The 58,611-nt window shown below is 34.0% G+C and overlaps 6 protein-coding genes across 6 annotated transcripts; 2 read left to right on the top strand and 4 right to left on the bottom strand.

Moving 5' to 3' along the window:
- Positions 1–2,319: 2,319 nt before the first annotated feature.
- On the bottom strand, positions 2,320–8,419 carry LOC117344047 (ORM1-like protein 3). Its single transcript, XM_033906646.1, has 4 exons — positions 8,348–8,419; positions 4,912–5,096; positions 3,840–3,991; positions 2,320–3,439 (listed from the first exon to the last, which is right to left on the bottom strand). The coding sequence occupies exons 2-4, from the start codon at positions 5,083–5,085 to the stop codon at positions 3,304–3,306; spliced, it is 462 nt and encodes a 153-aa protein (XP_033762537.1). The 5' UTR covers positions 5,086–5,096; positions 8,348–8,419; the 3' UTR covers positions 2,320–3,303.
- Positions 8,420–8,494: 75 nt separating this feature from the next.
- Positions 8,495–30,929, top strand: LOC117343349 (PMS1 protein homolog 1-like). Its single transcript, XM_033905690.1, has 17 exons — positions 8,495–8,700; positions 10,412–10,571; positions 13,497–13,622; positions 14,238–14,518; positions 16,304–16,426; positions 19,189–19,329; positions 19,796–20,598; positions 20,671–20,674; positions 21,022–21,117; positions 21,829–21,931; positions 22,540–22,675; positions 22,891–22,963; positions 23,433–23,557; positions 23,978–24,172; positions 24,727–24,857; positions 29,334–29,494; positions 30,281–30,929. Exons 1-17 carry the CDS (start codon positions 8,548–8,550, stop codon positions 30,479–30,481), a joined length of 3,012 nt encoding a protein of 1,003 aa, XP_033761581.1. The 5' UTR covers positions 8,495–8,547; the 3' UTR covers positions 30,482–30,929.
- Positions 30,930–31,503: 574 nt separating this feature from the next.
- On the bottom strand, positions 31,504–39,819 carry LOC117344046 (ciliogenesis-associated TTC17-interacting protein-like). Its single transcript, XM_033906645.1, has 10 exons — positions 39,646–39,819; positions 38,271–38,380; positions 37,326–37,594; positions 36,818–36,904; positions 35,103–35,163; positions 34,774–34,880; positions 34,356–34,480; positions 33,913–33,989; positions 33,275–33,363; positions 31,504–33,049 (listed from the first exon to the last, which is right to left on the bottom strand). Exons 1-10 carry the CDS (start codon positions 39,666–39,668, stop codon positions 32,798–32,800), a joined length of 1,200 nt encoding a protein of 399 aa, XP_033762536.1. The 5' UTR covers positions 39,669–39,819; the 3' UTR covers positions 31,504–32,797.
- Positions 39,820–40,088: 269 nt separating this feature from the next.
- LOC117344045 (ASNSD1 upstream open reading frame protein-like) lies at positions 40,089–47,822 on the top strand. The gene is made up of 4 exons (XM_033906644.1): positions 40,089–40,182; positions 41,875–41,928; positions 45,201–45,276; positions 46,836–47,822. Exons 1-4 carry the CDS (start codon positions 40,144–40,146, stop codon positions 46,910–46,912), a joined length of 246 nt encoding a protein of 81 aa, XP_033762535.1. The 5' UTR covers positions 40,089–40,143; the 3' UTR covers positions 46,913–47,822.
- A 1,778-nt stretch (positions 47,823–49,600) lies between these two features.
- On the bottom strand, positions 49,601–51,449 carry LOC117343348 (cytochrome c, testis-specific-like). Its single transcript, XM_033905689.1, has 3 exons — positions 51,414–51,449; positions 51,020–51,233; positions 49,601–50,418 (listed from the first exon to the last, which is right to left on the bottom strand). Exons 1-3 carry the CDS (start codon positions 51,447–51,449, stop codon positions 50,273–50,275), a joined length of 396 nt encoding a protein of 131 aa, XP_033761580.1. The 3' UTR covers positions 49,601–50,272.
- Positions 51,450–52,598: 1,149 nt separating this feature from the next.
- Positions 52,599–55,499, bottom strand: LOC117344044 (cytochrome c, testis-specific-like). Its single transcript, XM_033906643.1, has 3 exons — positions 55,370–55,499; positions 53,533–53,699; positions 52,599–53,267 (listed from the first exon to the last, which is right to left on the bottom strand). Coding segments are annotated over exons 1-3 (321 nt in total). The 5' UTR covers positions 55,372–55,499; the 3' UTR covers positions 52,599–53,115.
- Between the last annotated feature and the right edge of the window lie 3,112 nt (positions 55,500–58,611).

Raw genomic sequence — 58,611 nt, 5'->3', positions numbered from 1 at the left:
CACAACTTTCTAAAATGATTATGTATTTGTAATTTACAAAGAATATAGTATACCAAGGAATGCTAAGTTTCAATATTCACATTTTATTGGATTTACCAGCTTGCAACATAACAATGTTTATAGAATTGCTTTCTTATTTGTACACTAAGGTTATGTTTCAGTATCAACCTGAACTTTTTGTAAGCTATCTGCATGTGCCTTTAATTGCAGGTATACCATATATTTACACTGAATGACATGAGCTCAAGCAAATAGCAAATGACTAGATTATTTCGCCATTGTATGAGTGTCATATCAAACCTGTCATCAGCTTACAAATGGTTTCAGGTGATATATGGATGTAGTGATACAAAATTACTGTTTTAATATGATGCCTGTAAACAAATGTATATGATAATGCCAAGAAATGGAACATTTTACGTGTTAGCTCCAGGTAGTTATGTATTTATCATTAATGTAAATGTTAAATTTTTTTTTTTCAAAACTTGCATGTTGGCCCTTTAGTCTACTGTATCCTGAAATTGTTTAAACATCAATACAAACAAGCCTCTGTAATCACTTTCATGTTTAAGGTCATGGGCAGCATGCTAGTTTGAAAGGATATTGCATTGATTTTTTTAATTACTTACAAGATTATGATTTAAATTAATACATAAAATGAATTTCTCTGATGATTAATGAAGAATTATCTCAGAATTACCAATTCCACATGATCCATATAGACAGATATACAATATTGAATAAAATCTTAGTGTCGAGACAAAACTGGATATAATCTTCCTGTTCAACAAATACTGTAACAGAAAACATTCACATCAGATATACACTTTTCCTTCACAAAAGTCATCAAGTTCAAACAAACATCACAGATTTCAAGTAAACATTTATCCTTGTAACATCCATATATCCCTAACCCCATAAATCTTTATAAATTCATTTAAACATACTTCCTGCTGAGTGTTCAGAGAAGAAAACACATTTATTGTTGGGAAAAAAAGCATGTCTTAAATGTCATGATGAAACTTTCCCCTTATATGTATATTCTTATAATTGAATTGTCTTGCAATTGCATCAAGCTCATAAATACATGAGTTAGAGCCACGGTAATCATTTTTGTGTTTTTAATAAACATGTCAATTTCTGTTATAATATATACTTGTATTTTGACAATTATTGTAAATACTTACATTCATACCACATACATATACACCATTCAGCCTTAACCCTCTCAGGAAATGATTGAATAAATAGAAATATATACCAGTCCTGATTAGAATTCATGGGATTTCTATCAACATTTTACTTTCAATCATTTCTTCATAACATGTCATCTAGAACAGCAAAATCAAATTGTCTACAGTGGACCCTCGATAATCCGAACACCTTCTTTCTCAGTCCAAACCGTCCGGATTACGAGTTTTCCGGACTGCCGAATTTCGTGTACCAGGTCAAAAAAATTGTCGTGTAAGAGTTATCTCCCTTGACTATATACAATCCGGGACGTTTCATTAACACGTCTAATTGTCAGACTTTTTAACAATAAATATACTTATGTTTCTGATATGATTCTTGTTTTGTTTTGTAGAAAGTAAAAAATAAACTATGTTTTTAAAAGAACATGTAAAGTGAAAGTTGTTTTATTTATAGCGGGCATATGTGACCTACAAACAACACACATGTGTCACGTCCCGGAGGTTCACAAACAAGTAGAAATTACAAACGTTAAATACCTTAAATAAAATACCCGGATTTTACAACTTACCATCAGTCCATGTTTTTTTTTATGATTTTTACGTACCAGAAACCCCAAGCTATCTCTTTAAAAGTACGCGACACCAGCGAGAACTACCTAAGATGTCCGATAATTATTAAACCCGTATTCACTTAACAATGTGACGCTTAGTTAAGTATCAGACGACTAATGACTAATTTGTGTGTAATCAACCCAGTTCTTGTGATCACTGCTTAATACGTAAATGTGCATGTAATTAATAACATGCATCTTTCAATGAGTCGTCATTTCACGTAACGGTGTTACAAATTAAGCCGATATCCGTGTTTTACCCAATACAAGTGTTAATGATGTAAATTACCGATCATAAATTTATTACATGTATTTGAGATTGATTAATTATCGTATCACGTACTGTATGTTTGTGCATAATTCTGTAACATTTAGGTCGTAGAGAAAAAGCAATGTACCGTTATAAAAACAAAAGCTACACATTGTAACACAGGTAAACACCCGGGGGTATGACCTGGCAGCGGTCGCTATGACTACGCACAGTGTCAAGCGATAGTATGTACAGCTGTCGACACGGGTGACTTGCTCCGACATTTTTTTTCTCCTCATGGTGAAAAAATTGTCCGTATTATTGAGGGAAATTTACTAATGAAAAGTATGTTCCGTTCCCAAAATGGGCTTCCGGAATCGGACTCCGAATTTCCTGACTGGTGAGTACAAATAACTTTACGGAAATCCGTTCCAGTGCATTTTCGTCCGGACTGTGAGTTTTCCGGACTATCGGCGTCCGGATTATCGCGGGTCCACTGTATTCAAAAACAACTTTTCCTTTTTTTATATGTTCAATGCTAAAAGAGACCAAGTGAAGTTTATCAACTAAAAATATATCTCCCAAAGTAGACTTGTACTACAAGAGAAATTCAAGGGAAAACTAAATAAATTGGCAGCTTTGATAGCAAGTTTCTGAAATGACTTATTACCTCAAACTGTAAATATACTTTATACTTCACTGATACAAAAATTCCATTGAGAACTTATTTCAATTTCAAGTAAATTAATTCATACATACAAAACCTTCTTGGTAATGCATACATGATGGACTTTTGGAATATTTGTTTTGTTATCTTATTAGAATTTTTGTTTTTATTATTTAATTCTGAACTTCTTGAATTCATGTTTTTTTTATACATTTGTACTTCTATTTTCAGTCAGGTATTGCACCTTTTGATTAAATTATTTATTCAATGGAAAAATAAATTTAGAAAATACAATATTTTGAGATTTCAACACTGACAGCCTCTGACTGGGTTAAGGAAAAGATTCAAAACATTTTCAAGTCAAATATTAAAATACTATAACATATAATTGCTCTACAAAGGCTTACTTCTCAACACTGTACAACATAGCTTACTATGGCTGCCTGATCAGTGACATAAAAAGTTCCCTCAGTGAATCTCTTTCCACAAAGTATTTCTGTTTTGCTCCCGTGGTACTACGAACACTACATGGTTCAACATGTCTTTTGTCTTTAAATCATCACTCTTTTGATCACAGGTTGATCAAAATTTGTTGAATCCAAAAAGTCGGACACCATGGAATTGTGGGAATTTTGGAACGACACTCCAGCCTAGTGCAATGGCATTGATTATAAAATGTACTTTGTCATACTTTGTGTAGAAACTTGCCAGGAAAAACCTGAAAAAATAAAGAAAATATTTAAAGGATAGTTGTTTGGTGTTCTCCCTTTTATTCTGCAGCAAAATTTCCTGAACTGGTGAAATTTGATCTGAATTTCAACACAGCATTTAACATTACTGTTTAATGTAGTGTACATTTATCATAACTGAATGGTCAATGTCAATCTCATTTTCTTGGAAGTGTCCTCTGTCAACTCTTAAAGTTTCTACAAATCACATTTTTTTCTGACTTCATTAATAAATGAGATTTAAGAAATTCATATTTACTGTGTTATGAATTGATTTAATATCATGGATTTTTACATAATTCATTAGATCTAATACAAATGATTTGTATATAATAATATCAATGATTATCAATCATTATAGACCTAACTTTACCTATCATCAATACTTACAACACAATTGGAACAATTGTTAGGAACTTTTTAGTAGGCGTGAATTGCCGACCATAATCAATTTGTTCCCACTGAGTTTGTGTTCGAGCTTGTCCCTGTTCTGGTGTACCCCATGGGGTGCCTTTTGTAACATGCAAACAATAAAACATTCCCTGCAAAATAATAAATAACTTTTCATTAGTTTCATTATAGATCATCAGATGATTTTCAAGGATTTTTCAAACTATTTTGCTACAAAGCCTATACATTCAAGGAAATCAAGAAATGACCTTTTCAGCAAATAAAAAAAAAATAATTAAAAAAAGAAAAGAACACTGAAATCAGTTTATAAATTATCATATGATATCCAACCAACTGGTATTAGTTTCAACGAAAGGCATGATATGTTTCAAACTATTTTGCTACAAAGCCTATGAAAAGGAATTCAGAAGAGATCTATGCAGCAAAAAAAACCCCAAAAAACCCACACTATTAACAAGAAATATCTTTAAAATAAACAGATAAATGGCACAGTTAATACTGATGGTTATAATGTAAAACTGCTTGTGAAATAAATTAACAAACTAATGCTTTTCAGCACAGATAACAAAATTATATCTGTTGAATCATTTCTGGTGATAACAGAACTGCATTTGAATCAGGAATATAATTTTATTAGTGCGTCATTTGAAAAGATACACCACTTATTAAGCTTGCATTCAATCTTAACTTTGAAAATGTACATCCACTTATTCAGCTTGCATTCAATCCTAACTTTGGTTCGTTTTTAACTGCATATCTGCATTTTGCATGACCGCTACATTGGCCAACCACATACTTCATCTAATTCTTGACCAGTAACGCCACCTGTCGCGTCATTTCCGGGGCCAAAAGAATATTATATGGCTATGCCGAATTTTTTTTTTAAATTTGTCACATTTTCTGTACTAATTTCATGTAAAATTCCAGAACTTGGTATCATAATCCATGCCATTGGTCAGCATTTGCATGAGATAAAATTATAAATGAGTTTGAATCTTCAAGAATTTAATCACTAAAGATACATTTGTATTTGGTTTGTTCTGATCCTTACCACATCGTGTACAATATTTGTCAGTGTCCATGCTACAGCTACAGAGAAAAACGGAACACTAAGGAGCATAAGATGGAAAAGGAGGATAACCAGCGTGTAAGTGAACCAGATTCCCTTGCTATTTAGGTAGGAGTGGGTAGGGTTCTCCTCACTGGTGGCTGTACCTATGTTCATCTTGGTTGATTCTGAAACAAGAAATATCACAGAACTGGAGAAATTAAGTTAACATGTATGTATATATATGTACATCATAGTGGACAATAGAATCACCTTATATAATTACTAGCTCAGGCTAGTGGGAATTTCCATTTAGCCAAGTAGTAGGATATCCGTTTAGAGAATTAGGGGTCATAGTTCAAGTCCAAGCATGAGCAGGAAATTTTTCATTACTAAGTACAACTACATGTACTTAAGTTAACTTCTTCCTATCATAGATTTGGTGATATTGACTACTCCAAGTGTAATTATAACCTAATTAAAGGAGATTGATGGGATTTTAGAGAACTAAAGAATCTGATTTGTGGTTGTTTTCAGGAGCAGAGACTTAGTGAAGAAGAGACAAATGTAAAAGTGGATAACCTTACTAGCTTAGGCTAACTGGAATATCCCTATACTGAATTTAGCCTATATATATATATATATATAGATACTGGTTATGTTACTAGTAACACCAGTAAATACTAGCAAGGTGCTTCCTAACAACATGGTTGGGGTAACCTCTTTAGCTACATGCTCCCATCTAGGAAAGATCTTGCCAAGTTTTCAGGGTTTAGAGTCTGAATGCTTCTTGTGAAAGAAACACCAAGTATTCTTGCTAAAGCCCCTACAAAGGCAACTATGTAACGGAAATCATTATTAATCATATGAAGTTTGTTTCAATGCCTTCGCAAGGATCGGTGATTTACTAGCCATACCCTCAAACAATTGAGGTTCATTCTCTCTAGCCAAACAGGATATTGTGTATAGTACCTAGCTACTAGGGTTACATATGATATGATGTACATTTGTATATAGAGAGCGGGAGATCACTAGTTCAAATCTCAATATGGACAGGATATTTTTCATTCCTCCTGCATGACCTATATATCCAACAGATATTTTATGCCACGTGTTTTCTTTGATGAAAATGCAATAAAATACAAGCATATAACCAAAATTTGGATATTCATCATTAAAGTTTAGTCATGAACAAACAGTTGGAAAAAAATATTCAAAGCGTAACATTTTAAGTTAAACAGTTCAAAAATGAAAACTTGTATTTTTATTTAATTTGAACTTTATTCATAACTTTCAATCTGACTAAATGGAACTAATTAAGTTAACAGTATACAGTTATTTCATGCTTTAATGGTCAGTAATGAAAACTATTTCATCAAGGTAGCCGGAACAACCCGATGAACCATTTCTCAAGGTTGCAGGCTAAGATCTTAGAGTTCATCTTGTAGGTTCCAACACCTCACTGAAAAAGTTTTGATTGTGGATTATATTTCAGACATAACACATCTTGGACAGGTCCTATTTCCTGAAAAAAACTCAGATATAGGCCATTTCAGAAAGACTGTCTTGGAAAACGCATTTATTTATTTGTTTATTTATTTGATTCAATTCAACAGACCCAAGGGTCCAATTACAGAATTGATAACAATGATAACAAAAGTATAGTAAACTATCACAGATTAAAAGTATATGTATGTACGTGCATGTAATATCAATGTATAAGATTAATTATAGTATAATATAGTAGGACATGTAGTACACAAACATGGAATTATTTAAAACATACTGCCTTTATGCAAACCCTTAAATGAAGACAGTGTACACTGAAAAACACAGTGAGTGCACTTACATTTCAGTTAAAAGTTCTAATTACACGATTAAAAGTTCTAATTTCTAACATTTATCCAACCATAAGGTCACTTATAATTAAATTGCAAAGAAAAGAGGAACATCAACATTTTCTTGGAGATAAAATGCCAATCTTTTCTACAAGATATGAAAGTCAAACAGCCCATGAACACATTTATAAAAGAAACAAAGATCAAAATATTGACGTCTGCTTTCTAGAGAAGGCAAATTAAGATGTTTACAAACATTGGAATAAGAATGACAATGAGAATCAAAATTTGCTTTGAAGCATAAGAATTAAACAAAAATTTCTCTGGATAGTTTTAACTTTGTGTACATGCATATTAAATGTAGATTGGTATGAAGATCTCGCTACAATACTCCAACCAACTTTATAAGCTTCTAACTAGATGTACAAGGACCTTACTACAGATACATTTGTAAAAGGAAAGTCTTCAAAGACCAAGCATTTGCATACTCTTTGACACTACTTTTGTAACACGGTGGGAGAAATTAAGGTTTTCAGCCAAACCAAATTCTGAAGTAAAGTCCTTCAAATCTGCAACTTTGACTAAGAGCCTACCGCCCATATACATGTAATAAGAAAACTGAATAGGTTTGTATTTCATGGAGAAGTTAATGGTTTAAACTTGACCTGCATATGTCACATCAGTCAAAAAACGCTGTTAATGTCATTTTGTAGTTATATTATTCACAATCTAACACAGATGTTATATTATTACATTGCCCTGCAGGTAGGGCTTTAGAATTGTACCTACTGCCCCCATTGCATGATCGTAAGAGGCAACTAAATTTGGGATCTTATCTTTTCTCTTCTTTCTTTAACAACTTTCTTCTTCAATATAATGTCACCCTTGACAATACCTCACTTTTGGTCTTTAGTTGAGCATTCGTGTGAGGAAGGCTTTGGGTTGTCCCCTAGCAGAGACATACCACAGTCTTTAAAAATGGCAGTTGCCCTCTGGTCAGTGAAAATTGTTGACCTGACTTTTTATTTATGATTTTCTAGCAACCTTCTTGAGAAACAGGTTGAATTCCCAGGTTGAAATTACTGAATTTAATTGTACAGTCGGGTAACAATCAATATTATTTTAATAACATAAGTCATTGAACATTTTGTCTAGCTCTATGTACTATGCATTGTTCTTGAGTTCGGTGAAGGGGATTGTCCCAATCCTGTGTGCTGAAATAAACTTAAAACAGTAAATTAAAATTATACGGAAAATGGTTATGTAAATTCAATCCCAAATTACAGTATTATAATATGCCAGTGCAATGTTTTGATGTCTCGTGACAACAATCCATTCATAACCAGTGTTTTAGACAGACGTTTGACTAGCATTTCTTCGGAACCGAGTAAGGACTATTAAACTCTATAACCTTGTCGTTTGCGAGACACTTGACAGACGGCCGAATGGTTCATCAATAACGCTGTTGTCACGGTAGGGTGCCTAGTTTGTAGTCATATTATATCAACTAACGAAATGACGGTAACCGAATGACTTTCTGCTATTCGATATTTACTTCAACGTTTCTCTACTTGTATTCGTTAGTCATTTTGTTAACTTACCATGAAAAACAACCCAGAAGATTATTATTACGTTATTTTCAACTATCCGGAAGTGAACAGTTTACTACGCATGCGTATATATCAATGCCTAAATTTTATGATAAATCAAAACAGTTCCGAATTGGTCACTTCCGTAGTAAACAAACGCGGGAAAGTTTATGGATGACACTTGATGTAACCACACGTGCCACTTATTCACTATGGCAAAATCTGAATCACGGATGCGAGAGCTTCCCCAGTCCACAGTCAGGCTTCTGGGAAGTTCTCAAGTGATAACGTCAGTTTATAGCGTCGTGAAAGAATTGCTTGAAAACTCGATTGATGCCGGATCAACATCTGTGGATGTCAAATTGGTATATGGATTTGTTACATTTACAAATTACATGTCATAAGGTGCGATTAGTCCTCATCAAAATTTCGATCCCCGATTAATCAAGATTGTCTATACTTATTGATATCTAACCAGTTTTTCTGGTAAGGGGTGAATTGATTCGTTCAAACAGAGACCTATATACTTTAATATAGGTCTCTGGTTCAAATGATTGACAATGACAAGTTTATAATTTTACTAAATAACTTCTCAGTCATATAATAATTAATACATTAAAATTTAAATGGCGACGGTCCGATCCTGGATAATCATATTTGGTCATAGAATGAATACGTACTCTCATGATCATATATACATATATACGTTTGTGCATTTGAATTTTGAATAGCCGTGGCCCTCTTTTAACGTCAAAGTGAAAACATTTAAAAAAAAACATAGGGATAGGTAGCCTGTAGTTTTCTGGGGGCTTTTGGGGGCCAATAATGGTCCTGTTCCAAATTGAAATTAATTCATATCTAAGCCAAATTCCTAAAATTTAAAGTTTACCCCTGTAAAACCGTATTTTTTGTGCTCAAAATGAGACAAAAATACTCATTCCAAACCAGTGAAAAAATCCATGAGCATGCATGGACAAGGGCTACAGTATGTGTTTACCTTGACCTGTTTTCAAAGTCATTTTGCCTGAATAATAATAGTGTTTGGAGAAGGTAAAGTTCAAATGAGTGATCTTGACCAGTTTTCAAGTTGTCACAAGGGTTGAACTTCAAACAACATCTCAGTCACCTATGGTTAGTTTTAAACAAATGCTGTAAATATACACTTTATGCTATCATATTCATCTGTTTGCATGAAGTTACATGCATAAATTCATGATATGTAATGATTTATGCATTATTTGTCAAGTTCATTTAGTATCAATTGTTTGAGATATTTGACCAATTAATCAACTAAAAAATCTAATCAATTTCCATTGGAAATGTCTGGCAGTAACGTTAACATAAATTAAACAAAAGAATATTAGCTGATTGGTGGACCATGTATAATATTAAATTGATTGCTTGATTGTGGTTGTATTTTATATCATATAAAATACAAGTGCCTGAATGACTGGAATAATGCAGTAAGCATAGAAAATGTTTAATACTAAAGAAAGAAAATGAAAAAATTAATAGATTTTAATCAATCATCAATTGGATAGGCAAAATTGATGATTAATCAAGAATTTCAACAGATTCCCATCACTTATTTTACAGCATCATTATATTCATGCATAGAAAATGTTTATTTTTACTCTGTTTCAAATACCTACCCCTTTATTTGTTACTTAGACCTTTGGTCACTGATTTGTTTGATAATGTACAGGAAAGAGCAGTGGAGACCACTTTTTAGCAATATACAATAGTCCTGGATAGGTGAAGGATATACAATGTATTTATGTAAAATATTGTATTTCCAAAGGGGGCTATGTTTTCTTATTTAAGTTACAATAAGTTCTAATAATAATTCAAAACTCAGAGATTCAGCTGTAAACTTCTGAGTCAGTCGCATTAAAAACATGGCACTTTCAATTTTTCATAAACCATAATAGAAAGAAAATATTTTACTAAAATCTAAATCTAGGGTCCAATATCGGGATCTCAATGCCAAAAAGGACCTTTGGCAGGTATGCATGTACATGTATCATGTTTCAATTCCTTCAAGTCAGTTGATCTTGATCGGGTCTTTGGTTTTAGGAGAATTTTGGTCTGGATAAAATCGAAGTAAGAGACAATGGTGATGGAATACCAAAGGCAGACATCCCTTTTGTTGCTAGGCGTTACCATACATCTAAACTTTCCGCATTCTCTGATCTTGAACAACTGAATACCTATGGATTCCGAGGAGAGGCATTGGGTAGGTATTTAAGCCTTACTTTGGATTATCACAGTAACATTCTTGTCCCTATTTATTTTGATTCATTGAATTCCTGATACAGTGCTCCGTTAAGAGCAGGTTGCTGTTAAAATAAGCCTGATATTTCTCAATTTTGGGTGGTCAATTCAATTCAATTTTTATTCCCAAATGCTACATAGCTTATAGGATTTCAAGATACAAATATATCATATAATGCATTCTTAATGGTGGAGAAGTAATTCTGACTCGGTATTACTGAACCAACAAAAATTATAAAATACAGGTGACATTTCTATAGTATGCTAATTACACTATGACTTTGTTGGCATCATATATAGTAACATATCTTGCTAACTTATGAATTTCGCCAGTATTATTGACACACAGTAATTGGATAAGTTTATACATTGACGGTTTGCGGCAGTAAAATGGTTTAATGTATTTTTGTCTTTAATCATGAAAACTTTTGCATAATAAGATAAAATGATACTCATCTTCAATATCTTGTCTACATTTAGTACAAAGTCTTTGTTCTCTTGGTGGTCAGATGGTGCATGTGATAATACACTTGCCCTTCACCAGACCTAGGTAGCCATTGCAGTTTCATTCCCTTACTAGACAGGAAAAGATATGGTGGTCACCTGGCCGACCACAACATGGGTTTTCTCTAGGTACTCTGGTTTCCTACTTCTGCTACAGACCCTAACCCTTTAATCCAGGCCATCAAGAGTGAATATAAGTTATTATTTCACAGTGGTTGTAAAATATATAAAAGCCTATGGTATATATATAGTTCCTCTATTTTGAACACAGAATTTCTTAGAATTAATCATATGTAAATAATAAAATCAGAAGTATGTAATTGAACTTTGAGCTCCACAGAAGAACAAGTGAAGTGTCACTTATATCATTTCGAGATACAGCTCATATATCCAACATTAGCAGTTCGATAATCCTGTGTACCATGATTTAAACTTGCTACATCGCCGACAAGATGTACACACTGCTTCCAGCAAAAATGCATAAAATGGAACGCTTTAAGGCTTGGTAAGAAATATATCTAATTAACATTAACAAGCGAACACTTTTAATAAAAACATCCTAAAAACGATTGCTTTTAAGACTGAAAAGAATTGAACTTCTTCAGAACAATCAAACCTGTTGATAAAGACCGCTCCAAGGGCGACAGAAAAACAATCACTATAGACAGGTTGCCTTTTTAGACAGGTCAAGATTTTCATGCCAGACAGCTGATGTGGAATTGTCTTTAATATTTTCCAAACGTATTTTTCTGTGTTTATTTTCTTTAGGTCAAAATCTTCAGTTAACTTAAGGCCTATAACTCTTAGGTCTGGTTTAATTTACAGAGTAAGTTATTGTTAAATTATATATTTATCTACTTTAAATTTATAAGGTGAAATTAGGAGTTCAAACTTTTGGAGTAAAGTCTGTAACTTTTATTAGGTCACCTGAGACAAAGTCTCAAGTGACCTATTCTAATCCCCTTTTGTCCGTCGTCGTGCGTCGTCCGTCGTCCGTCGTCCGTCGTGCGTCCGTAAACAATTTACATTTTCGACTTCTTCTCCAAAACTCCTAAACCAAACTCAATGAAATTTGGCATGAAGCTTCTATGGCTAAAGGTCAACCAAAATTGTGAATTGTATGGTTCCCAACCCCCAGGGGCCTGAGGGGCGGGGCTAAAAAGGGTCAAATTGACTAAAACTTCAAAAATTTTCTTCTCTACTCCCAGTCATGGTGGAATCAAACACTCTTCATAGATGGAAGGGTCTTAAGGTGCTTTACCAAAATTGTAAATTTCATGACCCAGGGGTCTAACGTTTGCCCCTGGGGAGGGGGTAAACTTTACTATAGTTTATATAGGGAAATCACATTTTTGACTTTTATTTGTTTTATTTCTTTTGGAATTCATTCTAATTTGGTAAACATTGTCAGCATGGGATGACAGTTTGATGGCATGCACATGTTGGCCCTGGTTGACCCCCAGGGGCTGATGGGCGGGGCTAAAAAGGGCCAAATTGACTGAAATTTCAAAAATCTTCTTCTCTACTCTCGGATAATAAGGAATCAAATACACTTCATAGATGGCAGGGTCTGAAGGTGCTTTACCAAAATTGTGAATTTCATGACCCCGGGGTCTCAAGTTTGCCCCTGGGGAGGGGGTAAACTTTACTATAGTTTATATAGGGAAATTACATTTTTGACTTTTATTTGTTTTATTTCTATTGGAATTCATTCTAAGTTGGTTAACATTATCAGCTTGGGATGGCAGTTTGAGGGTATGCACATGTTGGCCCTGATTGACCCAGAGGGGCTGATGGGCGGGGCTAAAAATGGTCAAATTGGCTGAAATTTCAAAAATCTTCTTCTCAAGACCGAAATAAGGTGAAATCAAATACTCTTCATAGTTGGAAGGGTCTTAAGGTGCTCTACTAAAATTTATTAATTTAATGACCCTGGGGTCATAAGTTTGCCCCTGGGGAGGGGTTACATTTTACTATAGTTTATATAGGGAAATTACATTTTTGACTGATTTGTTTGATTTCTATTGGAATTCATTCTAACTTGGTTAACATTTTCAGCATGGGATGAAAGTTTGATAATATGCATATGTTGGCCCTGACTGACCCCTGAGGGCTGATGGGCGGGGCCAAAAAGGGTAAATTAAATTAACTGAAATATTTCAAATCTCAGGTGACCGTTAAGGCCCATGGGCCTCTTGTATAAATTTAGTATTTTATAAAAAGATACAGTCTATTCTTGTTTTCAATTGATCATAGTTATTTTCAGTCAGAGATGTAACATCTTTTGATGATTACACTTATTGATTCAAAGTGAAAAACTATTTTGATTGTTTATAATGAGAGAACACTTGACATATAATGATGTAAATATTTTCTGTGATAGGTTCATTGTGTACAGTTGCTGATCTTTCTTTGACAACGAGAACAAAAGATGATGACATCAGTTTGACATACACCTTTGGCAAGGAAGGGGAGATAACAGACACCAAGCCGTCACATCTCAGTCAAGGTACGCTTAGCCGTCACATCTCAGTCAAGGTACGCTTAGCCGTCACATCTCAGTCAAGGTATGCATACAAATTTATGTTCATGTAATTTCCTGGTTGTAATTTTCTTGGGGAACATCTTCAAATTAATTTTCACAATTTGTGATATTCTATCAGTACAGAGGAAAAATTATAATTATTATAAAAAGCTGGATGCTGAGCGTGATTGTATTGTACATGTTGTATACATTGTATAATATTTTGTGGTGTCAATCAATGAAAAAAAATTGAAATTAAAAACAAAATCATTATTTGAACATGTTTTTGTTCACTTTACAAGATATTTTCATGGATTTTGTTTACCATCTCAACTGATTCTATTTTAGAAATAAAATTAAGAAAATAAATATTTGATTCTGAAAAATAAGGGATAAATTCCAAGACTGACGCTTAGTATTCAGATTCTTTGCAAGTTATACAGAACCTAATATATTTGCATTTGAATATTGATAACAGTGATTAAGTCAACTCAAAACACCTCAAGCATGACTGGTATATTCACTATAAAACATTTTTGTATTTCTCAAATTTTTGAATAGTGAAAAGTATTTTTTTTTTTTTTTTTTGCATTTCTGTAGGTACCACATTATTGGCAGCTCATCTGTTTAAGAATCTTCCTGTAAGACGACAGTTTTATAACAATGTAAAGAAAAATAAAGAGGAGCTAAAGAAAGTGGAAATGATCGTGATGGCTTTTGGACTGATCTTTCCGAAAATCAGGATCACTCTTCGTCATAACAAAGACCTTATATGGCAGAAAAATCCTGTTCAAGATCTCCGTGCCTCTGTCACTGGAACTCTTGGCAAAAATTTCCTCAACCAAATGGAATATAAGAATTTTAAGGAATTAGATCCAGAGGTATGGTATAATGTATATACGTAACCGCATTTCCTACTTGATAAACGTCAACGTTTTCACTGGCAAATATCTGTTTTAATGTCTCAAATAAGATAACAAATCACGATTTAACAGTAAGTTGACTTTACTCATTCTTTAATTGTTAAATAACTCATGCATTATGACATTATGTCAAAACATCTGAAAATCGTTAGAATTCTAGACTGTCTCTTCTCCTCTCCCATCCTTTTGTTCTCAAAAGTAAAACTACTTGATTGTAATGAAGGCAAAAATAGTAATGGAAGGCATTTTGGAGACTTCTGGTCACTTATTGGAGAGTTATTGTTATGACAGGAATGAAAAATTATGGTCGCTGGTCGCTAAACAGAGGGTCGCTTAATAGAGTTAAAATATATAGCGAAAAAGCTCGGGAGAAATTGAAATAGTCGCTTAGAATAGAGCAGAGAGTCACTTAAAAGAGATTCGACTGTACATGTATTTCTGCTGAGTTCTACTTTAGATGCCATATTGACCAGAAATATGAAGTTAACTATTGATTTTCCCCTCGGACAGTGGTGACTTTATACACGCACAAAAAACAGATTCGTAGACTATCATGTCTCAAACACGGACAACATCAGCCTCCAAACTACAAAGAAACGACTCGAGGCTATCATGTCTCGAAATCGGACACCATCAGCCTCAGCACAAAAAAAAAGGATTTGGAGACAATCTAATATGAACGCATTCACCGTCCGTATTAGAGTTTGAGTTGATCATATCTCAAAAAACGGAAAACCATTCCAGGAAATAGTTGGAGGTTAACAAGTCTCAATCAAATAAGGACTCCATCAGCCTTCACACTACAGCGACATTGTTAGAGGCTATCATGTCTCAAAACCAGACACCATCAGCCTCCGCAGAAGAAAGACAGAGTTGGAGACGAGCATGTCTCGTATATGGATAATATATCCGCACTACAGATAATGTCTGTATTTCAAATAGGATAGTCTCCATCTTTCTTTCTATAATACGGAGGCTAATGGTGTCTGTATTTGAGACATGATCTGGAACTCTGTAGTAATGGTTACGGACTTGCACAACTAAATCAGCCAATCACCTGGTGTTTCACCTGAATCAAGTCCCAGAGAAAAATGTGTTTATGTAGCTATTTCCTGAGTAAATGATACACGAAATGGGTATTTTTTTTATATGAGAATAAAGAGTAGGGTCTTGAGATTTGGAAAATCAAAAATATACACTTCTACTGAAAATAGAATTATGTAGGATTTCAGGTGTAAAAAGGCAGGGAATTCCCCAGGTGGGGGCTCCCCAGTGCACTGTAAATGTCAGGGTTACTGTCTTTTGAGTACCTGTGTGCTCTTATATGCCATTAAACCTATACAATGATAACATTTATCAGATAGAAAAAACTTCAAACTTTAATTTCAAACGAGTGAATGAAGAAATGGAGTGACTAGTAATAACTTATAGTAAAATATTAATTTGTGTGAGCCCTTAACCCATGTAGAGGTGTCATCTGTTGCTATGTACATGTTCAATAATTTGAAAGAAATAATATTATCCCATATGTATCCCATCTTTTGTAGAACTATAAAATCTCAAAAGATTTGACGATCAGTTCATAAGGAACTGATGTATAAGAGTTGTAGTCCTATTGGGTGTAGGGTGTATCACTATTCAACATCTGAAATAGTCACGGGTTTAGGGGATTCAGTGTTTTTGACGGAGGGATTTGAACTCGCCCAGGAGATTTACTATTTAATTTGCTTGGCCTTTATATAGATAGCTGTAGAAATGTATGTTCCTAGCCGTGACAGTGATCCTCAGGTGACCAGTCGATCCACTGCTGACCGTTGCTTTATTTACGTCAACTCACGACCAGTCATTCTCAAAGACATTGAAAAGGTGGGTGTTTGCTAATCTATGATATACTTTGTATAAAGCACATCAATGTTAGTGGTTCTGGTGGAAAGTAGTGGTAGAATGTGTCAAAATCATTTCCGCTTTTTGTTCTCCATGTCAACTTATGAATCTATACAACTAGCTTACAAAATGAGTTCTGGTGAATCCAGATTAGTTATGTTCTAGTAAGTAGAGAATGGAAATAAACACAGTTATCAGGAATCAGAGTTATCTTTCCTTAGGCTGTAAGGTATGTTTTGATAGTAAAACATTCTGAATTATCTGCCCTAAGGTACTCAGGAGTCAGGAGGAAGGGCTTATCTACTCCTATAAAATAAGAGTCCAGTGGTCGACAGATTTACTATTTGATATGTTATTGTGCCGACTAAGTCTGGCCTGTCTTTTTAGCCCACCATCATCAGATGATGGGCTATTCAAATCGCCCTGCGTCCGTGGTCCGTCGTCCGTCCGTCCCTCCGTCCGTAAACAATTCTTGTTATCACTATTTCTCAGAAAGTACTGAAGGGATCTTTCTCAAATTTCATATGTAGGTTCCCCTTGGTGCCTAGTTATGCATATTGCGTTTTGAGACCAATCTGAAAACAACATGGCCGACAGGCAGCCATCTTGGATTTTGACAAGTGAAGTTTGTTATCGCTATTTCTCAGAAAGTACTGAAGGGATCTTTCTCAAATTTCATATGAAGGCTCCCCTTGGTGCCTAGTTATGCATATTGTGTTTTGAGACCAATCGGATAACAACATGGCCGACAGGCAGCCATCTTGGATTTTGACAATTGAAGTTTGTTATCGCTATTTCTGAGAAAGTACTGAAGGGATCTTTCTCAAATTTCATATGTAGGTTTCCTTTGGTGCCTAGTTATGCATATTGCGATTTGAGACCAAGCGGAAAACAACATGGCCGACAGGCAGCCATCTTGGATTTTGACAATTGAAGTTTGTTATCACTATTTCTGAGAAAGTACTGAATGGATCTTTCTGAAATTTCATATGTAAGTTTCCCTTGGTGCCTAGTTATGCATATTGCGTTTTGAGACCAATCTGAAAACAACATGGCCGACAGGCAGCCATCTTGGATTTTGACAAGTGAAGTTTGTTATCGCTATTTCTGAGAAAGTACTGAAGGGATCTTTCTGAAATTTCATATGAAGGCTCCCCTTGGTGCCTAGTTATGCATATTGTGTTTTGAGACCGATCGGATAACAACATGGCCGACAGGCAGCCATCTTGGATTTTGACAATTGAAGTTTGTTATCGCTATTTCTGAGAAAGTACTGAAGGGATCTTTCTCAAATTTCATATGTAGGTTTCCCTTGGTGCCTAGTTATGCATATTGCGATTTGAGACCAAGCGGAAAACAACATGGCCGACAGGCAGCCATCTTGGATTTTGACAATTGAAGTTTGTTATCACTATTTCTGAGAAAGTACTGAATGGATCTTTCTGAAATTTCATATGTAAGTTTCCCTTGGTGCCTTGTTATGCATATTGCGTTTTTGAGACCAATCTGAAAACAACATGGCCGACAGGCAGCCATCTTGGATTTTGACAATTGAAGTTTGTTATCAATATTTCTGAGAAAGTATTTAAGGGATCTTTCTCAAATTTCATATGTAAGTTTCCCTTGGTGCCTAGTTATGCATATTGCATTTTGAGACCAATCTGAAAATAACATGGCCGACAGGCAGCCATCTTGGATTTTGACAATTGAAGTTTGTTATCACTATTTCTGAGAAAGTACTGAATGGATCTTTCTGAAATTTCATATGTAAGTTTCCCTTGGTGCCTAGTTATGCATATTGCGTTTTGAGACCAATCTGAAAACAACATGGCCGACAGGCAGCCATCTTGGATTTTGACAATTGAAGTTTGTTATCGCTATTTCTCAGAAAGTACTGAAGGGATCTTTCTCAAATTTCATATGAAGGCTCCCCTTGGTGCCTAGTTATGCATATTGCAATTTGAGACCAAGCGGAAAACAACATGGCCGACAGGCAGCCATCTTAGATTTTGACAATTGAAGTTTGTTATCACTATTTCTGAGAAAGTACTGAATGGATCTTTCTGAAATTTCATATGTAAGTTTCCCTTGGTGCCTAGTTATGCATATTGCATTTTTAGACCAATCTGAAAATAACATGGCCGACAGGCAGCCATCTTGGATTTGACAATTGAAGTTTGTTATCGCTATTTCTGAGAAAGTACTGAAGGGATCTTTCTCAAATTTCATATGGAGGTTCCCCTTGGTGCCTCGTTATGCTTATTGCATTTTGAGATCAATTGGAAAACAATATGGCCGACAGACCGCCATCTTGGATTTTGACAAATGAAGTTTGTTATCTCTATTTCTCAAAGTACTGAATGGATCTTTCTCAAATTTCATAAGTAGGTTCCCCTTGGTCCCTTGTATTGCATTTTTGGACCAGTCTGTCCTGAAAACAACCTGGCAAACAAACAGCCATTATCGTTAAATCTCAAATTTCTTATATACTAGGATTCCCTTGTTTGAAAAGTACTGGAGGGATGTCTCAATTTGCACAGATTAGTAAAATGAAGGGAAAAGTAGAGAAAAGATCAATCTGACATGGAACCTATGAAGATCATTCAATGGTGGGCGCCAAGATCCCTCTGTTTTTTTTTTAAAGAAATTTGCTTTTCACGCTCTACAAAATATTTAAATAGTTCTTGCTGTATAAAATGGAGTTCTATTTTTATCCTCCATATATACCTGTGGTTTTGTTTCAGCTGTTGAAGCAATACTACACCTCCTCACATTCATGTGAAGGAACACGAGTGCCGATCTGCTGTGTGTCAATTGTGCTGCCATCTAGTGAGATTGATGTGAACCTTGACCCCAACAAAACACGAGTAATGCTTCATCATCAGGTACCGTCATGTTATTTCTTGATACAATATGTTTTAGATGTGGAAAAACATCCAAGCCATTTGATACAAAATATCATCGGATTACTAGAAAACTGTATAAGAATTTAGGAGGGCTTAGTCCAGATAGATAGAGTACTATTGCTATGTTTTAGTGAGCCAAGATTTTTTGTCATTAATTTAGCTTTTAGGTACATAATTAGTTGCCATATGATCCAGCACTATTAAAGCATACACTTTGTAATCTATTCATTCTAATTTTAGGATATATCAACAAAATGTTTTTTTCATTGATCACATGATTTTGAGTTTATATATAAAATATATTGGCTCCTTTGGCTTTTTACTGGATAAATTAATAAGGTAATAAATATTTTAGTTTCAATATATTCCAGTCAAAATATATCATTTAACTGTTGATTATGAAATTTCTAGTATATTTATTAGTATACATGCAATTCTACTTCAGGTCTCTGTTGCAAATGTCATTAGAAATCTGCTTGAAGAAGTCTATGGGCCAGTAGAACATTCCAGTGAGGGTATCAGGCAGAAATCGAAGATGGATTCGTCCATGAACCCTGATCAGTCCTCAGAGTGGAGTATGGACTTAACCAAAGACGATGAACGGGATGACAGATCTACAAAAATAACTGCTGTAGAAAATGCCGAAAAATGTAATGGACAGAACATGCCTATTTTTAAGGTTACCATGGAAACAGTTGATAATAGCCAATCAGAAAATGTTTTAGGATCAGATCAGGTTATTACTGAAGGTATTGAGTTTTGTCATAGAAAGGAATCACTTTTGGAAGACAGTGATGAATATTCAAATAGAATTATGAGAGGAGATGATAATTCAGAACTTGAAGTACCAATCGTACCTACTAATATTATAACGCCACCTATCGAGAGTACTAATAGACAAGGGAAAGTAACTGTTGATAATGAAGAAATTGTTCAGATACAGAAAGGTTGTTTTGATATTGTGGGAGACTGTTTCAAAGATGTGTTATCTGACGATGAGAGTCTATGCACATTGAAAGGAGGCATTACCGATTCGCAAACCAAGGGAGATAATTCATATATGAAAGGAGATAAACCTGATTCTCAACCAGAAACAGTCTTACAAGAGACAAACTCAGATTTGTTTGACGATAGTCTGACAGACATGTTGATAAATCTGGACAAGGAAAGTGAAAAGGAAATGTCCATGGTCAATTCAACCCTGAAACAATCAGAGAACAACAGCAGATCAGGAGGCGACACCTATAGGTGAACTTTGGAGTAAAGGTCAAATGTCAGGCAGTTCAGGAAGTGCTATTTTACAGGTATTGTTGTTTGTAGCTTTGTTCATCACTGTTGTATCTTACTAAATTCCTACTATGATAATGGACTCTAGGACGTAGGGTTGATAAAATAGAAAACATTTTTCCGAACAAAATCTCATCTATTCTGTTCTTTTCAGATTGATGACAGAATGATTGAGAAACATCAAAACTTCTTAATCTACGTGTAGAAATTTACTGTTCTGTGCCCAAAGAACATGAAATGTTACATGCTATTGTTTTCTATTTGAGATAAAGATGATAACTGTCGATATTTACATAATCTATGGGAAGTGTTAAGACATTATCAATACCAGTATTCTAAATTTGTTGATGGCTGCTCTAACATTTTATTTATTTGCTCTACCAGCCTGTAATGTTGCTGTCAGCAGGGAGCTCCAAACGACCTTTAACCTCACCCCCTGACCTTTCCACTCCAAGCAAGAAGAGACATATTATGTCTGAGGTTTGTTAAAATTTGACATAAAATTATATATTGGGTTTATAAATAGGTTTGTTCCTGAGTATAGTGCACTGGATTTTTTTCACTAGTCAATTGTTTTGGGGAAAAAATACACTATACATGCAAATTTACAGTTGTTGAAGAGTATTGGGAAGCAACTGGGATCTGGATCCCCTATGTATGTGGAAAAGGAAAAGTGGGCAAGGGTTGAGTTAATACCAGGAAGTGATACAGCTCTGCTGTTATGTTCAGTATTTGAGAGCACTCAAATGAAGTGTAAAGGTGGCTTGTAATGAGTAGGAAAGTGGGAACACTGGTACAGCTTGTTGATAGATCAGAGACTGATGCTCCTAATTCATGTCATGTAGAGTGATCAAGTTATCAGTCAGCCTGTCCGTCAGCACTTTGGTTTAGAGAATCCCGAAGACATTAACAAGATTTTCTGAAATTTCTCATCATGATACACTATGATGTGTAGATGTGCAATAGGGATTAAAAATTTCCTGAGGTCAAGGTCATTATCACTGTTACTAAAAATAGAATGAATTATTATGCTGTCAAAAATTCATATAAGGCTCAGTGTGGCCCGTCATTATTCTAGTTACTCATAGCTTAATGTTTAATATGTGATTTAGCATTGGTCAGTTGGACAAATTATATTTTGTGGTAGAATAAAAACTGGGAATAAAACAATATATACTCCCTGATACACAGGAAAACCAGCCAACACTTTATGACATGGTATCAGGTCAACCAGTGCAGAGAGGTCAAGGAAAGATCGGATACAGTTCATTTGTCACGGAAAACAGATCTCAAGGTATGGATATTAAATGTCAATATACCTCTCATGTGCTATCTTACACGCTGGTATCGCCATTAAGTTCAATTGATTCCTCTCCTTCTCTTATATCATAAAGTATAGTAAATCCTTTCTATGTGGGAAATATGTAGTTATACCCCTGTTTAGTAAATGGGATGGTTCATTTATATAATTATAGAGTACATGTATTGGCTTTGTCTGTCCATATTCAGTCATTCTTATGGGGTACATTCACGATCCATTCATCCTAATTATCTTTGTTGGTGATATGAGACAAAAGTTTATAATTTTTTTCCATCCACGATTCATCATTTAACCTCTGTGCATGTATTCTTAATGACAGAATAGAAAGAAATTAAGAAAAAAGTTCCTGAAAGCTTTGTGGGTTTAACCTCGCAAGTTCAAAATTATTTTAAACCCCAAAAGTCTGTTATCCATCAAATAATGTCATAGTGTCATAACATCAAGTTGTGCACCTGATTATATTTTGGTGGTCTAATGGATACAATGTATTTGAATGCTGCAAGATAGCAATACTGAGTATGTTTATGCAATGTACATATCACTTTGATAATCCTGGTTGAAATATGTGCTTCTTTTTGTAGTTATAGCTAAAAACCCTACAGCTAGATTTGATGAAGTGATTGACTTGTTAAAACAGCAGTGGGAGAATCTATCACAGGAAGATCAACAGAAATATGACAATAACTGCCTTGAAAAACCTGAATATGATTCACCAAGGTAGTTTATACAACCCAGAAGAAGTAAACAAGTAAACTAAATTCTTGACATGTTTTTCTTTAATTCCTTGAAATTTTGAATCAAAAACATGTTTGCGGTCCATTCAAAGTTAGTGTTTACATTTTTTTTCCTCAAAGTTTTAGTGTTACTCCAATTAGTATCTTAGTCTCTCTCAGACTCTCCTTAAATATTGTATTGCTGTTCTTGGTTTTCAGGGAAAATATCTCGTCAAAGAAAGCAGGAAAGCATCTTGGAAATAAAATGAAGCTCAAAAGTAAACCAATACCAGTAAGATGAATTATTTTTTTATCCATTAGTCCTGGGGGGGGGGGGGGACTATATAGGTTGTTTTTCTGTCTGTGTCATTCCTTGCATTCAGTTACAAAGGGCCATGATATGTTGGACAAACAATATTGAGCTGGGTACTGGTAAATGGAATTTTAAACTTCAACTAAATATCCAAGATCTTTTGTTTCATCCAGTTCACGGTTTGCTTTTATGAAGAAGCTGAGATCATAAACTGTCCTGTGTTATCTCATTTACTACTTTTAGAAAAACGCTTTACTCATAATTTCCGAATAGCATGTGACTGACCACCTGTATATATGTTGTTCAGTAACCCTCAGATCAGTACTACAAAGATTCTGCCTAAAATGCCAAAATGACCTTGGCTGTTCACTGGGTGATAATCTGCAGCATTCAAAGGAAACAAACAAAGGATATCAAAATTTATATCATATTTCCTTTAAACTTACAGGCAGGTGTCAGTATAAAAGATCAGCTGATGTTAGCAGCAAAGAGGAGTAAATCAAGACGAGAGACTGGCATTTCATTTTCCATGATCAAATTACAAAACACTTATTTGAGACAGTTAAACACAAGGTTAGTAAAGTTATATACGTTCTAATGAAATGTGGACTTTCTCAAACTGATTAAGTTAAAGAAAATGGGTTAAAGGTCAAAGAGAAAATAGATTCAATGCTGTAGTAATGGGATTAAAGGTCATAGTTTATCAGGTTCAAGGTTAAAGAAAATGGGCCTAAGGTTAAAATTACACATTAGAGTAAGATGAGCTCAAGATCAAACAGACTGTTACAAGGTCAAAATTAATTACAGTACTTACAAGGTCAAAATAACAATACAAATATATAGCCAAACAATCTTATTGGAGTTTACATTAGATTGTACCTATATGAAGAGTTGGAAGGATATTTGTTGATGTATTTGGCGACCTCATCACGAGTTGTTGAAAACGGTTCATGTTGATATTGAAATACTTCTGTTTCAATTTCTTATTTCTAGCCAGTATCCAAAGACATCAACGTTGAACCTGATTGGCCATTTGAAGTCATGTGGTACATGGACATGCTGTCTTGGCGAGAAAATCTGCATTTTCAATTGCCACCGTGTGCAGGAGACAGTTTTGTATCATCAACTGATGTCTGACCATGTGTTGTCAGTTACACCTCTGGAACAGCCAATCAAACTCAATGCTCAGTAAGGAAATGTTGGTTACAGTTGTGCTATATAAGTACAGTGTATTATATTAAAAAAGAGTGATCCTGACTCTGTGTTTCTGTTTTAGATTTTAATGCCGAGAGTCATTAACATGTTTGGCTATCCATGATGTCATTATAGGTGGCATGTTGTTCTGATGACAGCTCCCGTTGAACCAAAACATATTAGTGGCTCTCTGCATTAAAATTCAGATCTAAGAAATAACCACAGTTTTGGACTCACTCAATTTAACATATTGTAACGGTTTCCCAGGATTTTCTAGTGAGACCTATTGTATACTATTGTATCCACGGTAGATTGGTCAGGAATTCAACGATTTCTACCTTGAGGGACGTTGTGCCTCCACTCCCTGCCTGCCATGTATAAAAAAAAAAATGATAATTCTTTGAAATATAATGTACTAAATGATATGAACCATGTATAAAAAAAACGATAATTCTTTGAAATATAATGTATCAAACTAATTGATATATATCAGTTTAAGATAAATATCATGAAAGTTGAAAATCTCCATTTGTATTTTCTATTTTCAGAAACATTGGTGGGAAGGATCAGTGGGACTGTCTCATGTCTCTTGATTCCAACCGTTTCCCTGGTGATATATATAGCTTTATCACTGACGAGAGGATAGTGGACAATGGCTTCAAAGTCAGATGTTACACAGGTAAGTAATTCAAGTATCTTAGCAACAAGATCAAGGTCATACGTATGCTCAATTCTAGTATCTTAGTGCCAAGGTCAGATAAGGGTAACATTGCTATTGTAAAGGTTTGATATCACACTGTATTAAAAACAAATACAGTGACAAAATTAAACAGATTTTCACTGTTGTATCCAATGAAGTATTGATTGTAAACATTTCTGATACATCCACAGCATGCAGAGCAAGGGAGATAACTTGGCATCTTCTTTGATCTGTTAACTTGTTTGTATAGATATTTATGTTTTTGGATAAAAAACATTTCTGGCATATATGTTTTATGATTACTTTTTAAACGAACATTAATGTTCGGTTATTGCCATCAAGAACTGGACTGAGAAATACGACCATATTTGGTAGCCACATTCACCAATACGCCATCTACTGTCTGTTTCAATGAAATATGGCTGCCCCCATTGCCTTACGCTTCAAATAATTTACTTGCAAAAACATCTTCGTTTTATGTAGTAGTTTTACTGAAAATGTTGAAATGTATTCAGTAGATGTTTTCAAGATGCATACGATTTGAGAAATGCATAACGCTAGCGAAATGTGAAGACTAAATGAACCTGAACTTTGCGAATAACTCCAGGTCAATAGGGCCTATATTTATGTAAACAAATATTGCGCAGGCGCATTCGTCTCCGGATGTTTAGAAAGTTTTGCTCTTCCGTGTTCATTCCAAAACGGCTGACATTATAGCATCAGTCTGCAAATATGTCCGCGATTTACTTAAATGTGTATTATATATATTCTAGAATGTTACATCATTATCAACTAGATGAGTATTTATATAAAGAAAGAAATATATCAATAACAGCATACGAGACGATACATTGTATCATACTATACTATATAGGTTACTGTACAGTACATGTTTGCGAGAAAGGTAGATACTAGATATAGGTGGCATTTGTGGTCAGGGTGACTGGTCATAGCGTTAACATTGTCATTGATTTCCATATTCCATTTTCCTTTGACGAAAACGACCAATAAATCAAATGCAAATGATAATATCTTGTTGCCATGTGCACGGGATTGGTTGTTGTAGGCGATACTTAGAACGTATTTACTGTTGTAAGGGAGGTAACTGCAAGATTACGGTAAACCAATTTGATTGGTCGATTCTTCCATGACTTTGGCAATGGGTTTACAATCGAAGTGACAGATAACTACGGCAATATTCAGATGATATCAACAATAACACTTTTAGATACGTGTGTTCGGCAGTTGTCATGTTTAAAATGAACAATTATATAGCTTGTTTTTATTTCGGCAAAGTCGAGAATATTTACTGAAACGGACCACAGGTGACGCAGACTTGGAAATACCGAAACGAAGAAAAATGGGGCTTAATTATAATGTAAATTGGCATTATTTTCAGAGAATTGACCCACATATATGTTTTTCAATGCCTAATTGTATCATATGTAAAATATTAGAGGTTTACGAATTTTAAATTAATTTTTCATTTGCGAATCGCGGCCCGATTGTCGTTAGAGTTGAATTACCGAAATGGCCGATAGTGGACCCAAATCGATATTTTTAAGAGAGAATGGACCCAATATAGGATCTATTAATCTTTGGTGTGTGTATAGAGACCATATGCATTTTTTTCCTTTACCTGGAAGTATTTTGAAAGAATTTGCAAAATACCGAATTCACGATCAAATTTTCGATTGTGACGAACTACTGAGACGGTGTTAAGTTCATGTTAAGTCAATCTGATTGAAATCAGCTGTTAGTGTTACATATGTACACTGTACACATGGCTATGTTTACTATGCAATACGCCTACGTAATTTTTTTTCAAAGACGGAAAACGGAAATCCGGATTATCTAAAAACAAATGCAAAAAGACTTGTGATATTCACTTAATTTGATATTCAGCCATTAATTATTATTTGTAGTTTTATAACTTCTGAAATAGTGAGATCGATTCTCTATATAATATTGCTGTGGAACTTGTGTTATTTTTCAAACAAATTCATTTTGATAATTTGTTAATTTAGAACGTTCATCAAGTCATGATCAAGACTTGAAATTCTCTCTACACCATACTTCAAACACAGTAATCAATTTTTCAATATACAACACATGTTCAGATGACTATTTGTGCCATGCTGTTACAAGATTTCAGTTATAATTCTAAAATTGAATTAGTATGTAAATATATGTTATACTGTCAATATCCACAAAGCGAGTGTAGTCTATTGTACTCAGTCATGCCGGTAGATAGCGGTACATATACGTACTGCTTACATCTCGTGCTTACTTGTGTGAACTATAAATCAATAACAAAAATGGTTCATATATTTCTATATATGACTTCACAAATTATGCGGTGTCTGAAGATCTGAATGAAGTGAATAAACGATGTATTAAATTATTTTTATGAAATATTCAAGTCATAGATCATTCTTTTTTTAAAAATACTGATTTCAGGTCCATTTTGGTAATTTAACTATAATGGCAATTAAAATACTTCTCGTTTTTTTTTAAAGCCGGAAAACCAAAATCCGGATTATCTAAAAACAAATGCAAAAATACTTGTGATATTCACTTAATTTGATATTCAGCCGTTAATTGTTATTTGTAGTTTTATAACTTTTGATATATTGTGATTGATTCTCTATATAATATTGCTGTGGAACTTGTGTTATTTTTCAAACAAATTCATTTTAATAATTTGTTAATTTAAAATTTTCATCAAGTCATGATCAAGACTTGAAATTCTCACTACACCATACTTCAAACACGGCGTAATCAATGAATTGATAAACTGAAAATTTACCTTAAATAATTTTTCAATATACAACACATGTTCAGATGACTATTTGTGCCATGCTGTTACAAGATTTCAGTTACAATTCCAAAATTGAATTAGTATGTAAATATATGTTATCCTGTCAATATCCACAAAGCGAGTGTAGTCTACTGTACTCAAATTTAAAGTCATGCCAGTAGATAGCGGTACATATACTTACTGCTTACATCTAGTGCTTACTTGTGTGAACTATAAATAATAACAAAATGGTTCATATATTTCTATATATGACTTCACAAATTATGTGGTGTCTGAAGATCTGAATGAAGTGAATAAACGATGTATTACATTATTTTTATGAAATATTCAAGTCATAGATCATTCTCTTAAAAATATTGATTTCAAGTCCATTTTGGTAATTTTACTATGACGGCAATCAGGCCTAGAATGGCGAATAAACCCCTAATATTTTACATATGATTAATTTTGACATTGGAGAACATAAAATTGTGTCCATTCTCTAAGAACTGGTAGAATGTACAGAATAGAGCTTCATAAATATATTCTCAAAATTACTAATTACCCCGGTAAATATAACATTTTACATAAACATCCCATGACTGATGGTGAACTTAAACTTGCAAATCTCCTGTGTCATTCCAATTTTGATATGTGTAAATATATACACGTACTGTTATATATATAGTTATAGATATGGAATGCTTCACAATTTGCATACAGTTATGGAATCTTATAACACCCCCAAAAATGTTCTCTCCACATTAAGGATGTGATTTGTGCAATTACATTGCTGAACTGTGTGGTTCAGTATGATTGGATGATCAACATTGGAAAAGGACAATAAATAGGGAATGTGTCGTCCCATCGAATGGACTGTAATCTTTGTGATCAGGTTTGAAGTTGAAAATGAATCTTGAAGTTTTCTTTTCCTGTTTGCTGAATTATTCGATGAAGATAGTCTTTATCTGGTTGTTATTCTTTATCACATTGTTTACAATACTGTAATTATAACAGAAGTTTATCTTCTCATATACAGATTTATTAACATCAAATGATTCCTGAACAAAAGGAGTCAGGTTTTTTTGTTTTGAAGTACCATAAATGCTTGAGTACAGTTTCAATAGGATACATTCCTAATTCGGGCCTTGATGAGCAGCTCTGGTTTTGGTTTTCAGTAATTCTTTGTGTGTTTCATCATATTTAGTTGAAATACAACTATGTATGCCAAACTAACGATGGAACTAGCCTAAATTTAGTGCATATTAGAAGTTGGCATCAATAAGGTCACAGAGTCCTGGCTGTATTATAACTGATGATGCCTTCCCGAAAGAAAGAAGACATATTTTATTTTCATCGATCCAAGATAGATCAACAAACTTCCAATTTCAATAAGGACCTTACAGAAACATGCATGTGTACAATCAAATCAGAACAGCTGCAAACATTTCAAATTATTTGCAATTAATTCCTAAACCGATATCAGTAAATTTATCAACTTAAAACTAAGAAGATTACTGATTTTGCATTAAACAATAATGTTCGTTTACAGTACTTCCAGTACTTTGATTTATGGTTAACGTGGTTTTAGGTAGGATTATCTGTAATAACATCATAGGAAGATTTCGTCTTTAAATGTTTACTCTCTGTTGTAGATAATGAGACAGGCACCTCACAAGCGGATGTTGTTGCCATGACAGCCTTCATTCCAGTGTATGGTATTCCTGATCTAGCTGAAGTCCTTGAGCTAATCTCCACCACTGAAGCAGAGACAGTGTCTCGGTGTCGACCTCTTAAAGTCCTCAATTACCTACAGGTACATGTATATCAAAGTGTCTTGTTCAGTGTTATAAATATCTACAAGTGTTGATAGTTTCTATCAGAGTAACTCTCTGTCATTGTATAAAGAGGCCAGTTTTGGGGAAATTCAGATTGATTTTTTTTTTTTTTTTTCAACAAAGTGTAAATATTAGGGGGACATGTGGAGCATAGGTTGCTTGATTTTACTTTCTCTCTTGAGAGGTATTGCCAAATTTTGTATACTTGTACCCAATGGGATCACAGGGGGTTACATGCTGGTCAGTAAAACTATCGATCCCACAGAAGGTTCCAGTAAAATTTGTATCCCCCTAGAACTTGGGAGGTTCTAGTGTATAATGTGTCGGAAAGGCCCATGTGGGTCTATTAGAACTAGGGGATAACTATTAGAAAGGCCTATCCCACAGAAGGTTCCAGTAAAATTTGTATCCCCCTAGAACTTGGGAGGTTCTAGTGTATAATGTGTCGGAAAGGCCCATGTGGGTCTATTAGAACTAGGGGATAACTATTAGAAAGGCCTATCATGCATCCTTTTTCTGTGCTCTTGTTATGCCACCCACTATGAAATGGGGGGTGGGAAGGGGGGTGGGGGGCATATAGTGTTATGTCCCATTTTGATGCAACGTTAATAGCTAATCTCAGGAACTGCTGGTGCGATCCTCACCAAACTGTTTTTGGCGTCAGGTGGCATTGGGGGCATTTATATCCTACAAACATTGAATTTGGTCCTTAGATTGACGACTACTTGTCGCTCCCAATACATCTGTGCATGATTTGTTTGTAGGGAGAGGCTGTAAGGATGGCTAGGAAGTTACCTCCCTTGCTGGACAGAGAGGAGGTGTTGGAGTTACAAGACCAGATGTCCACCATTCTCCCTGATGGATGTCATGTTTGTCTGCATGACCGACCATTCTGTCACCCTATATATGACATGGATGACCTCCCACAGACTCAGTCAGGTGCAACACAGGAAGTTTTGTCTTGATAAAAATCCATCGAGTGTAGGTCATCATGTTGTCTCGTCTCAAAAAGGCAATTTATCTGATTTAACAAACTCCAGAATTTGTGTCAGTACTTTAAAGATAAATTTTGTCACATTTTAGACAGACAAGCGTGATGCAAGACATTCTCTCGGAGAAGGAACTGAAGTACGGATGAAATGTTGGATGCAGTAATGTGATACAACCTGCGTGTAACAGGAGATTAAGTAGTTCCTTTAAGTCTTTATTCACTGTACATCTATTTCTCTAATTACAATGACTCACACCACCGTGGACCCCAAATACATAAAAGTCTTGTCCAATTTATCATTCTTTTGTACAACATGGATTCTTTTTAATGTTGACAAAATAATACATAGACAGCAATGACAGTTATGAATGACCTGACATATTGATGAATTTGAAAATAAATTTCATGTCAAAAACCGATTATATATGACTCAGCATTATTTTTTAAACAATCACTGCTAGATTAGAATTTTCAAACTATTGTTACAAGTTTTGAATGAATGAGGATACATTATTAGGCATTGGACAGGACTTCCTAGTAAAATCCAGGTGTCTTAGTGGTAAAGATAGTAAAACAGAGAGTGATTCCTGTGAAGAAAACAAAGTATCTATAATTACAAAATAATGCCACATGAAATTATAATGACAGGATCAGTCAGCTTTGTGTGTATTTACACATCATTCAAAAACAAAATAAAAGATTTAATGAGAATTAATATTTTTATTGAGACTGAAAGATAAGACAATGTTCTGAATTTTACTGTATAAAATTAACATACTATGTACAAAAATCATTAAATAGATCATCATAAAAAAATATTTACATCCATGGGATATCGATTCTGTATAAAATATTTGTTCAATGGAACATATATTTCTAACCTCGCTCTCATTTCTCCCTCACCTATTCACTTTTTCTCTCAAAACATACTTCATTTTACACAATTACTGTGAGGTCTTCATTTTTGCAGGTCAGAATTTTTTCTTCGTAGGTCTCTTTTTTTTTGCAGCTTTGCTATTTATTTTTTTTTTTTAATTCTTTTTTTAGAAAAGGAAGTTCAAGTAATGTAAAATTAAGGTTTTCTGATAAAGACTACATTTCATCAGAAAGTCATTCAATCTTTATTTGGCTTTAATGAAATTGATTAAACAAAAATATATAAGTATTATATATAGTTTGATTACTGTTATGCACTGGTGATTTGTACTCTGTAATTTAAAGGCTAAAAATAATAACTAAGCATATGCGTATGAGATGACATGCATGAATTTCTTTAAATTTTTGGCATGAAAAAATGTCAAAGAAAAAATAGATCTGCAAAAAATAAAGACTTCACAGTAGAAAAGTTCACTATTTTGTATTATTTAAACTGTAAATAATGATGTAAAACCAGACTTAAGTAAGTCATGGTATAACAAACATGCAAGGACGGGGTTGATGTTGAAGATAATTGTTTCATATTAAAACTAAATTTGATTTTAAAATATCTATACATAAACTATGTATACAGGTACAACATCTTCATTGGTCAATAGAATATTTTATGAAAACAACAACTATATAACAGCAGTTTCAGCACAATGCAATATTCAATTCTTATTGCTACTAAAAATACCTAAATTTCTAAAACAGATTCAACTGAACTTCTTGCTCGTAAATTCAAAATATTCAACCTCTTTGAATCTTTACAGAATTTCAATACTGTCTGATCACTGAAGAATTAAATAAAACATGCTTTTAGATGTGTTAGCTGTGTAATTGATAGAACTGCTTGCAAAAATCTGTTGATTTTATTCCGATGAGAAAGTAATATATTTGTCTATAAATATCAAAATTTCAAGCAGTTTGAATTTATCAAGATACACTGGTTGGTTGAATTTGTATAAATGACATTGTATAAACGACAAACTATTTCAAGATAGTTTGGAAAAGTCTATTTCCAATACTTCAGAAATACAATATTTGATTTTAAGGATCTGGAATTTTTAATTCAGGATTTTATCAATATAGAATATCCAGATTAAATGTTATGAGAAAATCACAACGTACACATATTACAAATTAATAAATCTTACTGTAGTAAGGTTCTGCAATTCATAATATAAATATTCAACCCAAAGTATTGGAAAATTTCCATGGGAATCTTTTTTGAAAAACAACCCTCATTAAAAAGTCCTTGAGACTGAAGACAAAACGGACATCAGTTTTCAAAAAGAAACATCCTTCTGTCAGACTTCTTCATGCAGGTGATGATAACAAATAAACAAAGGTCAGATGTCCAAAATGGACATTATCGCGTTGGTGCTCGAAGCTGGTCAATTTTTGTGTTGGTCCTACTGGCTGGGAAAGGTGTTGGAGCATTGGAAGCTAAGTAAGGTGTAGCATCAGGCATTCCAGGAGAAAATGCAGAGAAATATTCAGCAGCAAATTGTACAACATCATCTGGTTTCCGGAGAAGTAAGAACTGGAGAAAATCTGCGAGTAGATTTTTAAGTTCAGGATGATGGCGAACATAAGTCCCATGGTCAGCTTTTAATTCGTCCTGTACAAATAAAACAAGGAAAGTTAAAATGGAAATGATGAAAGAGGAATCAAACACGGCCAAGATGTAATCTGGAGATTTTGTAAAATTGCAAAACTGACAGTGAATGAGTTTTACTTTTCAATGTTTATACTTCCATAACTAGTCAAAGTGTGGTGTTGTTGATAAGACTGAAATGTTGTATCTTAAAGACAACTTTTATCTGGAAAGACCTAAAAGAATTACCTTCCTGTCAAGGAACTTTGAATAAAGCTGCATATCTTCATCCCACTGTAATGATCGCTTCTCAAATGTTGGCTTAGGTGGTTCTTCATCTGGAATTTAAAAAAGACATTTTCTCATGAAAAATATGCTAAACAGCATGTTTATGAAATTGGGAAAATCATAATATAAAATAAATAAAAGGTACATGTAGCAGCAAAATATTTCTTTATGTAACCCTGGTAAATACTAGCTGCAATATACTGGTTGGCTAGATCTTCAGCTTGATTAGTTGAGTGTTTATCTAGAGGTCCTGGATTTGATCCCTAGCAGAGGCAATGATTTAAGTTTAATTATGTAATCTGAAAATCAGATACTCTGTCACAAATACACTGGCATAAATGTACCTATATCTAGGTCTTGTATACTGATGAAAGTCTTAATAACAGAATCCATTTTCCTGAAATTGCATTATCCCTTAGTATATTAAAATTGTAGAAGAATATTTTGGAAATTTGGTCTTAAATTCTTAAGTTGAAATAGACTTAAACTTGCCCTGATGCCAGCCCCACTGATTTGTTGAAACAAACAAACATTTGGTACAGTAAATATCCACATCTAATCCTCTTAAGGAAAATAGTGGCCAAGAACAATGTACTGACCTCTCATAATAAGGTTTGGTACTCTGGCCAGTTTCATTGTCACAGGAGATCCCACCTGCACACGATTTGTTAAATGTCTGAAAAAATGAACAAGAACATTTCTTTAAGGGTTAAAACTAAGTCAATTTGTAATATCATTCAGGCAGCAGTGAAAATTTTAAGAACTCTTGAAAGATTTTTTCTACCCTGATTTTAAGGGCTTTTCATTCTCAACAATCAAGTAAATACATGCTTGATAATAAAATGATTTTGAGAAACAAGAACAATCTCTTGAAAGATACAGGTAATACAGGTAACATGTAAACTCTCAAGATGAATTATTTTTAGAAAGTTTAAATCATTAGAAACCAAAATGACATGTCTTTAATATTTGATCCCTCTGGTTTGATTTCCCTTAACACCTCCATACCCCTGGTAAAGAATGTTATCACTTAATAACCTACCCGTCCTGCATAAAATATGACTGCCATGTTGTAGGGAGGTCCACGACCGAGTTGATCGTCCTCTCAATCCCGTACACACGAATTTCAGTCCCGTCAACCGTCTGTGTCCGATCCTCTAAGGGACGCTAGGAAAGCAATATGAGGCAAAGGTCAATTATACATTTATTTTTAATATTTTCAATGCGATTTGAATTGTCTCCTTTTGAAGTTTCAAATTAGATTTAATAAAATCTGTTTAACAGAACCTAGTTTTTGGTCAATTCTCCATTAAAATTTCAATGGCACAGAATTTCAAAGGTTTATAAAACTGATCAGTTTCTTCTTGATTTTTGCCCAAAAAATTATATTCTTGTTATGTTGACACACACTTGTATGATTGGACAATTACATCAGGTAGATATAGAAAGTCTACACTTACATATATAACTGCACATATATTTGTGTCTGAATCAAACGACAGTAGTTGGAAATCTTCAGAGTGAAAGTTTTTCTCAATCAAAAGTCTATGTAGCAGTAAATTGGATCCTGAAAGAGAAATTCAAATTAACTACATTCTGTCATAATTTTCATCAATTTTTATGAGCATATTGTAGAAAACAGATCTGACAATTACAAGCATAGCTTATACATTTCTTCTTGTTCAAATCAGGAAACAAAAACAAAACATTTTTTTCCAGATTTCATGTTTTTATGTATGTTTAAATCTGTACTTGTTGTTAGAAATATAGGGAATTTTTTTTTACTTACCCTCAGATATAAATCCACGCATCTTTGATAATTCAATGCTCCTAGCTGATCTTTGAATATCCTGTAAATGTTAATTCATAGAATATGTATAAAAAAAATAATGACAGGGACCGGAAAATTTGAACTTACATACATACAAGACTGATTTATGGACTAACATACAAGATTGATATGTTGTTTAAGAAAATACCAGTGAACAAAAGAAATTTTAATTATGAATTTGTCAGATCTCTAATACCAGTAATTAGGTACTGGTAAAATTTATATTGACTTTGTTAATTTTAACTTTTAAGGAAGATAAATATGAAAAGTTTTAATTCATCATCAAGTATGTATAATTGATTAAAGTAGTTATATAATTAAACCTGATTATTGTTTTTACAACATGACCCAGAAACTTCTCTGGAATAAAGTTATCAATTATTAAAAGTATTTGAGAAACTGTATTGTTTTTTTTTTTTTTCAAATAATCACACACAAGTGTTTTTCAACATTTCTTAAAGAAACAGTACCATTATATCTCCCTAAAAGACCTCTTGGCCAACTGGTGTCTCCATACAATAAAAACACAATTAACATCTATCTTAAACACTAAAAGTGAATGTCAATTTATATTCCTCTGACATTTGTCCATGGACTGTTTTTTTTTTTTTTTTTTTTAAATAAAGAGTGTTAAGTTTGACAATGCCATTTCAAAGAAAAATTGGTTGTAATTTTAATACAACACAAACATTTTTTATGGCCATATGTGCTAATCAGATTAAACAGCTGTAAAGACCTGGGAACTAGTTGATAACTGAAGAAACAATAAATACATATTACCAACATGAAGTTGAAAATTAAAACAAAATCAAATTTAAAACTAAACATGACCAGATTAATTCAGTTTTTCGAATAGTCTGTTATGGACCATGCAGGACTTACTCATTTGGCTGAGCCACAAATTTACCATGTATAAACAAGTAATGATTTTAGTGGAGAAAATAACAGTTCTTCAATTAGAAATCCTCCTCAATCCTCCAGGGGTTACATTCACTTTCACTTACTGCATCCCTGGAATATGTCATGGTGAAATTGAAGGCACATATGCCTGACTAGCTATTTATATGGGGCCAGGATTTCTTTTGAAGATCACTGAGGAGAAATTCAAAGCCAGTAAATTTAATGGTATGGAGACCTCAAGATTGATTTGATGTACATCAAAAAATAATACCTTGACTAATTCTCCCATCAATGGGTGCAGAAAGCAAAACTGAATGTAACCCCTGAAGTAAGGAGGAGGATGAAAATATTAAAAAAAAACCTTGAATATTTACAGTAGTCTCCAACCAGGGCTGTCATGATCAAAGGAAATAACAATTCATAAAAGAACTAAAAATGATAAAAAAAAATTCTTCATACTGTACTTAAAAAACTGATATGAAAATGTGAATCTATGACCAAATAAGGTAATACATCCATCAGTAAAAAAAAATGTTATCTGACATGAAACATTGAGTAAATTATTGTACTACATATAACTTGAGATAGAAAAAAGAATATAATGTCCAAAACAAAAACTGCTGTCAAAATTTAATGTTGAATCCCTCAACACTACAGAACATACAATGTATAAGGAAACCTTGGCCTTTTATTAAACAATTCTTACAATCATGCAGTGGTATAAAGCAGGACGATTCTTTTCTCAAAACTGAAAAAGTAAGGCTGATACATACCTCTCCTTGTGTAATTACCCGGTTCACAACATAACAGTCCTCTTGTTTCACTATAAATGTTTTCCTGTCCAGGGGACAATTTTCAAGCTGAAACAATGAAATAATTGACCTGATTTTGTTTACCGGTACTATAGATTTGCAAAATGTTCATTAAATGCCTGTTTTTCATGTTTATCTTTGTGTAATCAAAATATTTGTGAATTGAACATTCAAATGAAGGGGAATGGTGGGCTTATTCCTGAATATTTGGCTATGCAGAGAAAATGAAAAAAAATAGGGTGGTGGGCTTATACTTGATAAAACAAGTTACCTTTATATTATACAGTGATATATTGTATACCCACTTAAAAAATAATTAATATCTTACACAGATACCCAACCAGAAAGCTGAAGAGTGACCTTATACTCTCCACTTTTACACTAACTTATGATAATGTTAAAAGTCATACTGCAATTTTTCATATAAATTATTAAACTCTATAAAACAAGAAAATTTGACAAACATTACCTTTACATATTCATGATGTTGTTGTTCAATGGTCTCCAGATTTTGTCCGACATACGCTGTTATGGACGTGCCACAGGGGACACCATCTATAGAGCCATGACTGTTTGCATGTATGAGATAACAGTCTTGCTGTTTGTGACGTGTTGGCTCAACAGACACTGTAAATTCTCCCAGTTCTCTCCCTTGTTTTGAACCACTGGTGTAGGTGTCCGATGAAGTTGTCAATAGGCTGTCGTCAAACATCAAGTATTTAAAGTCCTCTTCCGGAACTATACAAACAAAAATGAAAGACATTTTATTATTTTCTAAAGCATGTACACAAATTTCTAAAATTTCACACTAATACCAGAATTTATATATACTACAAAAAAAATAAAAATAAGTCCCTCTAATGTCATATGCTCCATTAAGTTGGGCCAGAACTAGCCCATGCCTCCTCTGGCCCTGACACCAGGCTTGGACATTAGGACAGACATCAGTGTGTCAGAATGCCCATGTCTGGTGACAGGGCCAGAACAAACTCAAGTCGTTTAGATAAATGGAATATGATGTTCCACTAGAATTAATAAAATATTTCGTTGAGAATGTCTTATTTGAGGATTCCAAGTTTTATTGGTTTATCCAAACCTTTCATTAGGTGTGCACGTTTGGGGACATAAAGGGGAAAGAACGATTCCATTTAGCAAACCAGTTTAAAGATAAATGGAACATTCCTATAGACAGAATACAGTGTAGGTGTGCTGTAGATGTGAATCCCTATAAGATCCATTGCGGATACTCAAGTTCCCAGTCCTCACTAATACTGTTTCAATAACATCCTATGAATGGGGACACCAAAGCTCATTTGCTGAAAATTTCTCTGAGCTACAAAACATGTTTAAAGTTTCATAGACTGAGGATTACACAAGTACAGAAACTGATATACCTCGACCATACACAATTTACCTATGCTGTCCAAAAATTTGACGGCAGCATCACTAGGCTCTGGTATTTCCTCTGGAACGGTTTCTTGGACTGTTGTGGGCACCTGGGATGGTGCCTCTGATGTAGTCACACTGCAAAAAACGACACATTTATCATTTATTTGTCTGAAAGATTCTCTGATATTATAGTGTCAGATGTACATAATGCACCATTCTTCAACCACTAGGCAGTTGTGACGTCAGGACATGATTTACAAATTTCATAAACCTTTAACAGTTTGCAGTTAGTCTAATAGAACTTTGCTAGATTAAGAATACCATTGTGACATTATTCAAAAGATAGCTAACATTACGATTTCATAACCAGGGCTCAAATGACGCCTATTTAGTTCTTTCAAAGCCTGCAGTGAATGTTAAAATGACCTTAAGCTTAATATTAGAAAAAGTTACAGAGATGTTATACCAGGGACATATATAAATCTTATTATACGTCCCTGGTTATACTGATCTAAAGAATTAAAAATCCTTTTTTTTTTATAAATTCAACTATAGGCCAGGCGACTAACTTTTCCAATTGGTGTCCAGATTTATAACTTGGTAGCCAAATAGGCCACCTGGTAAAAATATCCACTTTGAGCCCTGATAACCACAGAACCATTATGGTTGACAAAATGAAGACAAATCATGGTATGTACAAATATATTCATTTGTTTTCTTTGTGTATCTCTAATGCCCTTGGATTTTTTCTTGTCCTGTTAAGATAGTGCACTAAAACACTACTGAAACACAGCTTTCAAGCTTAAAAAGTACTCTCTTAATGAGGAAACTTAATAGCAATATGTATAAGTGTTAACAACTGTAGGATATCATGTCAAATACTCGCCACATAGTCTTTGCAATATCGTTATATCAATATTGATACATGGCAAGCAGGTTTCAGAGTAAAAAAAAACAATCATGCAGTCGGTAGCTACTATAACTAGGAGACATTTTAAATGGAATTTTCAAGTTGATTAACACTTTGCAAGCCTTTAATAACTGCGTGTATTACTGTATAAGTTTTACTCTAAAGTGGTATATTCCTTTGGCATAGTAGTTGCATGACATCACCTCAATACGCATTGATCAAAAGTTGATGGTGGACTAATTTAAGATAGATCTTGATTAGGCTATACCCCTAGGGAATTATAGAAACTAAAAGGGATCTCAGTTCTGAGAGAAGATTGTCAAGTAATAATCCATGAAGCCCGTATTTCACAACATAACGATCTCAATCTGATCGAACTACCCTTATCAGCATCGCCCAAATACTTGTGAAAAACACTATTATTACAAAACATCCATAACAAGGTATTGTACAACAGTATAATTCCAAATTTATGCTAAAAAATACCAACCTTGTTATCGTTGTTGCACTCATCGTGTTGGTTATGCAGGCTTTTACTTTCAGACAGAATTTAAATTCCTGCTTCTGTCCAGATTAAGCTAAAATAGTGATATTTTCAACTTTTATCCATCTGTCAAGAGTAATAATGTCTCTATGGCAATAGCGATACTAATACTACTTCCGGTAATTTCAATATGGTTGAATTCTAATCTGTGAATCGGAGTGAAGATTTATATTTCCGGAACGTGTTAATATATATTTTTTGACCTTACAGCCATTTATGATTAAATTAGAAAACACAATATTAGCGAAAGTTGCAAAAGTTAATCTATGCCAAGATATTTTTTAAAAAATCAAATAAAAATAAATTACATTTATTTTATGATAAAGATTATTTTATCATCAGGATTCTGTCATTCTCCGGATGCTGTTTATTATTTTAGTGTAAGACCCATTAAGGGAGATAATCGTTTACAAAATTTCGTGCGTGTTATACCACAAAAACAGCATGGAGAATTTGGACAAGAAATTACAACTACAGCATCAGGTTTCTCTTTACATATATTTTCCCTAAATGTTTTGTTAAGAAAATATATGACCACAATTCGTTCTGTGTCATATTTGTACCATGTGTACTGTAGTGATATTCCTCAATGTCCGTTTCATAATCAGATAATATTCTGTGGTCTACTTTCACTTTCAGTTTCTGAAAAGGAATTATACAATGTGTACCGGTAATTATGTGTTTCGAGTAAGAGAGTCAATGGTATCTTTTAATTTTCATTTGTTAATTGTGTCAAATTCTTCCATTATCCTAGATTAACACTTACCAAAACTAGTAACAAAGACCCCAAACTTTATATGACTGAGATGTACATATATTAGACCAGAGACTTATCCTTTTCTTTTGTTTTTCTATGTCTTCACCCACAAAGAAAAGAGTGTCAAGCTTCAGGTTTCTCCTATGCGAAAGTTTAAACAAAGCTATAGGTTCTGGTCATATTAGATAGAATAGTTCCTGCATTCATCAAGGCATTGCTTTAATAGGAGATAAAATGCAATCGCTGACCATGCTGGGATTTCAGATTATTAAATCATCTGACCTAAAGCGTCAAGACGACCTGTAGGCATTGTGCTTCATCTGTCGTGTGCCGTGCAACGTACAGCTGACCGTCCATAAACTTTTCACATTTCACCTCTTCATAAGTTCCACTGGTGAGATTCTACTTAATCTTACCGGTACTTGAAATGATCCTGAGATGGTCCTGACCAAGTGTTGTTATTTTTTGTTCTGATTAGTCCAAAATCCAAGATGGCCACCATAGCAGCCATCTTGAAAATCACATTTTGAAACTTCTCCTGTATACATGTATCACTGGAGCCACTAAGCTGAACTTTGGTGTCGAGGATTGATGTTAAGGGAAGGGAGCAAACAAAGTGCTGTTACCTTTTTGAGGCTGTTGGTAAAAACATCATGGCAGCCACAATGGTCATTAAAGTAACATGTTTGCACAATCATGGTTTTACTGAACAACACCTATTTTAAACTCCTTCTCAAGTTCCATCAGTGAAATGATCCTTAGATGATCCTGACCAAGTTGGTTTTTTTCGGCTGGTCAAAAGAATCACATATTACTTGCTACTATGACAGTATGTATACTAAAATGTAAGGGTAAAGGTCAGATGGCCATTATAAGGTCCACGGGCCTTCTTGTTGATGTAGGACCTCTCAACTGTAGACTAATCTAGCACCACTTATTTACAATATTCTTAACATTAAATTTACCATAGGAAAATACAGCATTACAGCATAAGGAAAGTTCAGGACACCAAGGCATGGTCAGTGACATTAAGATGCTACTGAAATCACATCTAAACATTAGTTTTCTCTGATACAAACTAATAAATCAAGAAATATCACTTTGTTGAAACAACAGTGATAAAAAGTTCCAAACTTATAAACAAATCCTCATACATTGACCTAAATAATTGAAAGGATGGTATTGTTTTTATCAGTATGTTGAATAAATTGTACTGTATTTATCCAATAGTAAGTCCATGCCTTGTGGAATATCACCCTCATATATTAAATGCTTTCAAATTGTATTAAATTGCCTGCAATAATACTGCTTCTTTGAGCCATAATTTATTTGTTGGCCCCCAGGCTTATAAATACAGTATCAACATTACCACATTTAACATAATAAGTATATGTTGTTTTCCTTCAATTATTTTCAAGATAAAGGAAAAGGAGGTGCTTCAAAGTGAACTGTCAACATTAAAGAAAGAAGCAGTAAGTTTTAATGTCATTTTTTTAATTCATTAGTGTATTTTACCTGGTACATCAGCTGTGACTTAACCTAGGATGTATTACTTAAATTTTGAACTATGCTGCTTTTTAGGCTAAACGTAACTAACTGCAGCCTATTGTCATCACCTCCAGAGTCATGTACTCTTACAATCCTAGAATTCTGATTGGTCCAAATGTTCCAATACCTTAATAACAGTCCCCTAGTAATGGTTTTGACATGATGCTTGTTCTCATGTATGTAAAGTTTGTGGCGGTTAATAATCAGTTAAGTGTTCTGAAAAGAATTCCTAAAAGCAAATTAATTAAACATACTTTTACAGTGATTTTGCTTTCTCTAACTTAAGTAGGAAACAAGCATTATAAACTGCAGATTTTGGGAATTTGGCTTAAGTGTGAAATAATTTCAAATGGGAATAGGCTCATTATAACCCCAAAAAGACTGTCAATAACATATATATGATTTGTAAAACTAAGGTTTGCACAAGTCATTGGTAAAAAAAATTGCTAAAATATTGAAGCGAAAAAAGGTTGATTATTTCCCTTACTCAAAATTATTAAATTTGAGTTCTGTTTCTTCATTTTCGCATCCATACTATAGTTAAATTAATTCATTGCATAGACAAAATTTTAGACTTAAATAATATTGGAACATTATTTTGATTTTCAATTTTAAAAGTTGTCAGATATATACTGAAACGAAAAAGAAACGCAACATGGAAAATTGTGATTAATTTTGTATTAAATATACATATCTGTATAAAAATCGCGGAAATAAACATGCACCCTGCCTAACACCCATACCAATCTTCAAAATCACCCAAGTGTGACTATAGAGACCTATGCACTTCCGGCGCGGTAAAAACATCAAAAACCGTGCCTGTACAAACATATGCGTTCTTTTTTCATTCAAACCAGTATCAATTCATCACTAACATTGAGCCACATCATCGCCAATACTTTTGCAAACAATAATTCCTTTTACAATTATGCCACGGTTATCAAAGGTAGTATATAGGTCTCTGGTTGATAGAGGACGTGCTATAGCGATGCTTCTGGCAGGGAACACGCAACTTCACGTCGCTCGACAATTCAGAGTTCACAAATCGACTATTAGTCGATTAGTTTCACGTCTTAACGCAACAGGAAGAGTCGATGACCAGCCGAGATCAGGACGTCCACGCGTAACGTCGCGACGTCAAGACCGGGTTCTTAGGTTGGCACACCTGCGTAACAGGAGAATAACGGCCGCTGAAACGGCAAGGAATACGATTGGTAATCATAACCGTCGAATTCATCCCCAAACAGTGATCAACAGACTGCGTGAGGCTAATTTGCGTGCAAGGCGACAGTACGTTGGTTTACCACTAACACCGCAACGTCGAGCACGTCGTATGCAATGGGCAACGGCACATATGCCCAGACGTTTTCCTATGAGACGTTGGAGGTCTATGCTCTTCACCGATGAATCTCGATTCACGTTATTTCGAGCAGATGGCCGTCAACGTGTGTACCGGCGTCGAGGCGAACGTTTTGCTGACGCCTGTGTTTTGGAACACGACCGATTTGGGGGTGGATCAGTTATGGTTTGGGCGGGAATCTCCCATGGTTTGAAGACGCCTTTGGTGATAGTCAATGGGAATTTAACGGCCGTACGCTATCGGGATGAGATCCTTAGGCCCCATGTTGTGCCGTTTGTTAGGCAGCATCATCTAACCTTTCAGCAAGATAACGCGAGACCACACGTTGCAAGAGTCTGTAGAGACTTTCTTGCGACACAGAACATTGTTCCTATAGATTGGCCTCCATATAGCCCCGACCTGTCCCCAATCGAGCATTTGTGGGATGAATTAGACAGAAGAATTCGAAATCGCCGTAACCCCCCAAATACCCTCCCTCAGTTAGCAAATGCACTCGTCCAAGAATGGAATAACATTCCAATACGGAAAGTCAATGCCCTGATGAACTCAATGCAACAAAGAATTAGAGATGTGATAACTGTTCGAGGAGGACACACACGATATTAGGGCACGGTTTCAAAACTGCTGCCATTTCAACTTGGATTCACGTAGGGTACTACCAATCATGACCTTCTAGCAAAGTGACCTGTTCTTAAAAATCTCTAAACATTTAAAGGATGTTACCTCAATCCTAGAATTCTGATTGGTCCAAATGTTCCAATACCTTAATAACAGTCCCCTAGTAATGGTTTTGACATGATGCTTGTTCTCATGTATGTAAAGTTTGTGGCGGTTAATAATCAGTTAAGTGTTCTGAAAAGAATTCCTAAAAGCAAATTAATTAAACATACTTTTACAGTGATTTTGCTTTCTCTAACTTAAGTAGGAAACAAGCATTATAAACTGCAGATTTTGGGAATTTGGCTTAAGTGTGAAATAATTTCAAATGGGAATAGGCTCATTATAACCCCAAAAAGACTGTCAATAACATATATATGATTTGTAAAACTAAGGTTCACACAAGTCATTGGTAAAAAAAATTGCTAAAATATTGAAGCGAAAAAGGTTGATTATTTCCCTTACTCAAAATTATTAAATTCTGTTTCTGTTTCTTCATTTTCGCATCCATACTATAGTTAAATTAATTCATTGCATAGACAAAATTTTAGACCTAAATAATATTGGAACATTATTTTGATTTTCAATTTTAAAAGTTGTCAGATATATATACATATATATATATGGGGCAAAGAAGTAATTCAAACAGTGTAAACAATAAGGTTTGTTAAATTTTCGAGGCAATCCGCCCCTTTATCAAAACACAAAAAATCACAAATACAAACACGGCCCACGTTTGCCGAAGGGTTCATTGTGGTTTCTCCAGTTACTAAAACATTATTCTTATTGTATTTTATTGTATTTCCAGTACTTCTTATATATATTATGTGTTTGTATTTGTGATTTTTTGTGTTTTGATAAAGGGGCGGATTGCCTCGAAAATTTAACAAACCTTATTGTTTACACTGTTTGAATTACTTCTTTGCCCCATATAATCATTACAAGTAATTCGTATCCTCCATACATTTATGTGAGGATCCAGTGTTATCTGGATTATACTGTTCATATTACTTCTTTGACCCTTACATATATATATAGGTTTACTATGGATGATGGAAACATAAAACTTACTTACCGGCCCAATGTTACACTTTTGGAAAACTATATATATTTATATGTTGTACATATAATTGACCTGTGACATTATCAGGTTTAAACATATTCTTTTATAATTTTCAGAAAGTATACAAACAACAACAGAACAGCAATGTGTTTTTCCTGGCAAACAAAGACAATGTTTTTAGTGAATGCAAAAGTAAGTACATCAGTATTCAGAATGGTATGGGATTTATTTCACATAGAGCATTTTTAAGTGTTTTTAAGTAGAATTGCATTGAACTCGGTTTTCATTGAGAAATGAGAAGGATATCCAAAACTTAAATATTATATTGCAATTATAAACCTCAAGAAAATGGTGTTTTTAGCATTAGTGTAGTTTTACAAATTGACTTGACCTGTTCTGAAAATTCATGAGTACACCTCTGAACGAATTCAGTATCAAAATCAAAATGTAGACCTGTAATTTGGTATATAGCTGTATAATGATAATTTGTTTTGATTATGATCAATCAATTTTTCCCAGAGTTATCTTTTGGACATAAAAAAATAATATCCATCGAGTATGTATAAAATATGTATAATCTTTTATATGGGATGCAACTTCAAGTGACTTCACCTTCATTTGGTTATTAATTGCTTAGCATTACTTAACGAACAATCCTTGATCAACTAATACCAGACTTGTTCTTAAAATTCACGAGTACATCCTCTAAACAAAGCCAGTAAAGCATTCAAAACTTCTCTTTGTTTATAGAGGTGGAGCATTCACGTTATTCTGACACATGTATCTAGTATTTAAATGACTAATGGTTTAATGAAATTATAATGGGTTTTAATCACTGACACATACTGGTATATAAGTCAAAACCCCTAACAAGATCCTCGTTTTAAAAAATATCTCCAAGAGCCAGTCACCATATGGTTTACTTAACATTGTAAATGATAACTTAATACATTGGTCACCTTCTGCTGATATTTCTGTACTACATTCTGTATGTAGTGCTACTTTCCTGAAACGCACTCTTTACCATATCCTTCACCTTGAGGTTTCTGTCCTGGAGGTTGGGCATAAGAATTGTTCTGCTGTCCCCATTGTATGATCCACAGAGGTGATTAAATTTGGGATTTTATCTCCTCTCTTCATTCTAAAAGACTTTCCTCTTTTTCAAATACGGCCTTCAGGTAAGTGTTTGCCCCAGTAATGAACACAGGCGCTTGCATAGAAAATGAGAATTAAAAAAAATAATGATATCAGTGGTATGTGTACTGTGTAATAGGGTTAACAGATTACACATACCACTGTCAAATAATTTTTTTTTGAAAATCACATTTTCAATGCAAGCGCCTGTGGTAATGAAGGCCTGATAGCTCAAATAGTTATCGTTTGTAGGTCCAGCTGTCAAGTCCATGTTTGGTCATTGCATTTTCCTCTCCTGTTACATTTGATGCCGAACTGAATAGTCACACAGGTGGTACACAATTGTATAGGGTCCTGTGTGTGTATTCATAGTTCTATACTTTGGTGGCTCCAGCTGTCCCTGATTATTCTTCTACTGGAACAATAGCCAAAAGTATAATGTTTCCATCTAAAAAAAATATGTAAATTGGTCACCAAAAAGTTCTTGAAGACCGAAAAAGGGAAGAAGCTTGATGTTCATTTATGATTGGCTTTTCTCTGCGAATGGATGTTTTTCCCTCCAGAAACTATTTGAAGTAATAGTTCAAAGTTTGATTTTAATTTTTTGTAAATTACAGGAACCCTAGATAACCTGGCAAAAGAATACAAAGACATGGAATCTGCTGGGCCCTCTGAAGATCAGGGGGAAGAGTAAACAGAACCTTAACAAAGTGGGAGGAAGAAATGGAGCGAGACCAAAGACAGAAGAGACAATGGAACATTTAATTGTTCCTGGGGATCAAGGGGAGAAAGAATTGACCACACCCACAGACTCACAGGAGTTTATCTTAAGGAGGAAACTTGAGTCACATCCAACAGAAATGTGTGAAACGATAAAAATAAACAAACATGTATACACCTGGTCCAGTACAGATATCTATAGGAAATATCCACCATCATGACTGGACTGTGCGAAGTGTTTTTACAAATTCAAACATTATATCATAAAATATGAATATTTTTGTGAGTATGATTCATCAGGTTCCTCTTTCCATAAAGTATGTGTCCATGATTCTAACTCTTCAACCTTGTTGTCGATAAGGTCTAGTACATTTCCTGCACCGGACCTGAATGTTATGCACTTTAGGATCCATATGCGCCTAGACTATAACAGATTAACAGGTCCCTGAAAGTCTAAAAATATAGATATGAAATATGATTTTAACATTTTTATGTAATATCTATATATTTCTTTCTTACATTTCATTGATTCTTATACATACCAAGATATTCAAATAATTGTGTACATCTTGTCCCACTTTTATGGTGCAATTGAATACCGGTAAATCAGAAATGTCAGCATGTTACTTGGTGTGGTAAAAACGTCGTCCAGGACACAAATCATTTGGCATGGAGTTATCCCCCCTTGGACCACCATGGAATAAACCTTCTGGCTATCATTTTGAGTCAGTGCAAAAGATCAAGAGGCAGTAAATTGAACTCAGAATTATTTATATAAGTTTACACATTCTTCATGTTATCCAGATTGAAAGCTGTGATTAATTGCCACTGTCCTTGTTAAAATAAAGTGTTTTTGCAAGCTTGCAAACACAGTTACAAAGTCATCAATGTTTGTGTCGAAGATTAACATCTTTTCAAATAACCTAAGTTTTGTCTACATTGATTACTCTCTAGATGCAAGGTTTTGTGATCAGTTGTCTGGTACATCATGCCACTTTTGCAGACTATCTTCACTAGAGAATTACATCTCTTGTGAGCTAGTATACCTGGTGTAGATTCTAGTATTAAAAGGTGAAACATTGTTCAAAAAGATTTTGATAGGAGTAAGGTCTCAAAATGTCACCTTGTTTAACACCAAGATTTTAAGGGAAGGTATTAATACTAAATTTGTTTTTCTCAAATTTGACCAGTGATTTGTAAAATATTATCTGATTATATTGTAAAACTGAGACCTACTGTCGAGGGTCAAGTTTGATGCCTATGTATATGACAAAGGAGGTCTATAAAGTACGGTAAGTAAATACTGGCTCCTGTTTCTTTAGTGTTTCTTAACTTTAAATTTTCCATAGGATTGAGAGTTATTGGAATTCAAGAAAATCTCTTGGTTACAGAACTTTAAGTTCCTTAATTTTGGAGTAATTTCTTAAAAGATGTTTTCAATTCGGGGATTTTTCCTTAAACTTTGTAGTACTTAACTATGAAAAGCTTTAAATTGGGGCCTGTATGGTCTTACTGTCGAATTAGGCAAGTCTTCAAAGAAACCTGCATAGTTGGTCATGTGACATCATACCTTTTAACATTTGATGAGGAAAAAAATACTTGCTGCCTGACAGTCATTATTTTTCACTGAACAACCTGCTATACCTAGGTAAATCAACTGATCCAGTCATGATTTAGGTTTACTAATACATTACAGTAATCCTTAAAACAAATTAATTTTCTTTATTTTTCTGTCGTTTTTTTTTCAAATAATTCATGAAAAAAAATGCATTACATGTTTTACAAATTAACCTGGAATTCTTCAGTTTTCTATACTTCTACTCAGAACATGATCTGTTTTCCATTCTTCATCATTCATTCACATCACTGTAACTTTGTAAACTCTTTCATTCATTAATTCATTCACATTCATTCATTCATTTCCCATGTAACTTATAATGCCATTCATTCAATAAATGTACATTCATATAATCATTTCCTTCAAATTCACTCACTGTTTCAACCCAACAAGCAAACAGGTATTTCATTCTTGGAAAATTTCATATTTACTTTACAAATACACTGTAATCACATGAAAATTCATTCTGATTCTCGAAGACCCATACAGATCAACATTTACACTTTAAGACATTGTTTTTAACACATGGTTCAAAGTTATTAAAAGAAACTGATCAGGTCAGTTGTATGTATAGATCGATTGGTCATGTTACATACTCCCTGGTAGCTCTCTCACTGTGATTTTTAACCCAGACACTATAAATACCAGTTTGTCTCTCTTAGAGAAAATTACTTTGTCATGGTGCCAGAATAAAGTATGTAAGACATGATCTGAAGATGCAGTTTTAAAAATTTGCGACTTTGGAAGTTCTCTCAAAAAATCTGAATGTCTTTGTCTAACTCTGGCTGATCTGTCTGTAAAGTGTAAAAATTAAGTTAAGGTTAAATTCTGATAAAAAGGTGAAAGGAACTTGGCACAAAGTCCTAACCCATACCAGGTATATGTATTATGTAACAGATATGGGTCAAAGAAGTAATATAAACAGTATAATCCAGATAACACTGGATCCTCACATAAATGTATGGAGGATACAAATTACTTGTAATGATTATATGGGGCAAAGAAGTAATTCAAACAGTGTGGACAATGAGGCTTGTTAAATTTTCGAGGCAATCCGCCCCTATATCAAAACACAAAAAATACAAATACAATCACATAATATACAATGTATATAAGAGGAACTGGAAATACAATAAAATACAATAAGAATTATGTAACAGAGATATACAGGTACATGTATATGGTCTCCATTTGGGAAATTGTGCCAAGTGACCCACTGATAAGGGTGACAGCAAAATAGTTATTTTTATCACATCATGATAATATTGATTTTGAAAAGATTTCAAGATATTTTGAATAAAAATTCCCAAATATTTTCAATTTATGTCTGCTCATTGCAGATTGGGGCCATTCCTGTTCCGGGTTTCCTCATCCGAGATTTTACAGATGCCTCCAAATGTTTTCCTTTTTCACACTAACTTGTTCCAATGCTTACTGCATTTTTTAAAAGTACATATCCTTTTAACTCGGATGAATATGGCTTACACTTCTTGTAACCTCAAAGATGTTAAGCGATATTGTTAAGACTCCATAGAATATTCCAGCGGATGACAATATTAACACGTACTATATTGCATGGAAACATCAAACTTGAGGCAGTTATGAGTACATGAACTACAGTCTACAATGCATCCAAGCTGATATATCAAAATCAGCCTCCAGTCTGTATAACACAGTTAAAGTAGCACATAAATAAAAGATATTTTCTCTGGTCTGTCAGGAAGTTGCTTCCTTGAGAAAGGCTATCATATCGTTTCTATCCTGGGCATTTTTCAGTCCATTGAAAAACATCTTTGTCCCAGGTATAAATCTTAATGGATCTTCTAAATACATAAACAACATGTGCTCATTCCAAATGATACCTGAAATGAAAAAATGATAACAATCAGTCACACAATTTAATAAATGTGTATACATGTTCTATGTCAAAAATGTTTTCATATATATATCCTGGCTAATAACAATATTGACATCAACAGGAAATTGTAATACGTACTTCAGAATTGAATATCATAGTTCTTTCAATATTAATCAAGTTCAATTAAACTTCTGTAGTACTTCTGTATTTATTCTGAAATAAGTTAAGGGGGCGAACACGGTTAGAGTGCCAGGCCGGCCACGTAACCTCAGGTGAAGATCCGAGGTGCATGTCATGGTTGTGTCCTTGGGCAAGACACTTTACTCTTATTGCTCTGGATGGCATGTGACAGACCACCTTCCTTATATCGTTCAATGAGGTAGTCACCAACTACTACAAAGAGAACCCGCCTCAAAATGACCTTGGCTGTTCAGGGGAAGATAAACCCAACCAACAAACCAACACATTATCTCAGCCTCCAGGGGATGGGTTTATTACAGAGCAATGCAATGCAATTGATAAGATTTCTAATGAACTTCAATAAAGTATTTGGTGGGTTTATTACCAGACATGGGCTTATTTTTTTATCATTCCAATCACTGTACCTTTATACATATTTGATGGGCTGTAGTTATAGCCTTTTGCTGAACCCGTCTGCCTCCCGAACAGTCCATGAAGGTTTGGCCCAACCTTGTTAGACCCACCCTTTTCCAAGGTATGGCAATGGGCACACTTTTGCATGAATATTTTCTTGCCTTTCTCTGCATCACCTGGACCAACCTTTTGTGGCCTGTTAAAAGTAAATAAATACACTGTACTCTACTTTACCTGAGGATCAAGGATGACAGTACATGCCCCAATATATAATAGTGTGCATAATGGTCTATTGTCATTATGCACAAAGAGAAAGTTAATTGTCATCAATGTGTAAAAAGATTAAAGTGAAATCAAATGAACATTTCAAACTTATGGTAATTAGAACGAATATTCATATCCTACCCCTTCCCGATACTCCTTTATATAATTATATGCCATTTTTATCCCAAAGAAATTGAAGCAAAAAAAAAAAAACGTCCGACATATTACAAAGTTTCAAAAGACTTTTAACTTCCAGACTTTTAAACTAAATTTTAGTGAATTGGATTCATGAACAATTGTATAATCCTTTTAATCAATTTCTCACAATATCATGAATATGGGGATTTTTATCCCAAAATATAAAAGTACACAAAAACACAAGATAATTTGGTAAATACTGGATGTAGGTCAAGTTCAAAATGTAGGTCACAGTAGCCTACTTATGATACATGATACAACTTGTGCCCCAAGTATGAAGTCCTGATGAGAATAAGTGTAGCAGATAGAACCTGGACAATATAGTGTTATAGTCATCGGTCTTTTTTAAGCTATAAGCCTCTTGACCTCCTTGATATAGATTCTTCACCATCCAATGGAGCTCTTAGTGTAGGAGAGTCTGGACAAGCTGGATCTTTGATGTAGGTCAAGGTCGAAATACAGGTCAGATACCAATTTTGTTAGCATCTAATTTTGATTCTTCATAACTTTGCTTTGTTTTGCATCAAAATGTGCATCAGTAATAGATCTATACAAGCTTTTACTCTCAGGTAAGATTATTTCTAGCTCGACCGACCAATTTTGCTTCGTTTCAACTCAGCGACATGACATTTTAGACGACTTGTTTGAAATATGCATCTGATCCAGCCTCTGCGAAATGTGTGCCAAGTCTACATCATTCCTGATGTTGGTCCTTGTTCCGATTATAACCGAGCCAAGGACACTTCCGCCAAACCTTTGTAATATTAACTCTTCAAATGCAACTTCTGTTTTATGATCTTAGATGTGAAGAAATTTAAAACTTCCATTTTGTAAAAGTCTTAGGAACTACCTAAATTTGCAAAACATTTTCTGTGGACAGTAATTATATATATGATAATGCTGACAGTATCATTTCTGTCATATATGAATATTGTACCAGGTATTTATTTTTTTACAATTTGTTAACTATAACACCTGCATTTTTTTTTATTCTGCAGTTTAGATTTGCGAGTAGATTGTTTTTCCAGTCATACATAGATATATTCATACACCTTGCTATCCAAGGTGCTGAGGAGTTTGGATGGACTTTGTTCATCGTTAGCTTAAAAGTAATGACACACACACCAATAACATTTCTATCTATTTTATTAAAACCTTCACTCAACTTAACATGTACAAGCCCAATGGAAACGAGATAGAAAGTATTGACATTGTAGTTAAGATCTGTAATAATATGTAGCCATCCGGTGACATTTGGGGTAAATTTGGTCATGTTTAATAATATAAAAAAGATAACTGAAAATGAAGCTACCTTCTCTCCTCATATTTATCTTACACTCACATTAATAAATCTCAAAGGTTAAAAATATTCAACTAGCTTATATACAGCAAAATATTACTTAGGACTGCCATTTTCTGATGTAACAGAAATATTTATGCTGAATGTTATGCAAAATAAAACTGACAATAAAATATGCCTGTAAATAAAATATTCAAGATGTTCTTGAATCTTCTTGCAGCAGAATGACGATGATGGCTCCCACTTGAAATTTGACTTTTGTTCACTTTGATGACATTAAACCAGTTTTAACACTAAGAAATCACTTCATAAATAGTTCAATTAATTCATCTAAATATCCTGTCATCATACGTTATCAGAATTTGACTTGATGTAAGCAATTAAGTCTTTTCGTTCCTTGACCTTCTTGATACCAGCAAACACCATCTTTGTTCCAGGGATGTATTTCTTGGGGTTCTCTAAGTACACAAACAGCGTATCCTCATTCCAAGTGACACCTGCCAACAAAAGTGTAAAGAAGATATTTTTTAAAGACTACCAAAAAGAAAAAAAAAGATTGAGGAGGTTCAATAAAAATAGTTTACATTCAAATGCTACATTCCTGAATTCATAAACAATTTAATTTCCATGATTAAGGTTTCAATGATGTAATACAATGGAGAAATTTCAAATTTGATGGAATTGTTAATTTTTCATATATTTGGAACCGAGAGAGATTAATGGAAGATTTATTTGTAAATAAAGACAAAAAAATAAACAAACCTTTCTTCTTGTTGGCATCGGTGTAAGAAAATCCTGATGCTTGGCCAGATTGTCTTCCGAAGGCTCCATACAGATTGGGTCCTACTTTGTTAGCACCGCCCTTGTTGATGGTATGGCACTGTGCACACTTCTGCACAAAAACTTTCTTGCCTTTATCAGCGTCTCCCCTGTAAACAAGTTATTATAGGAGTTTAACTCATTTTCATTAAACTTTACCAACTCTAAAGGATTCATTATTAGCTAGTCTAACTAGATCTGCATACAGGGATGACCTTCTTATACTAGGAATTATATTACAGTCACTGTATACTGACCATACTCAGAGTAGCCTCAGGGCATCATATATGACCATATGCTAGAAATAGCCACAGCTGTATACATGTGACAGTATATGTAACATTCTTGACAAAATTAAATGGAACACTCCCAATGGGTTTTCAATAGGCCAAGTTTCCTCTGATGACTTAGTTCATAACATTTCAAACATTCAGTTTTGGGAGTGAACTATGCATCTTATCTTAATCAATTAGGCCTAAGTATGGCATTTGCTACACACACTTTTCCTGATCAAGTTTTAAATATCCATAAAATCGATACTATCAGAGTTAAATGTACGTATATGAATTTTCATGATTAAAAAACATGCATTTTGCATATGAAATTACAGCGAAAAAAAATTGCTATTAAAATTAAGTATGAACAATACTGATCATGCTAGGTCTTCGCAGTAATATAACTTTAGTTGACAGACAAGGTCACAACTTTTTTTAATGAATTAGTTTAGACGTATCGCTTTTCTCCTGTGATGATTCAATTATTTTCCTTAAATGTATTGCAATGATAATAACGACCTGTTGGATGTTTGCCAATATATATGTTTTCACACAAACTTTATAGGTTTTAAACTAGGCTACTTATACATTCTGAAAACTTCTCACAAGATGGTTGTATATTGTAGACTTTTTTGGCATTTAGTTGTCATTTATGAAGTTACATAATCTACTGGATTTCTTCGAGAAAACTTACCTCTAAAAGACCTTCATTGAGGACTTCTGGTAAAACTCCGTAATGATAACAAAAAACAGAGATCCATGATAACTTTTACTCGATTCTTGACACGACAAAAATGTTACTAACAATTTGCAACCATCTTGGAGTTACCTAAGTAATTTGGTTCAATTTTTCATCGTTCAGGGATCCCTAACACTGTCACTATGCTTCAATTACATACTCTAGTAGAAATATTTTATGCTAAGATGTTTTAATTTACTTCCCAAATTCAGTTATGTAACGTTAACTTGATTATGAAACAACTTGTTTCCCTATAATGTAATCACTCGAACGCCGAAAAGTAATGCAACTACCAATTAAACGAACCGTCTGACCCATAAAATTGGAAAATCTGAGTAAATGAAATGCGTGAGGTTGTCTTGACTTTTGTGTTCCCAGCTGGGGGTATATTGACCTTTAAACCAACGAAACGTCACACGCACATAATCGCTGAAAAAAACCCGACCCTAATCAGACCACGATCTTGAAAACATTGTAATGCAATGTTGTTCATTTGAACACTTAAAAACAGATAATCGTAATGTCAGACTAGTTACGAAATGGCGAATTGAAAAAATACGTGATGTAAAGACACCGAATACAATGACATGTGGTTGTCCTTGAATCCTGGGGAATATGCCGGTCTCGATATTTGGTGTTTTATACCACCAAACAGTACCAAACCAATCTAAAAATAATGTTGAAATATACAACTTTAACCAGTTTCTATCGAATTACCCATATACAGTGTCGATTTTATAATTCCCATTCATGAAATTATACTTACATTTTCACAACGTGTTGCCGCTGGTCTCACTGGGTAAAATCTACCGGTCGAAAAGGACGATTCGTGTGACGTCACAAATAGGCACATAGGACGATTCCATTTTATGGTAGGTTTTCATTTACATAAGAAATTCCTAAGAAGAAAAACAAATCATTTGGCATTAACACAAAGGCCATTACTTGAAGATTCAAAAAGATAGAAATCTGAGATAAATCCAGGCAAACAATTAAATTTCACAAACTTTTGCTCGACAAATCCTCGTGGAATGTATGCTAATGTTCCCTATACACAATGGAATAGACTTATACTCAAAATCTAAGAAGGTTATTTACTAAAATTATGTTTTTAAGAACATATATAAGTATTCTACAATAAGTTTCTGTTTTCATACATAAAATAATGTTTTGTTTTGAGTGTTTATTTTCTTGCGAGGAATATTATGTAACCTTCACCTTTCAGCGTACGGGATTGGATTTTTTCACTTCCGGGGCGTGTAATCGGGACCAGTCATTGCATCAGGCCATGGTGGAGATACATATAGTTTTAAAATAATACGCACAAAGAAATTCAGAATGGAAATTCTTACATGTAGGCCTAATTAATGAGACTTCTTTAACGCATAAATTTTATCTGATTAATTATCACAGACCTCTGGTTTTAAATTTACCAATCTTGTGCATGCCGAGTAAGATTTGAGATACAATAAAACGGTTTAATATTGTAATCAATGATGAACTCCTAAACAAATGTTTGATGTTGTTGTTAAGAGATAGTAATTACAGAAACATCAAAACAGAAATTTCAATATAGAATTATTTGGATAAGATAAAATGACAGTTTATAATATAATCAGAACTTATAGAATTCAGAGATCTTTCCTAAAATAATTTTGTGAAACAGTTATAATAAAATCATTGTATTAGTTTTTATCTGTCGTGCAAGGCTTACTTTTATTCAAATTAACAAAATAGTGGTGTTTTGATAATTTCCACGATAACAGAAACTGGCCCTGAATTCGTAATTAAGATTTTCAGTTCACACCAAGACGGCGTTCTTTTTTTATAGTAGATCTATGGGGCGCCGTTTTACTATTTATTCCCATTTGGTGATATCACCTATTCGAATAGGTGATATCACCTATTCGAATGAGTGATATCACCTATTCGTTTCATTAAGTGATATCACCCATTCGAATAGGTGATATCACTCATTCGAATAGGTGATATCACCAATTCGAATATCACTTAATGAAACGAATAGGTGATATCACTCATTCGAATAGGTGATATCACCATTTCGAATAGGTGATATCACTTATAAAATTTCATAAGTGATATCACCTATTCGTATAGGTGATATCACTCACTCGAATAGGTGATATCACTTAAGAATTTTATAAGTGATATCACCTATTCGAATAGGTGATATCACTTAAGAATATTTTTAAGTGATATCACCTATTCCATTCGAATAGGTGATATCACTTATTTGAAAAATGAATTGGTGATATCACCTATTCGAATAGGTGATATCACTGATTGAATAGGTGATATCACCAAATGGGAATAAATAGTAAAACGGCGCCCCATATAGATCTAGATACTCTTATTTTTTATATGGTATTATATCTCAGTTTACTGTCAGAACTTCAGACGCCTGTGCATATAGATATATATAGTATGTGTATATATGTCTCTGTTGATATCAACTTATTGACTTGGATATAATATTTATACTGTTTTAGCATTTCGATCATGATTACGTGTATATTTGATAATATTGATTTTTTTTGTGATACATCAGCTATCAAATCAGTGTATGCTGGTGTCAGTAGAGAGTACAAATATTCTCCACGATGCGCAGTTTGCGACATTCTTCTTTGATGGTTACATAGAATAACATATTTGAATATCATTTTTCGTTCCCGGTACACTTTAAGTCCTGTTCGTTAAATTTAAACCGATCGAGTTATTTCAAAGGTAATTTTCAGGCATAAATCATTATTAACTTGCAATTGTTAATACAGGCATTGGAAGTCTATATCAAGGTGCGTATGAAAAAAAATGTAAAATTCTCCATGTAGGTCTATCCTTATTTTATAAAGGAACAGCTCCTGGTCCATCCGATCCAGTCCGACGTACGTACCGTTTTGACCGCGAGGAACGTCGCTTATATTTTCTAAACGTTAAAAATAATGAAATAATTCGAACAGTCAAATATCGACTAGATAGTTATCTAAATCCGCGGTTCAAGTGACAAGATTTAAGATAATTCAAAAGTACGCAGAACGTAATTCTGTTATGATTTAAAATTATTTTTGCATTGAAGATATTTACAGGCAAATTTTGTTAGCTATTTTCATAAGAGTGACTTATACTATGATAGTGTTCCTTGTTTTCTTTTGAATTGACTTAATTAAAACGCGTGTGTCCAATATCTCAATATGAAAGATATAAAGTCTGATTCGTATATTGTAAAAAGTATCACAATATTTGGTTAGGGATACAGAACTTTATATATTCTTACTCTTTTCAGAGACATGTCTCTACTCGTTTTGAAAACATTGGCAATAAAATGCATTTAAACAATAAATTAAAAGAGTGTTGCAACGCAAAAATGATCGATGTATGTAGATACAATATAATGTATACGTCTCTGATATTGCTGGTTAGATTTTGTAGTTATATAAGCAGAATCGAGACTATTATGTAACGGCAGCTAGCTAGCCCGGACAAAGGAATTTGCTGAATTCTCTCGAGGCAACACACCCAGATAATACTAAATAGACACATATACAAAACATGAGATAATGTTACATAACCGTAGTCTAAGGCCGCCGCCGGGTATATTGACGTATTTCTACTTTGAACTATCCAATAGGATTCTCACAGCGACAGATCAGACACCACAACGTTAACTAACTCCGGATCCATATATACAGATAGATCTTCACGGCACCAATAAGTAATGTCGCATGAACACAGTCAACGACAGTGAAAGGTGATGATAAACCAGTAATTTATACAGCCCAACCGTACCAAGGAGCCATATGTGACATGCCATATGGCAAGCTTTATATAGTTAATGAAAAAGTTAATGTCGAGCTAGAAATTAATACATTAATCATACAAGATATAGCCAGAGCGTATCAAGTTTCATATATCCTGTATATATACAGTTTGATTATATATTGGATCAACATCGCACCACATGGATCAATTAAAACTTGTCCTGACATATAG

The sequence above is a fragment of the Pecten maximus genome, chromosome 15 (genome assembly GCF_902652985.1).
Source record: "Pecten maximus chromosome 15, xPecMax1.1, whole genome shotgun sequence".
NCBI classification, from domain to species: Eukaryota; Metazoa; Mollusca; class Bivalvia; order Pectinida; family Pectinidae; genus Pecten; species Pecten maximus.
This window is presented reverse-complemented; position numbering and strand designations above follow the sequence as displayed.

What these genes read in the sequence shown, in the direction of transcription:
- LOC117344045 (XM_033906644.1), top strand. Translation starts at nt 40,144, where the DNA reads ATGGAGAATTTGGACAAGAAATTACAACTACAGCATCAG. An exon ending in CAACATTAAAGAAAGAAGCA is followed by an intron (nt 41,929 to 45,200) that starts GTAAGTTTTAAT and finishes TATAATTTTCAG; the next exon opens with AAAGTATACAAACAACAACA. An exon ending in TGTTTTTAGTGAATGCAAAA is followed by an intron (nt 45,277 to 46,835) that starts GTAAGTACATCA and finishes TGTAAATTACAG; the next exon opens with GAACCCTAGATAACCTGGCA.
- LOC117344046 (XM_033906645.1), bottom strand. Translation starts at nt 39,668, where the DNA reads ATGAGTGCAACAACGATAACAAG. An exon ending in GGGTAATTACACAAGGAGAG is followed by an intron (nt 35,164 to 36,817) that starts GTATGTATCAGC and finishes TAACATTTACAG; the next exon opens with GATATTCAAAGATCAGCTAG. An exon ending in ACCAAACCTTATTATGAGAG is followed by an intron (nt 33,364 to 33,912) that starts GTCAGTACATTG and finishes TTTAAATTCCAG; the next exon opens with ATGAAGAACCACCTAAGCCA.
- LOC117343349 (XM_033905690.1), top strand. Translation starts at nt 8,548, where the DNA reads ATGGCAAAATCTGAATCACGGATGCGAGAGCTTCCCCAGTCCACAGTC. An exon ending in CATCTGTGGATGTCAAATTG is followed by an intron (nt 8,701 to 10,411) that starts GTATATGGATTT and finishes CTTTGGTTTTAG; the next exon opens with GAGAATTTTGGTCTGGATAA. An exon ending in CCAATCAAACTCAATGCTCA is followed by an intron (nt 24,173 to 24,726) that starts GTAAGGAAATGT and finishes TTCTATTTTCAG; the next exon opens with AAACATTGGTGGGAAGGATC.
- LOC117344044 (XM_033906643.1), bottom strand. An exon ending in CGATGCCAACAAGAAGAAAG is followed by an intron (nt 53,268 to 53,532) that starts GTTTGTTTATTT and finishes TTTTGTTGGCAG; the next exon opens with GTGTCACTTGGAATGAGGAT.
- LOC117343348 (XM_033905689.1), bottom strand. Translation starts at nt 51,449, where the DNA reads ATGGCATATAATTATATAAAGGAGTATCGGGAAGGG. An exon ending in TAAAGGAGTATCGGGAAGGG is followed by an intron (nt 51,234 to 51,413) that starts GTAGGATATGAA and finishes CAGGTAAAGTAG; the next exon opens with AGTACAGTGTATTTATTTAC. An exon ending in CCCATCAAATATGTATAAAG is followed by an intron (nt 50,419 to 51,019) that starts GTACAGTGATTG and finishes TTTTCATTTCAG; the next exon opens with GTATCATTTGGAATGAGCAC.
- LOC117344047 (XM_033906646.1), bottom strand. Translation starts at nt 5,085, where the DNA reads ATGAACATAGGTACAGCCACCAGTGAGGAGAACCCTACCCACTCCTAC. An exon ending in CAAATATTGTACACGATGTG is followed by an intron (nt 3,992 to 4,911) that starts GTAAGGATCAGA and finishes ATTATTTTGCAG; the next exon opens with GGAATGTTTTATTGTTTGCA. An exon ending in ACAATTGTTCCAATTGTGTT is followed by an intron (nt 3,440 to 3,839) that starts GTAAGTATTGAT and finishes TTATTTTTTCAG; the next exon opens with GTTTTTCCTGGCAAGTTTCT.